The 70,772-nt window shown below is 45.4% G+C and overlaps 2 protein-coding genes across 8 annotated transcripts; both read left to right on the forward strand.

The window, feature by feature from the left end:
* The first annotated feature begins 569 nt into the window (after positions 1-569).
* On the forward strand, positions 570-9,501 carry A4gnt (alpha-1,4-N-acetylglucosaminyltransferase). The gene is made up of 3 exons (XM_034525009.2): positions 570-694; positions 1,581-2,068; positions 7,314-9,501. Exons 2-3 carry the CDS (start codon positions 1,658-1,660, stop codon positions 7,926-7,928), a joined length of 1,026 nt encoding a protein of 341 aa, XP_034380900.1. The 5' UTR covers positions 570-694; positions 1,581-1,657; the 3' UTR covers positions 7,929-9,501.
* Positions 9,502-18,018: 8,517 nt separating this feature from the next.
* On the forward strand, positions 18,019-55,114 carry Dzip1l (DAZ interacting zinc finger protein 1 like). 7 transcript variants are annotated; one of them, XM_034484656.2, is made up of 17 exons: positions 18,019-18,151; positions 21,280-21,393; positions 26,916-27,491; positions 29,175-29,259; positions 30,906-31,024; positions 31,193-31,354; positions 35,188-35,316; positions 38,287-38,349; positions 39,594-39,734; positions 43,458-43,488; positions 44,169-44,225; positions 46,159-46,301; positions 47,486-47,678; positions 49,866-50,082; positions 50,473-50,660; positions 52,623-52,762; positions 53,645-55,114. In XM_034484656.2, exons 3-17 carry the CDS (start codon positions 26,991-26,993, stop codon positions 53,807-53,809), a joined length of 2,334 nt encoding a protein of 777 aa, XP_034340547.1. In that variant the 5' UTR covers positions 18,019-18,151; positions 21,280-21,393; positions 26,916-26,990; the 3' UTR covers positions 53,810-55,114. The 7 variants fall into 7 exon arrangements, with proteins under 7 accessions (XP_034340547.1, XP_034340545.1, XP_034340546.1 ...); XM_034484654.2 differs by having other exon boundaries at positions 18,031-18,151; positions 50,470-50,660; XM_034484655.2 differs by lacking the exon at positions 18,019-18,151 and adding an exon at positions 18,353-18,442 and having other exon boundaries at positions 50,470-50,660.
* Positions 55,115-70,772: the final 15,658 nt, after the last annotated feature.

The following is a 70,772-nucleotide window of genomic DNA, read 5'->3' on the forward strand; positions in this document are numbered from 1 at the left end:
CCCACCATAGTTGTGGGTGATCAGGTGACTCTGTGAGAGTAATCGGAGGATCCTACTCCATAGTGGTCCATCAAGGGAAAAAGAAAGAGCTCTCCTGCAGTCACTGTAGCTGACACTGGGGAGTCTGTTCTCATTGAATATCTCTAGGCCTTCAGGCTACTGGAGGTTGTCCATCGCTTTGATGGACAAATGGTCTTCTTTCTTTTCTTTTCATCAAACCTTTTCATTATGATTGCAAAAGAGAAATCTTGGTCAAATTACAGATTTTCCCAGGAAGAACCTTTCACATCTCTGCCTATGAGTTTGATTTAAACTAAACTGAGCAGGTAAAGGATGTACTGGCACCAGCACCATGCCCTCAAACAGTTTCCCTCAACTAAGAGGATTCTCTTGGAGCCCCCATGATAGAGCCCCAAACAGGCTAGCCAAGTGGGTGCTTTATCTAAAAAAATCTTGTGAACTCCTAATGCCTCCATATATCAACTTTAGGGTGTGTGTGGGGAGGAGCTTAGGGAAGGGAGGGGCTTTCTAGGGAGTTCTTATGTTTAGTCTTAATCTTCTGCCAATAATTTGCTTTCCTCTGTGTGGTTGAATTGGAAGATTGGGCAGTGAGTTATAAGAATGCATACAGGAGAAACGTGTCCTTACTTCTAAGACCTCAAACCCTGGGAAGCTGCAAGTCCCTGGCTGAAAAGTAAGTTCTGGGGCTCCTGGATTTGAATTTTCTGAGTTATGTTAAAGTCAAAAAAAAAAAAAAAAAAAAAGAGGAGCCTTTTAGGAATTGAGATTCCTGCTGTCTCGGAGTCCGCTTGTGTTCAAGTTACCTTCTGCAGGAAAGAAACCACTGCAGCCCTATCTGGAGACTGGAACTTGGTGGCAGATGGCTCAGGTTGGAACCACAGCTTCCCTGCTTGCAAACTGTGTTCACAACGTAACCCTCTAACCTTCAGTTTAGACCCTTGGTTAATTTTCTTCTGAATTCTGTCGAGTTTGGAACATATACTATATTCAACTTTCTCCATCTGTGGTCATGGTTGAGAACCTGGTGGTACTTTGGCTTCCTCTAATATTTATAGCCATGATTTTTTTTCTTCTTCTTTCATTGACTTGGTTAGAATTGTTAGAGTAATATTGACTAGCTAAAGTGACAACTGGCTTTTATCCCAGCCTAGCTTTATAGGATCTGATCGCTCTATATTGCTACCTATGATATCTTCATATTATTGTCTATTTCTATCTGTATACTACCTATATATTATCATCTATGTGTTGTTCTGGCAGGTAACATTTGTCAGATTAAGAAAGCCTCTTGAAAAAAATTTTTTTAAAAGATGAATGTGTTTCAAAATTTCCCACATTCTTGACATCCACTGTGGCGACTGCTTTCTTTTTCTTCTGTTAAGACAACCATGCACTGCTAGCGTGTATATCAGCCATTAACTGTCTTCCTTTATAAATCTAAATCTAAGATGAATTTGTTTTTAATATCGTCAGGTTTGACTTGATCATCTTTCTCTTGGGGTTTTTCTTTTCTTTTCCATCTAAATCAGTAAGTGATACCCCTCCTCATTTTCTTGCAGGTTGTCTCCATCAGGATCGCAGGGCAAATTCTAATGAACTCTGTTGCTTGAAGGAGAGGCTGGAAGGGCTGGAGGACATGCTGAAGGAACTTCATCTCTCCCTGTCCCTGGTCCTGGTGTTTGCCTGTGGTCTGCTCTACCAGCTCACCTTCAGGTCTCAGTGCTTCTATGCTTGCCTGCCCCCTTTCACATCTCCACAGGGGCTGGAAGGCCTCCTGAGGAATGGACGAAGCATCGTGTTTATAGAGACCTCTGAGAGACTGGAGCCACCTCCACTGGTCTCCTGTGCTGTGGAGTCTGCTGCTAAAATCTATCCTGAGCAACCCATCATCTTCTTCATGAAGGGGCTCGGCAACGCCACACAACTGACTTCAAATACCAGCTACCCAGCCTTCTCCCTCCTCTCGGCCATTAACAATGTTTTCCTTGTGCCTCTGGACATGAAAAAACTGTTTGAAGACACACCCTTGTTTTCGTGGTACACCAAAGTAAGTATTCAAAGCACTGAGAAAGTCTGTGTTGGGAGGGAGAAACAGAACCTGTAGAAAATGGGTCCAATACACTCATTGTAGACAAGCAAACTGAGGGCAAGGACTCAGACAGAGTCGACTCTAGCACTCAGACTACTGGGTTCCAACTTGCCCTCTGTTCAGCCTGTGGCGGTCTGGTTCAGGTAAATGAGTGGCATCTCAGTCTCGATGGCGATTGGACTGGTCCCTTTGCATCCACGTTTGTTTCTTTGAGGCTCTTTGGTATGTGGGAGGCTTTTCTTAACTGAAGGGATTTTTAATTTTTTCTAGGTATATGGATGCCTTATTTTTCATTATAACTTAAAACACACCTATGTTAAACCTTTTCAACACCAGAGGCGGAAATGAAGCGATATTTAGAATGAAAGTGATATAGGTCTAAAAGTCAGGAAGGATTGGTGTCATGGTGCTCCACGGGATTGGGATGGAGAAGCCCCCAGAACTCCTAGGACTCTATCTGATGACCCTCCTCTTAGCAATATGCAGTTAACAAGGAAATAATATTTCAGTGTGATGTTGGTCTCACAGAGGATGCACAGTTGGGTGGTGCTTAAGGGAATAAGAGAGCAGTTCTCTTCTAGACAGGGCTTAACTGAGCTTTTCACTGGAGTATAAAGAAAGTATAAGACAAAGAAAAAGAAAGTATAAGACAACCTGGAATGAGAGACTCCCCTCCATTCAACTATCCAACCGATTGCAGCAAAACAAACAAACAAACAAACAACAACAAAAAAAAAAAACTGAGGAAGCCTTCGTGGGGGACATGGCAGTAAACCCTACTTGAGAGTCAGAAATACGGAGATCATGGATTTAAAGTCATCTTTCGCTTCATAGCAAGTTGTAGGCTAGCCTGGGCTACTTGAAATTTAACAAAAAATCAAAGAGCAACAAAAAACAATTATAGAAACCAAAGACAAATCAAGCCCCCACCTTCCTTCTGCAACAAACAAACAAACAAACAAACACACCTAAAGAGACTGCTTACAATAGACACTTGAATATGATTGAAATAGAAGCGACTTTTAAAAATGTTGATCTTGGGCTGGAGAGATAGCTCAGCGGTTAAAAGCACTGACTGCTCTTCCAGAGGTCCTGAGTTCAATTCCCAGCAACCACATGGTGGCTCACAACCACCTATAATGGGATCTGGTGTCCTCTTCTGGTGTGTCTAAAGAAAGCTACAGTGTACTCACATACATAAAATAAATAAAACCTTAAAAAAATGTTGATCTTATAAAGAAAATTATTCTTAAAAACAGAAATGATTTAAAAGTTGGTGTCATAACATCTTCTTGCCATATGAAGTTCTATCTAAATTCTAATTCACCCTGGACCAAGCATCTGCAAATATTTAAGCTCTGTAAGCCAAGTAGCAAAAGAGAGGTTATTGTATCTGTCGTTGTGTTAACTTACAAGGGCTCCTCTAACAGTTGATCTTAGGCTTGTATTTACCCTCTCAGCTCTGGAAGCCACAGTCACAGCAGGGGCCGTGTGGCAGGACTGTTCCTTGTTTCATATAAACCTCTGGTAGCCAAGCTGTTCTTGGCCTGGAGCCCATCGGTCCGCTAGCTGCCTCCTTCTTCAAACACCCTTTGCCTTTGTGTATGTAGAGTCTCCACCCACCTCACTCTTTAAATGACATCTGTGATATTTTCAAGGACCCATCAAGGTAACTCAGGAACATCACCCCATCTCAATGTCCTTAACTTAATCACACCTGCAAAGATCCTTACCCCAGATTTACAGGTTCCAGGAATCGGGGGCCTGATGTCTTTGGGTGGTCATTATTCAGCCTTCTAGAGCATAGTCATAATTGGAGAAAAAAAAAAAAAAACCCTCCCCTCCCCTGCCTGGTCTTGCTCCAATAACTGGGCTCTGGTGGGTTGGTATGTGACTGGCAGGCTTGAGGCTAGTTGCTGTCTTTTGGAAGCATTTGTCAGACTAAGCTGTAAGCCTGTTGGGATCCTTCTAGTAGATTAGGCTGGCAGGGGTTGGGGTGGAGGGCAGCTTCTGAGGAGCAGTTTCTGTTTAGGGTTCCGGTAACTTTTAGAAGCTAAGGTCCCATCTGTTATAAGAGCCTGGAAATGTCAAACTGGGACTGGCCAGGAGGAAGTGGAGCAACTCAAGTGTATTACATGTTCATCTGCTGCTAGTCTTGCTTGGGCAGTTGTCTGCAGCCAGCGTTTCTGGAAAGTTGGTGTGACTGTCCCAGGAACATCAGGGTATGTAACAGGCCAGGAAGGCAGGTGCCAGGAATAGAGGAGACAGATAGCTTGGTCCCTGTGGCTCTAAGCTGCTGGAGGATGCCCCAGAACTGCCCAGCTTACCCCTTAACTGAGCTAGACTGTTTTCATCTAAACTCTATTTTGCTCCTTGGGAAAAGTAATCTCAAAGCTTGTTATTTTGGGAGATGCTGCACACTACATTTTCTCACAGATGAATTACTTAAAGATATTGAACTAGCTGGTGGAGGCACATGCATTTAGTCCCAGCACTTGGGAGGCAGATACAGGAGGAGTTTGAGGCAAGTCTGGTCTACAGCTAGAGTTTCAGGACAGCCAGCTACATAGTAAGACCCTATTTAAAAAAAAAATTAGTAAAACCTCATTATGGGGGCTGGAGAGATAGCCCAGCAGTTAAGAACACTGACTGCTCTTCCAGAGGTCCTGAGTTCAATTTCTGGCGACCACATGGTGGCTCACAACCATCTGCAATGGGATCCGATGCCCTCTTCTGGTGTGTCTGAAGACAGCTGTAGTGTACTCATACACACAAAATAAATAAATTGAAAACAAACAAACAAACCTCATATAGTTCTGAACCAAGGAAACCTTAGCTCTATTTGGAACCCTCTTTCAGTGTGATACAGAAATAGTATCTTGGAACTAAAATCCTTTGGAGCAAACCTTGGGTTGTGCTAAGATGGATCTAGATTTTATGTCATGTTGGATTTTAGGAGCAGAGCGAGCCCGGAGGTGCAGATAGATCCCTTAAGCGCCTACTCCATCTGAGTCTGTAGGACTCTGTGCTGGAGTGTGTAACCATAGCATTCATACCATGATACTCTTGAGGGAACTGGGTCATGACATGTTCTGTCCCAGACGGACCAGGAGATAGACAGGGGCACGAGAAAGAGAGGATCCATTGTGCCATCATTTCCTAAGGGCTGCTGGGTTTGCTGCGTGAACCCTGCAGGCAGTTGGAACTCTTGAGGATGTCCAGAACCAGCATGGTCATTGTTCTCAGCTCTTCCTCCACTCATACTCTCTATCTCAGGTGGACGGCAGTCGAAAGCTCACATCCAAGGCAGGGTTCCTCCTCAGCCTCTCTGAGGCTTCTGGTGTTCTATGTCTCTTTGTTCAGCCACAACCCTTACGATCCCAAATTATACTGATTTTTTACCAAAATGTAGTCTCTTGTGAATGAGTGAATATCTGAAGATGTTCACCGCCCACCCCATCCCCATGCCTGGGGACAAACGACGAGAGCATTGGGTCCCTTGGTTTCTCATTCAAAACTTAGAATGAGCATTCGTCCCATCTGTGAGGATTTGTGTAGATTACAAAGTGCTCTCAGAACGATCACTGATGTATGCTGGCTATTGCTGTTTCTGAGGTTTCAGGAATTGTAAATGACCAGATGGTTTTCTGCAACTGTGAGGTTTTTCTACAAAGATTTTTGTTACTTTGCTTCTGTTCTTCATAGTAGAATCTTTTCTTTCTTTCATTCATTCATTAACTAATTAATTAATTCACCTTACATCCTGATTATAGTTCCCCTCCCTCCTCTCCTCCTAGTCCAACCCTCACAACCCTCTCCCTCTATTTCCCCCTCCCCTTGTCCTCAGAGAGGTGGAGGCCCCCCATGGGTGCCAGCCTGCCCTGGCACATCAAGTTGCAGCAGGACTAGGTACATCCTCTCCCACTGAGGCCAGACAAGACAGCCCAGCTAAGGGAAAGGGACCCAAAGGCAGGCAACAGAGTCAGAGACAGCCTTCACTCCAATTGGTAGGGGACCCACATGAAGACCAGTTACACACCTACTACATATGTGTAGGGGGTCTAGGTTTAGCCCCTGCATGCTCCTTGGTTGGTGGTGCAGTCTCTGTGAGCTCCCATGAGCCCAGGTTAGTTGACTCTGTAGGTCTCCTTGTGGTTTCCTTGACCCTTCTAGCTCCCTCAACACTCCCTTCCCCCCACCCTCCCTCCAAAACTCTTCAACAAGACTCCCAGAGCATCTCCTAATATTTGACTGTGGGTCTCTGCATCTCTTTCCGTCTGCTGCTGGATGAAGCTTCTCAGATGACAGTTGTGCCAGGCTCCAAACTGCAAGCATAGCAGGGTATCGTTAATAGTGTCAGGATTGGCCACCCTGCTTCTGCCTGTAGCCGATGTGCTTCTGACTTAGGGCCCTTGCACTCGCTCACTGCTCCACTTAGAACTTTCTTCCAGATGTGTCTGAAGGGCACACATCTACATGCAAGTTTCTGCTAAAACCTAATGTCACATTGTGTGCCCTCTCGCCCCCCAATCATCCCCTCAATCATCCCCTCACCTGGTCTTTTTGTTCCTTTTATAGTCCCTATCAACAACAATGCAGTATGTGTTATTTATTGTCAATCTCCTCCCAGTGGGGATGCTTGCCTGTTTGTTTGCTGCTGTGTTTTTTTAGCAGTACTCAGTGCACAGGAAGTAGGTGCTCAGTGAACTTTATTGAAGGACCTTCCAAGCAAACAAAGGCACACATACATGTTTCCTCAGATTTTCTTCCCTGATTTCTCAACTAGTGTTGACTTTTTTTTCTAAGTATCAAACTAAAAAAAAAAAAAAAAAAAAAAAAAAAAACCAAAAAAACCAACCCATCCTTCACAGTTTTGTATTTGTGGTTATTGTAACCCACGTGGAAGAATGACACACTCATTGCTCATGGTGAAATTCCAGATGAATTTCACATCTATTTTTCCACTGCTTTGATGAAAGAAAACCATTTTTTTTTTTGAAATCTTTAATGGCTGCTAAAAAAAAAAAAAATCGTTGTTGATTGCTATAAACTCTTCAAGGAAAATTTTTGGGGGTGGTGGTAAAGGTAAATTGAAAATTTTACAGTTTGGCTTGCAGTCAAGTAGGTTTGGTGGAATCAACTTGCTGCATTCCTTCCTAGCCAACCTTTGTGCTCCGGGGTTCATTTGTACCTGTTCCCATAGATCAACAGCAGAACAGAGAAACACTGGCTCCATGTCAGCTCCGATGCATCCCGCCTGGCCATCATCTGGAAGTACGGTGGCATCTACATGGACACCGACGTCATCTCCATCAGGCCCATCCCCGAGGAGAACTTCTTGGCAGCCCAGGGCTCCCGACACTCCAGTAATGGGGTATTTGGGTTCCTTCCCCACCACCCCTTTCTGTGGGCCTGCATGGAGAACTTCGTTGAGCACTATAACTCAGGCATTTGGGGCAACCAAGGTCCCCAATTGATGACAAGGATGTTAAGGGTGTGGTGTAGACTTAAAGACTTCCAAGGGTTGGGTGACCTGAAGTGTTTGAATATTTCCTTCCTTCATCCCCAGAGATTTTACCCCATTCCTTATCCTTCGTGGAGGCGCTACTACCAAGTGTGGGACACAAAGCCTACCTTCAATAACTCCTATGCACTGCATTTGTGGAACTATATGAATAAAGAGGGCAAGACTGTGGTTAGAGGAAGCAACACTCTGGTGGAAAATCTCTATCAAAAGTACTGTCCTAAGACTTACAGGGTTCTGATCCAAGGTGCAGAAGGGACAGTGACTAGGGAGCCAGGCAAAGGTACCAGATAGAGCAATGTTGCTGCCGTGGGAAACTAGATGCTTCCTGGGCTGTCCGACTCTCTCTTGGTCTATGTTGTCTCTAGGGATATGCGCTGATCCACATCTTCAGGTTTAACTTTGTCTGATTACAACAGCAAGCTTCCAAAGAAAAGTGGCTGTAAACGTGGAAGTTGATTTATCTATCATGAAACAGCAAGTCTGAGGGCAGATAATTTAAGACAGGTAAATTAATGGTGGCCATTGGAAGCCCATGCTAGAATCTTTCTGTTTGTTTTCCTGCTGTCTGTAGTCCATGCTCATGTGGCTGCTGGACCTACAGCCCATCATCCTGGCTATTCCAGACAGTAGGATGGCAGAAGAAGGAAAGAAATTGCAATTCATGCGACTTTATGCAAGCACTGAATAAATGCAAATACCATGTATTCTTCTATCTCCCTGGCTAGATTGTAGCTGCAAGAGAGGCTGGTAGGTAGCAAATAAGGCCCGTTTACTGTTCTAGTTTATTAAATATTGTTAAGATTATTATTTTATTTTATTTTTTGGTTTTTCGAGACAGGGTTTCTCTGTATAGCCCTGGAACTCACTCTGTAGACCAGGCTGGCCTCGAACTCAGAAATCTGCTTGCCTCTGCCTCCTAAGTGCTGGGATTAAAGGCATGCACCACCACTGCCCTGCTAAGATTAATTTTAACACCTGTCAGAATGAAGGGACCTGGTTGCTGTTGTTGTTTTGATTATTGAGACAAGGTCTCACTATGCAGATCAGGATAGCATCCAATTCACAGAGATCCTCCTGCCTCTGCCTCCCTCATGCTGGGATTAAAGGCATGTGGCATCATACCTGGCCCTTGATTTAGACATTTGTATTAATCCATTTTCGGTCACTATAACAAAATACCAAAAATGAGAAATTTATTAAGAAAAGAGATTTACTTATCTCACAGAACTGGAGGATGACATCTTGATTCAGATGACTCTGTTTGGCCTCTAGTGAAGCCATCATGGAGAATGGCATCACAGTGACAGGAAACATGCAGAGTATGATCACATGGTGAGTCGGAAAGCCAGAAGAGCTCAGGAGCCAGTCCCTCTCCCCATCCTTAGAGGGGGTTGGTGTCAGAGGGAAGGTCTTGCTGTGTCCCAGGTAGGCCTCAAACTCAATCCTTTTTCCTAAGCCTCAGAGGGCTGGGATTACAGATATGTGCGTGCCACCATGACCCAACTAGGCTTCCTCTTTTTATAGGAACTAACTGGAATTCCATCAAACGCACATTAAGTCCTTATGATAGAATCTTCTCACAACCCAATTACATTTCACTTCTTTAAATATCCTACTACTTCTCAACACTGTCACATGGAGACTGGGCTGGAAATACACAAAACCATGTATAAACGACAGCAATGTTCATTAACTCATTAACTCAGCAGGTACTAATTGATTTTCCTGGGTACCAAGCACTAATTTAGGGCCCAAAGACACAGGTGGACTAAGCAGTCTTGGTCCCAGCACATGTATCCTAGTTACCGGTCACTTGTCCCAGGACACTGTCCTCTCCCCAACAGCCTGCCTTCCCCGCACTGCCCCTCCCCCCCAGAGCCTGCCTCCCCCCCCCCCCACTGCCCCTTTCCACTGCACACATTTATCTTAGGATCCCAGTTGTTGATTAAGCGCAATTCTAGGCTCAAGCTATTTAAAGCTGCTTCGTCCATAGATTCAAATGAAACGAATTTCCTCCATGCATCATGTTGTACACCATAAACACATGCGATTTTTCCTTTTAAACTAAAATAAAAATAAACTCACTTCTGATTTTCAGGAGGCAAGAAAAAAAAATTTTTTTTTTCTGTGAGCAGTTATCAGCCAAGATTTTCTAGAACTTTCCCCCTTGGCTGTTTGCTTTATGGAAAAATTTACATTTTTTTTTTCCAAACACAAAATTGAGATGATGTCTTATGAAACTATATCCATCTGTTGCCTTTCATTCTTAAAGTTCCCTTTTCAAGAATCATGGCTCTGATAGTCCGATTAAAACAACTGATGATCAAGGCAAGGGTACACAGAGAAACCCTGTCTCGAAAAACAAACACGCCCCCCCCCCCCCGCCCTCAACAAAACAAAAAACCCTGGTGAGATGGCTCACTGGGCAAAGGCTTGCTGCCAAACCTGACCGCTGAGTATGACCCTTGGACCCATATGGTGGAAGGAGAGAACCAACTCCTGTAAGTTGACCTCTGACATCCACTTGTGTGCTGTGGTATATAATTACATGTGTGTGTGTGTGCATGCAGACACACACACACAGACACACACACTCCACACACTAAAGAAATGTAAAAGAAATCAAACAACCCCAAACACTCTCAAGTCCTGTGTCCTGGCTCAGGTTTATTGACTCCATTACATGCTGGACTGATATCTGACTCCTCAGTCAGGCTGCATGTCCCTCTCTCCACATTGATGTCCCTGAGACACTGAACTGTGGTGTTGGGCTCTTCACAGATAAGAGTTTCTCGGTTAGCCTTGTTGGGAAGAAGCAGGGTCGTACCTGTTAGCTCTTGCTGTATCTGAGGAACGTCCTCCAATGGATGTCCCTGAACACAGAAGTTTGAGGGACTCAAGGGAAAACACTTTAAACTTCTCAAAAATCTACACTGTTTCCAGGGAGATCAAATAGGTCGACAGCAATGTCATACATATTTCTTTATGCTGGGTTGTGCTTGTGTGCAGTTTTGAGGCAATAATGATAATTTATGTTTATAGAGAGTCCTTTGTTTTGCCATAAAATGGATTCTTGATTAATAAGTTTAGAATAAATGAAGAACTCATGTAAGAAGTACCATTTGTAAGTAGAAAGGAGTGAATTAAAAGGCCATAGTGGTGGTTCTGAGGAAAACTGAGCAATGCACATGTCCTTGTTCGTTTTGGAAAGGTTGATTGTTACCTGTGTTTAACCAGGTATATATTTTCTTATTCTTACTATGTGATAGCATGCAATAACAGGTTTTTTTTTAAATGTTGGGGTATTTTTCTACTTTTATTAATTTGTAACCACTCCACATGTTAAGCACAATAATACTTTAATTTTGTGTTGCATTTTTTAGTCTGTTAGTTTTTTATTTTACTATTTATTAAAAATTAAAAATTATTCTTTAGTAATTTCACTCATAAATACAATGCATTTAGATTATATCTACCCTCTGCTGTTGCCCTGCAATTCTCCTCCTCCCCTCCTCTTATTCCTCCTCCCCCCTCCCCCTCCCTCTCCCCTTCTTCTCCTTCTTCTCCTTCTTCTCCTTCTTCTCCTTCTTCTCCTTCTTCTCCTTCTTCTCCTTCTTCTCCTTCTTCTCCTTCTCCTTCTCCTTCTCCTTCTCCTTCTCCTTCTCCTTCTCCTTCTCCTTCTCCTTCTCCTTCTCCTTCTTCTTCTTCTTCTTCTTGTTTTTCTATCTACTGAATCCAATTACTGCTGTCTGTATGTCTGTATGTCTTTGGGCAGCATCCACTGAAACATGAACAACCTGTCACAGGCCATACAGCTGCAGAAAATGGACTCTCCCTATCCCAGAATCCACCAACTGACAATAGGTCCTCATGAATCCCTTCCTTCTCTTGCTGGAGTGCTGCCTGGGGTTGATCTTGGACCAGCAACTTCAGTTCCTGTAAACTCATGAATGCTTTGGCCCTGTCATATCTAGAAGACATTACTTCATAGTGATCTTCCCTGATCTCTGGCTCTTAAAATCTTTTAGTGTTCACAAGGCAGAGGTGCCTGACAGTGATGGAGACAGAATCAGGACAGACCCATCTCAGTGACTTCATGCCAACAACTTCTGTCTTTTAGGAGGAAATTCATCTTTTCAAGCTTGAGAATGGCTTTGAATTGCAAATACAGCATTTAATTCATTAAATGTACCTGATCTAGAATTCTAAGAGTGTAAATAATATTTCAATATATCTATGACTTTAACACAACCTGAAACAGGCCAGAATGTTTAATGACAGGACATAGGCTGGCCCAATGCTATCAATACTGTTCTGCCTTATGGTCTATATTCATAATTGTAATGAATTATAAACACTAAAAGTTAATAAAAAAAAAAAAAAAAAAACAAAAAAAAAACAACTTAAGCTCCCAAATCAAGACTCTCTGTGCCGGCATGATCAAAGAGACCACACCAAACCTGCTACTTACTCAGAAATTACACTTAAGACCCTGTCTATAAGCCAATCTTTGAGCATAGCCTGGCCAGGGTTCTCTGGAAGAGCTTAACAGTGCTCTTGGTTACCCACCAGAACTTGATGGTAAGACCTAATTGTTGAAACACCACAATCTGATCCTAGAGCATAGGCAAAATCAAGTAGTACTGGTCTGAAGTCTCCTGCCTGCTGGCTATCTTCATGGTGCCAGAAGGTGCTTTCCAGACTGCTGGGAAAGAAAAGCCATCAACAGTCTTACCCAGCTATGCCTACTGTAATCCTATGAGTTACAATAATGATCAGTCTGGCAAGATACACCCATTGGTGCAATAATGGCATGAATATATCATGTTGGAAGTAGTCGACAACTTTTCAGTTGAATTTAGGCTGCCTTGGGTACACTCCAGAGGAGGGTACTCATGCCTGGCACTGCAAACTTGGAGAAGTAACACCTGACTACGATTTCTTCCTGGTCCTTTAGGCTTCTTTGAACTCTGCATTTCTATTGTTCTTTCAGAAGACATTCTTTTCCCTGAGAAAAGAGGTCTCTTCTGGAAGAGAAAGATTTTCTTCAAAGTTGATGTTTTCAGGCAAAGAGCTAGAGAATAAGTTCTATATAAGGAAGAGGCCCCCCGCAGGTCCAGCCACTGCAGACAGCTGAGCATGCAGGCCTATTGTTGCCAGATTCTTGGATCTTTGTTTTTTGAAACAGAGTTTCTCTGTGTAACAGACCTGACTGTCCTGGAACTCACTCTGTAGACCAGACTTGCCTCAGACTCAGAGATCAGCCTGCCTCTGCTTTCCGAGTGCTGAGATTTAAAGGTGTGCACCACTACTGCCTGGCCAGATTCTCAAATTTTTCAAGAGAACTGATCAAACTACATTTTTGGTGACCTCTCCCTCTGATCATGGGCCTCTCTATCCCTGCATCAGCACAATGTAAACTCGATAAAGCACCTTTGACCTAAAGCAACCTCATAGATCATTACTGGTCATGCCAGAGGTTTGGATAGGTGCTGGCTTCTTTGTTATAATGGCAGCAATTTGGGGGGTTGCTCAGGCATTTCTTACTGTTTTCTGTGATCCCTGTGTGAGGTGTAGGGCAGAGTGTATCTGGGATAAGATCTAAGCTGGGCCGAGAGTGGGACTACGGCTCTAGGCTGAGAAGATAAAGGGCTGCAGAGCAAGGTAGGAACCACAGATATTACAACCCATCCCTCTTCTCTTCAGTCAACAGTCATGACCTCAGCAGTTCAGGGCAGCAGTGATCTCCAGCCAATCTGCTTTCCCTGGACCCAGACATGAACTAACCAAGGTCCTCGCTGAGGCTGCCATATTGAATGCTGCAGCAGCAGAAGGTGACAGTTATTTTATGTTTATGATTTCTCACCAAAAAATACAAGCAAGCAAGCAAGCAAACAAACAAACAAAACAAAAACCACAGACCTTGCACATGCTATGCAGTCAAGACTTTCCTGTATCAAATGTTGAACTGAGGCCCAGGGAAAGGGAAATAAACACCTGAGCATCTCACGTATGGGCGTCTTGGTCAGCTGAGGGTGGGGCTTCCGCTTTCCGCCAAGGTTAATCTGGGTGCATATCAAGTTTGCCTTAGCAAAGGAAAGTAACTGGTTTATACATGGAGAAACTGAGGCTGGTGGCAATCACACATATACACAAGTGTGCACACAGGTACCATCAGCTACCCTCTGTAAACTCCGAGGATTACAGTGAGAAGACAGCCAGGAAGCCAGCAGTCAATGTGAGCCCAGAAGGACTCACCATGCATTGCCCAGGCCTGAGCTGAACCTAGGAATATCTTAGCTAATTTGGTATTCACTAACAACTCTGCTAATTCGAGTTTATTTTTCCTACTTTATAGCTAAGGTAACTGTAGTTAAGGAAAACTGAAGGTCACAGAGGTCAAAGTGAAGTTCCTGGGGTTACACAGTTTGAGCATGAGGAATATGGACTTGTCTTTGATTTCAAAGCCTGGACACTTTGCCCTCAGCTAGTGAAGAGGGTATCCTGGTCAGAAGAGAGGAAAAGCAAGATGTCCCATCAGAGGACCTGACGTACAGACGGCCTTACTTGTTCCTTGTGTCTGATCCCATTTCCCCTCTCACATTTAAAACATTGTGGTAAAAAACCATAAGACTCACTGTTTTAACCATTCTAGTATAAAATTCAGGACATTCAGCACTTACATTGTCATGCAGCCATTTCTGCAGGCATCTCTGAAAGCTTCTCGCCATTTTTTCCCAACTGAAACTTCTCACTCATCAAGAACCTCCTGAGGCCCCCAACTCTATGGCTTCTAGGAACCACTCTTCAACATCTGTCTCTATGAACTTGACTCTTTTTGGTTGCCCTGTATTAGAATCACATGCCCTTTCCTTCTTATGACTAGCTTCTTTTACTTTTTATATTGGTTAGCTTTCTCTCTCTCTCTCTCTCTCTCTCTCTCTCTCTCTTTCTTTCTTTCTTCCTCTCTCTCTCTCTCTCTCTCTCTCTCTCTCTCTCTCTCTCTCTCTCTCGGTAGATTAATACGTTTTTTATTGGATATTTTCTTTATTTACATTTCAAATGTTATCCCCTTTCCCGTTTTTTCCACCCTGGAAATCCCCTATCCCATCCCCCCTCCCTCTGTTTCTATGAGGGTGTTCCCTCACCCACCCACCCACTCTTGCCTCCCTGCCCTCAAATTCCCCTACACTGGGGCATCAAGCTTTCACAGGACCAAGGGCTTCCCCCTCATTGATGCTCAACAAGGCCATCCTCTGCTACATATGCGGCTGGAGCCATGGGTTCCTCCATGTGTACTCCTTGGTTGGTGGTTTAGTCCCTGAGAGCTCTGGGGGTTCTGGTTGGTTGATATTGTTGTTCTTCCTATGGAGTTGCAAACCCCTTCAGCTCCTTCAGTCCTTCCTCTAACTCCTCTATTGGGGACCCCTCTGGGGACCACTTGCTCAGTTCAATGGTTGGCTGTGAGCATTCACCTCTATATTTGTCAAATTCTGGCAGAGCCTCTCAGGAGAGAGCTATAACAGGCTCCTGTCAGCATGCACTTCTTGGCATCCACAACAGTGTATGTGTTTGGTGACTTTGATGGCCTTTCCTTCAGTCTCTGTTCCACACTTTGTCTCTGTATTTGCTCCCATGAGTACTTTGTTCCCCTTTCTAAGAAGGGCTGAAGCACCCACACTTTAGTCTTTCTACTTCTTGAGCTTTATGTGGTTTGTGAGTTGTATCGTTGAGTATTCTGAGCTTTTGGGCTAATATCCAATTATCAGTGAGTGCATACCATGTGTGTTTTTTGTGACTGGGTTACCTCACTCAGGATGATTTTTTTCTAGTTCCACCCATTTGCCTAAGAATTTCATGAATTCATTGTTTTTAATAGCTGAGTAATACTCCATTGTGAAAATGTACCACATTTTTTTTTTTTTATCCATTCCTCTGTTGAAGGACATCTGGGTCCTTTCCAGCTTCAGGCTATTATAAATAAGGCTGCTATGAACATAGTAGAGCATATGTCCTTGTTATATGTTGGAGCATCTTCTGGGTATATGCCCAGGAGTGGTATAGCTGGGTCCTTAGGTAATGCTATGTCTAATTTTCTGAGAAACCACCAGACTGATTTCCAGAGTGGTTGCACTATCTTGCAGTCCCACCAACAATGGAGGAGTGTTCCTCTTTCTCCACATCCTCGCCAGCAACTGCTGTCACCTGAGTTTTTCATCTTAGCCATTCTGACTGGTATGAGGTGGAATCTCAGGGTTGTTTTGATTTGCATTTCCCTCATGACTAAGGATGTTGAACATTTCTTTAGGTGTTTCTCGGCCATTCGATGTTCCTCAGTTGAAAATTCTTTGTTTAGCTCTGCACTCCATTTTTAATAGGGTTATTTGATTCTCTGGAGTCTAACTTTTTGAGTTCTTTGTATATATTGGATATTAGCCCTCTATCGGATGTAGGACTGGTAATCGGTTAGCTTTCTATGAAAGAATCTTCTGTGCTGGGATTACAGAAGGTGCTGGGATCTCACTATCACCTTCAAGGTCTATACCTAATAGCCTGAGGTCTCCCTACTAGGTGTCATCTCTTAAAGGTCCCACCAAACTCTCATAGCACCATGCTGGGGACCAAGACTTTACCACGTGGACTTTTGGGGACTCTTAATGAAACAATAGCAGTGATGTTATTAAGAATGGGGACTCCTGGGCTGGAGAGATGGCTCAGCGGCTAAGAGCACTGACTGCACTTCCAGAGGTGCTGAGTTCAATTCCCAGCAATCACATGGGGGCCCATATTCATCTGTAATGGAAGTGCTGGCAGTCATGAGAGTAGAGCCCTCACAGCTGGGTTTAGTGCCCTTACAGAAGAGTCTTTTGAGAACTAGGAGATCCTTCTACCATGTTGATCAGAAAATAGGTGCTCAGCAAAGATGGAATCTGCTGATGCCTTGATCTTAGACTTCCTAGCTTCCAGAAGCAGGAGGAAGGGGTTTCTGTTTAGTCTGTAGTATTGTATTACAGTATTCTAAATGGACTAAGATAAACCTAGTTCACGTAATAACACATCAGTATTTCCTTCCTCATTAAGGGTGAATGATATTTCATTGCCTGTGTAAACCATATGTTCTTAGTCAATCAGCTGCCAATGGACACTTGGATTATTTCCACATTTTGGCTGTTGTAAAACATTTTATTTTACATTGTGTGTGTGTGTGTGTGTGTGTGTGTGTGTGTATGTATGTATGTGTGTGTGTGTGCCTCTATATGCCCAAATGTCAGAGGACAACTTTCAGAAGTTGTTTCTTTCCTTTCACCATGTGGGTTACAGGAATTCAACTCAGGATGTCAGACTTGGTGACAAAGCCATTTACCTGCTGAGCCATCTTGACAGCTCATTAAACACACGTGTCCAAGTGTCTGTTTGGGGTCTTGCTCTAAGCTTTGGATATAGGGCTAGACATGTGTCTTATTTATTTTTCGGTTGCTGTGAAGAGACACTACGACCAAGCAACTCTTACAAAAGAAAGTAGTTAACTGGGGGCTTGATTACAGTTTCAGAAACGTAGTCCACTTATAATTGCAAAGAGTAAGGCAACAGGCAGGCTGGTGCTGGAGAAGTAGCTGAGAGAGCCCCATCCTGATCCATAGGGTGGACTGGGAGATTGGGTCTGACCTGGGCTTTTGGAAACCTCAAAGCCCACCTCCAGTGACACACTTTCTCCAACAAGGCCACACCTCCTAATCCTTGTAATATTTTTAAATAGTTCTGAATCATGGCAAACCATTTTGTTTCCCACAGCGGTAATACAGTTTTGAATTCCCATCAACAGCTCACAGGAATTTGAGTTTCCCTCCACTCTTGGCAACAACGCCTATTCCCAGCACTTTTGATTTTGCTGTCCCGAGATGCAGAGCTTGGCCATATTGAGGCTGTGGTGACAGAAAGGCCCGAAGATACAACAAAACCTCCCTGAACTTAAAGTCATGAGATGAGACTCCCAAGGAGAAGGAAGCAGGGACTTATAATTAGGAGAAAATAATACCCCCAACTCTGCCTGGGCTTTGGATAAGGGATCTGGAAGATGATTGCCATCTGATCAAATCGGAGTACACCTATGGGTCTCTTAACGTGGGCTCAAGTCAAATTCCTTTAGTTTTGCGGGCTTGCAGACAATGACTGCATGCTGCCACCGGCGAGATGTAGAGTGAAGGGATGGCAACAGAGTCTGTCCTGCCACTCATCAAGGCCTGGGAACTTGGATGCTTTATTTCCTTAACGGATTCAAAGAAGCACTCCCTTCTTCCCGCCCCCATCCCTTGCAGCTCTAAAAATAGCTGTTCCCGGGCGCTGGGGAGAGGCTCCGCCTCTGCTGTGGGTGGATGGGTTGGGGTAGGGGTGGGGGTGGGAAGCACCGCAGACCCCAGGCCTGAGCTACTGGCGGGGAGAGAGGTTGGGTCCGCGTGGCTGGCAGCATCCCCGGGCTGCACTGCAGATGGAATGAGTCTGGACCTGCAGATGGGGTGAGTCGGGACGTGGCAGTCCCCAAGACCTCCAGTCACCAGCCCCTGCTCCAGCTGACCCCCAAGACTGACCCAGGCCTCCCCGGAAAACTATGCCTGGAATCCAGCCGGGAGCCGCGGGAGGGAGCGCGGGTCCAGGTCGAGCTACTTGGCCGCTGCACGCGCAGGTTAAACATTAGCGGCTGAGGTCGCCAAGCTAGGAGCCGAGCTGCGTGGCCGAGGGGAGGGTGTCTCACGACGTCCGGCTCCCTGTGCCTCCATCCCAGGGGCCTCCGATTGTTCAGGACTGAGGTACCCTGCGGGGGGAAAGAACTCGCATGCTTGGAGGCACGGAGGCGCGGAATGGGGGATGTCTGACATCCAACCCTTGGCTTTTTCAGTAGGGTGGTCTTGGGAATGCAGTTTTTGAAAACAAGAAAGCGACCTAAGTGACTAAGATCTGTTCTGTAGGGAAGTGGGGTTCGGTTACTAACAAGATGATTTTTAAATAAAGATTGGCGTTCCTAGGTTCCTCCGCTTCCGGTCCCGGGCTGAAGTTTAACAGGAGCACAGCACTAGGGGTGGATGTGATTAGAAGTCCATGGGACAAGAGTGTACGAGGCAGGAGCAGAGGACAGGGCCTGGTAGGACTGTCTTCACAAGGGTCCTGAAAGGCCCAGGGCTGGTGCTATCCTGGCCATGTGTCCAGGAATTGATTTCTACCAGTTAGGAGAGGCCTAGGGAGTGTGAGATGTTCTAAGCCTGCTCTTCCATCCGTCAGTAAGTGTTCATCAAGGTGGTTGCTTCCTTCTTCCTTCCCCAAGGTGTGGTCTGGCAGGTGAAAACCCTGCTTAGAGAAGGTCTGTCTGTCTGTCTGTCTGCACCAAGGGTCTGCTTCCTCCTGTGGAAATTGTTTTAGATCAGTAAAGTACAGAACTTTCCTTATGCTGCAGGCTTAAAGTGTGGTCTGGCAGGTAAAACCCTGCTTAGAGAAGGTTATCTGTCTGTCTGTCTACACCAAGGGTCTGCTCCCTCCTGTGGAAATGGTTTTAGATCAGTACAGAACCTTCCTTATGCTGCAGGCCATTAATACAGTTCATGTTGTGGTGACCCCCCCAACCATAAAATTATTTTATTGCTACTTCGTAACTGTAATTTTGTTTCTGTTATGTATTTTTAGTGTAAATATCAGATGTAAAAAAATACGGGGTCGCGACCCACAGGTTGAGAACTACTGTTTCAGATACGTGCCTTAAGTTGGGAGCAGAAACCTTGTGCAGTTGGGAGCTGAACTTTTCTCAGAAGGTCATTTGTGCCACTCAGAACACTAAGAGGAGAAGGGGAGTACTTGGTAGGCAGTTCTGAATATCCTGTGGTCACTTTGCAGAGAGGGGCAGTTGTGGCCAGCAGGGCTAGCCAACCACTTACCTCTTACCACAAGCTAATCACTTGCCTGGTGATTGTAGTGAGAGGTCTGGCCCGGAATAAAGATGGAGAAGCTCTGTTAGGAAGCAACAGCCCTTTAATAGACAAGAAACACTGTATAGCCTGTCAATTTTCTTTCCAATGTGAAGCAGGGTTTTTGTTTGTTTGTTTGTTTTTGTTTTGACACTTCTGTGCCTGGGGATAATAGGTCATGCTAGGCCTAAGATACTCCCAGGAGCCACCAGTCAAAGCCCACCTCCATTGTTGTTTTAAAGAAAAAAAATTGTGACACTAATTCATAATAAGCTTTTATACATTTTTGAAAATTCTTTGAGAATTCCTCATATGTATTCTGATCATACCTCCTCCTCCTCCTGCCCTCACCCCCACCCCCAACTTTGAGACTCCTTCCCCCAGTCCAGTTTTCTTGTCCCAGTTTTCTTTTTCTTTCTTTTTTGTTTTTGTTTGTTTTTTGATGGCTTGGAACTCACAGAGACCCACCTGCTTCTGCCTTGAGTGCTGGGATTAAAGACAATCACCACCACCGCCCAGCTGTCCTACCACTCTGTGTGTAAGGCCTGCCCTGGAATATGGTTGGCCTACCAGGGGTCACGTAAGTCCTTGGAGCTGGAGTTGTAGCTCAGTGGTAGAGCTCATACTTAGTGAGGCCCTGCATTAGGTCCCTACCAGCACGTCCACACCAACAAGCAAGTTAAGAGGAAACTGTTTTAAAGTCGCTAGGCAGAGTGGGCCGTGGAGTGTGAATCTCTCTCTTGCTATGTGGAAGTTCTGAGAGCGGACGCAGCCCTTAGACTAGACAGTTAAGAGTAGAAATGGATTCTCCTTTTTTTACTTTTTAAAAACATTTATTTAATAAAACAAGAAGCCCTAAGGGCGAGACCAGGGTCTGTAAAAGAAGTCTTCCGGAGAATTCCAGATCCTTCTTCTCCTTTCCATTAGGGGCTCCAGTGCTCCCTTGGCTCTGCTGTGTGTAGAGCCTGTTTGCAAACTGTGGGAAGGTTTCCTTGGCAGCCCTGACAATTAGCTCTAATGACAAGCCAGGAGTTCCCCAGGGCAGGCACTGTGAAGGTACCATGGAAGCCGCCGGGACAAGTTTGTAAATGATTGCCCATAGTCCCTCAGAAGCCTGGCACCTTCCAAACTTTCCTCTTAGTTTCATTTTTGAGGAAGAAAAAGAGACAGTAAGACGTGGAGATGCAATTTAAATGAGAGAGAGGAAAAAAACCAAACCAAAGCCCCAGATGTTTGGACAGTATTATCTTTGGCAGAATTCAGGTAAGCAGAAGATCCATGCAGCTTCCAGGATCTGTTTCCCCATGGAGCTGGTGACTTGGGAGGTAGTAAACACTGCCACTTTTTTTTTTTTTAAACACGGAGTGTGGAATTGCTGCAGGGGGAAATGAATGTTCTCAACAATGGAGGAAGCTTGAAACACTAGCACAAAGCTCTGTTTGAATTGCCAAGTCATCAGAGTAAGGAAGGATTAGGGAGTTTCCCTGGACCCCATCAAAACCTGTAGAGGCAGGTAACACAGTCCCAGCTTTCCCAATGCGGGTGAATCATCACTGCCTTGTGTTTCTAGTCCCAGATGTGGGAAATCAGTCTGCTGATAACTCAGTCTGGAGAAGCTCGAATTCCTGCCCCTGGGGTGCTTGGTTTCTTGGTAACCAGCAACACGCTCATGTGCTTTGTCTTCTGCCTAGGAAGCCAGCTTTGTAGCCGAGAGAGAACTTGAGGATTCATGGTCTCCAGCACTGACCCTGTCATGATTTGCCGTGAACCCTGGCAGTCCTTCCATTCTGCTAGAGAAATCTCAGGTATTGTATTTCCACAATGAAACAATCTTGTATCATTCCTATGCTGCCTCTGCCATTGTTGGGAGGACTCGGATTTGGGGAGTCAGACAGAAATAGCACCTCTGAAGTCTGGTGCTGCGCCTGGCATGTAGGTGCTTGATAAATGATAGCTGCTCTCATCAGATCACCATCTAGAGGAATTCCTACCCTCCTAGTCTGCCCTTTGAAGCCGGAAGCCCCAGACGTCTAGGAACCAGACCTCTAAAGAACCAGAGAAGATAGGACTGATACTTGTGGGGGTGCAGTAAGACCTCATGAGCTGAGAACTCTACTTCAGAGTAGAGCCTTACGCAAGTGGAGTGAGGTTTCCCCTCACAGTATTTATGAGGTTTGCTGAGGGTGTGAAAAAGGAAGGTTTGTGGACACTAGGAGAGCAAGCTGTGAGGCCTGATCTTGACAGGCACGCTGGGCACTGGAAGGCCTCTCTGACATGCCTGAGCCCACTCACGAGAGCCAGTGGGGTTAATCTGTGAGTGAATCATGTCAGACATGTCTCTGGGACTACATTTCCCTGTAGCGAGTCCAAATGAAAGTTGACTAACTCCTGTTGATTCTAGCTCTTGGCTGTCCTAGCCTCATTTCCCCAGAATTCCAAGAACATGGAATTTTGAGGCAGATGGTGTAAGATTTTGGCAGTTTTGTTGAGTTTAATAGTCACCAGGAAATAGGCTGGAGACTGAGACTTGATAGACGAGAATAAGGCGTTGTGCAGCCCCTGACAACCTCAGACATGGGGGAGCAGAGGGAAGGAAGGGCATGGCTATGTCTTGGTGTAGACCCCCCTCCCTGGATCCCACCCTGGCGCTTACCAGTCTGCAGCATAAGTTCTGCATATGCTCTGTCTTCTCAGAGAATGAACTCTAGAGCCAGACACTGTAATTCGGTGATTGTGAGAGAACCGTTCCCTTCCTGATTTACTCTCCCAGCTTCTTCCTGGGTGCACTGGGATGCTGCGGGGAGTGAATGGGATGCCGTGCGTAAAACCTTAGAACAGTAGATGGAGATCAGCCATGTTGTCTTTTTCCCTTTTATTTTTTTCTTCCTCCTTCCCTCCCTGCTTGCTATTCCTTCATAATGACAGGCACCATTGTGTGGCATTCCCATCCGTACTGAATGCTGGCCATGGTGCCTGACTCTTTGCTAAGGCTTGGGAATCATTTGCTGACATGCTCCGTGCTCTGGGATCCCAGAGAAGAGCCAGGAAATTGGGACTCTGGTGACAGTCAAGATGAACAGAGCTTTGAGGCCCGTGTCCATCTTGAGTAGGATCAGAAGGAAACACCAGGGGGCATCTATACTGAGGGGTCGCAGAAACAGTGGCTGACAGCCCAGGAGCCAGAAGTTGTGTTGCTTGGGTTTGAATCCAGCTTCTGAACCTTGGGCAAACATTTTTTTTTTTCCTCTGTGACTCAGAATGTGATGGCAGCTCTTTAGGAGCTGTTCTTTTAAAATACATGTTTATTGTATGTGTACGAGTGTTTGCCTGCATGTCTGTATAAGTACTACATTCTGCAGAGGATAGAAGAGGGTTTCAGAGTCCCGGGAGCTGGAGTTATAGACAGCTGTAAGCTGTCATGTGAATGTTGTACTCGAACCTGGGTCCTCTGTAAGAGCAGCCAGTTCTCTTAACTACTGAGCCATCCTTCTAGTCCCTGGGAATTGTTTTGAGAAACACTCCCCATTGCCATAATCCTTAGCACTCTACTGCAGAGGGTGTTTTCTTCTACTGCTCTCTGCCTTGGTGTTTGTTGGTGTGTGTGTGTGTGTGTGTGTGTGTAATATAGGGGAGGGGGTATGGCATGCATTTGAAGGTCAGAGGAGTTCTCTCCTCCCACCTTCATGGGGTCCCAGGGATATAGCACAGGTCATCAGAATTATGTGGTATATACTTTCTCTGATGAATGGTCTTGTGGGCTCTCCACCTTGATTATTTGAGATAGGGTCTCTTGCTGAACCCAGAGCTCACTAATTGGCTAGATTGGCCGGCCATTGCATTCCAGGGATCATCTTGTGTTCGTCCCCTAGCTAGTGCTACATGCTAGCTAGCTAGGGTTACATGCAGGTGCCATTGTGCTTGGCTTTTATGTGGGTTCTAGGGAATGGAAATGCAGGCCTTCATGCCTCTAGGGGCAGCCACTTTACCAACTGTACTGCCTTCCAGCCCTGGTTCTGGGTTCTAACTCATTCTTGGAGATGCTACTGCCACTGGCCAAGGAAGCAGAGGACTCAGAATTGCGGCTTTACTGAGGCCTAGACAGAAAGGCAAGAATCAGTCTGTCATCGGGCATGGGCTGAGGCTTCTGTCCTACCTGGCACTTCACGTGTTTAATGCTACTTTCTAGGCACTGTTGGAAGTTGAGTTTGAAATATAAGCAGTTTAGACTCAGAGTTGGGTCCAAAAGTCTTAAGAGGCGGAAAGGATCTGAGCAAAGAAATTTGGGGATAGCCAAGGCTCAGTCAAGAGCAGGCCCAGAGTAGCTGAAGCACTGGGTATATGATCTCATCCTCAGGAGATTACAGTGAGAAATGGTCCATTGGTGAACAGGGGATGAATGTCAGGGAGGACCTGAACCCCTGTCTTAAAGGAAAGGAGAAAGAATAGTCATTGCTGAACGGGAAGGCTGGGGGAGAGTGGAGGGAGCTGCTGATGGAGATTTGTGGCCTTATCATTAGAGAGAGAATGGCTGGCACACACTGGAGGCCAACGCTTAAATAGTTAAAGAGTGAGGTTCTCAGGCCCATGAGGGCAGGAAGTGGGTGTCCTATTACCCTTGTATGCAGCCTGCCTGGTTACCTGCTGTTGTCAGAGGCATGGCTTGTTGGGAGCAACTGTCTCTGAGGCTCCGGTGGTGAGGCTGCAACCTGGAGCAAGGCATGGTGAGTGCCGCGTCAGCTAACTTCTGTTCCGTCTGCTACCTGACACATTGATCGGGGTAGATCAATGTACTTGTCTTCTGGTGATCCCGCGGCATGCTTATGCTAGATGGTGTCGTTCTGGGAGGAGTGTCTTGAGAAAGGAAGGAGAGGGATGCAAACGGAAAAGCTAGGCTCAGGGCAGCCTGTGGCCATTCTGAGGAGCATCCAAAGAGGTCTGCAGACAGTACCGTGGCTCCGTGGCAGAAGGAGCCACGTTGAACTTCAAAGCGGGGATGTGGTTAATACATCACACAGTACCTACAACACTAACAGCTGGGCTAAGTCCAAACAGGGATACAGTAAAAAGGGAGATTTTTATGAGTGGATGAATTAGAGGCTTAAGGGAAAAGGGATGAGCCTCTGGTCAAAGCAAATCTTCTAAGAGGAGAACCTTATTACAGCTGAATAGTTCAGGTCTACAAACTTTGGAGGCTGGTGCATGCTTAGCTGTGGTTCAGCTCTGGTCTCCCTGGTGGGAGAAGACCATACTCCCCATCCAGATTCCAGTTTGGTTTGTGGAATTGGGATAACAGTACCCTCTCTATTTGTAAATCCATACTTAGAGATTGCATGCAGCATGCCAGTGTTACCTCTGAGCCCCTCCCCCGCCCCTGACTCCTTCTCATAGTCCCTGGGAAGCAGGTAGAGCTGGCCTGGTTGGCCATTGCCACTGTCTTTCCTTTCTTTTCCTCCTCCTCGGCCCACCTAGACCCACTGCTTCTTCAAGGCTTTTTTTTTTTTTTTTTTTTTTTTTTTTTTTTTTGTGAGTTTTGTGACCTTTGTATGTTGTTAATTTTCTTGCTGTTGTAATAAATAGCTGACAAGAGCAATTTAAGAAAGCGAGGGTCTCTTTTGGCTGACAACTGAAAGAAATATGCTGGTGAGGGACATGGTGGTTGCTGTGTGAGGTAGCTAACCACCATTTCCAGAGTCAGGATGCCCTACTCAGTCTGGGACTCCAGGGTATGGGATGGACCCACATCCAAGTGGGCTTCCCTCCTGGGATAATTCTTCCCCTCTCTGGAAACACCCTCATAGATGAGCTGAGAGGTGCGTCTCCTAGGTGACTCCAATCCCAGTCAAATTGACAAGGAAGATAAACAAAGACACTTTTCTTCTCTGCCTTTGGATTGAGTTTAAGTGACGGGATGACACAGGCTGGGTCGAACTTGATAAATGGGGAGGTGTGGACCTTTTCTCATCTTAGACTCATTCTGCAGGGCAAAAACTATTCTTGGAGGAACTCCGCTTACTGGCTTGCGCCTATGGCTTGCCCAGTTTGTTTTCTTATACACTCCAGGACCGTGTGTCCAGAAGTCGCACCGCCCAAAGTAGGCGACTTCTACATCAATCACTAATTAGGAAAATGCCCCACAGGCTTGCCTCCAGACGATCTTGTGGAGACATTTTCTTAATTGTGTTTCCTTACTCTCAGATGATTCTAGCTTGTGGCAGTTTGACCCAAAGCTACCAAACACATCTACCAAGAGTACAGGAAATAGAATATGGGTCTTTTGGCAACAACAACAACAACAACAACAACAACAAAACAAAGCTCTTTTCTCTAGCCCAGTGGTTCCCAACCTTCTTAATGCTGTAACCCCTTAATATAGTTCCTCATGTTGTGGTGACCTCCCAAACATAAAATTATAAAATTATTTTATTGCTACTTCATAACTATAATTTTGCTACAGTTATGAATTGTAATGTGAATATCTGATGTTCAGGATGTCTGATATGTGACCCTTAAAGGGATCACGACCAACAGGTTGAAAAGCACTGCTCTAACCTATTAATGGGCTTGGAATGAAGCTCCCAATTAGAGGATTTGCCTATCATGAATAAGGCTCTGTGTGTAATCCACAATACAGGGGAAAAAACAATAACAAACACAGGTCCAGCATAGGCTGAGCACAATTTATGTAGAGACATAGCAGCTTTCTTAAGTCCCTCTTGGCTGGGCTGGACAGTGTTTCAGTTACAATCCACAAAACCTAATTTAGTCACATGATCACACTTGGCTGCAGGGGGATGCTGGGAAATGTAGTCCACACATGTTCTACTAGCCTGGGGTATACCAGAAGGTACTGCTGTGGTCATTAGTGGCTCTGCCATTCCTGGAGAGTCGTTGGGCTTTATCCCAAGTAACTATAGGGTTGCAGAAAAATCCTCTCACACATTTGACAGAATTCTTTGTCAGGTGCTACCACAGTTGCTCTGTAGGGGGTTCCCGAGGACCCATCACATGTAGGCACTAGACTGTGCGTGTCATGAGCTCCCTTCCTCACCACAGTTCTTCCAAGTGAACTCCTGCTTGCTCCTCCACAGACTGAGGAGTTTTAAGAGGAAGAGATTTGTCCAAGGCAGAGGATTTAGATATGTTTCTGTACAAGGGAAGGCTCACCTTTCCTTCCCACACTGTAGCCATGTTGACATAGTCAGTGCATCTTACTAAAACGCTGTTCTACAGACACCTCACTGTGGCCTCCTTTAAGGTTTTGCTGAGCGGGTATATGGAAGGTACAACCATTTGAACTTTATGTAACTTGGACTCTTCCATTTTCCAGGTCCTCTTTCAGCTTCTTGGCCAGTGGCCTTGGTGGCATTCCACCCCGGTGGTCAGCCCAGAGCCTCTCCTGCCCATGCAGTACCCAGCAGCCACTGCTGATGGCCTTAGTGGCCCGCTATCCGGGGCCTACACACTTCCCACCTTCAAGTTCCAGCCTCGCCGTGAAAGCATAGACTGGAGACGCATCAGTGCTGTGGACGTGGACCGTGTGGCCCGGGAGCTGGACGTGGCCACTCTGCAGGAGAACATTGCCGGCGTCACCTTCTGTAACTTGGACGGAGAGGTGTGCAACCACTGTAGGCAGCCTGTGGACCCAGTGCTGCTCAAGGTGCTGCGCCTGGCACAGCTCATCATTGAGTACCTGCTGCATTGCCAGGACTGCCTGAGTACCAGTGTGGCGCAGCTGGAAGCACGGCTGCAGGCCAGCCTGGGCCAGCAGCAGCGTGGCCAGCAGGAGCTGGGGCGCCAGGCTGATGAGCTCAAGGGCGTTCGGGAGGAGAGCCGGCGTAGGCGAAAGATGATCAGTACCCTGCAGCAGCTGCTTCTGCAGACAGGTGCCCACAGCTACCACACGGTGAGGACTCTTTGCGGAGGGGAGCCTGGGCTGTACACCTCAGGCACCAGGCCAGCTGAGTGGTACTGCCTTGGACCAGGAAACGACTGGAGGCCGTTCTCATCAGTTAGGAGCAGATTTTAAAGATGGTATTCTGAGAGTCTGAGGATTCTTATTGGGTTCTATGCAACGTAAGTGTAGACTGGGTGTGTCAGAGGAGTGTATAGGAAGTGTGTACAAGCACTCCTGTGCATGGAGAGGATGTGTGTGTAGTATGTGAAGGTGTGACTTATATGACGTTTGTATCTGTGCATGTGGGGGTGTTGAATGTGTATACACAAAGGCTTGAAGGGTCTACAATATCTGGGTCTGTAGAATACGTCTTATATAATGTGTGCTTGTACTGACTTACCGCAATGGACCCAGCTAAGGAGTGTAATAGATATATTTATGGTGTGTGTCTTTGAGGGCACGAAGGATGTGCACGTTTGTCTGTACATATAAAGACAGTATGTAGTGATGTATGTGTGAATGGGTACAGGATATGTAGTATATGTGCCTAAGGATGTGAGTATGTATGGAAGGCATGTGTGTTACGTGTATAAGGATGGAGAGTCTGTAGGCGTGCAGGGTGCACTGTGTAAAGGCATGTGTGCGTGTAGGCATTGTGGATGGTGACTAAGTGTGTGGTGAGGTATATGGAGGCAGGCTCACTTTAGAAAACCTACCTCGTAGTTCAGACATAGTTCATGACTCCACTGCACCAGAAGAGGAGGCTGAGGCATCTACCCTGGCCAGGCTCTAGAACATGGTTACAGTCCATGCAAATTTAGGTTTTTAGGGGATTCCTAGTTTGGCGGCAAGGCTATTAGTGTGAGGCAGGACAGTAAAATGACTTGCACAATGTCCCCTGCTCCACCCAACTTATATTCTTCTCCTAACTAAGGGTTTATTTCTGTTGCATTAAGTCTCCAGTGGGCAGAGTCAGTGCAGGCACCATCTATTGCAACTGTACTGCAAACGATGGCAGAGTTCATATAGAAGCTGGCTGTAAGCAACCCAGGACTGGTATGGAATGCCAGCTACCAGTGACCCAGTTCTTTATCTCTTGCCTTGCCAGTCTTGTTACGTGTCTCATGGCCTGATTCCATTCTTCAAGCCCACTAACACTGAGCTACATCCCTTGCCAGCTTTTTTTTTTTTTTTTTTTTTTTTTTTTTAAAGACTGGATCTCGGGATGTAGCCCTGGCTAGCCTGGAACTTGTTATGTATATCAACCTGGCCTTAAACTCACAGAGATCTGCCTGTCTCTGCCTTCTAACTATTCCAATTAAAGGTATGTGCTCTACTAGGACTTTTAAAAAATGTCACCTTCTAGAAATGCTTATATATAGTGACTAGAACTTAGTGACATGGTTATATTCGGTTGTAATAGGGGCTGGGGCACATGGTGGTTATTTTCATTGGCCTCATATTCTACTAAAAATCAGGATTCCTGTTTTCTTTCCCTTCCCACTCCCACCGTTCTTTCTTTATGTGGTGCCTAGAATTGAACCTAGTGTCTCACATGCTCCCAACCCTTTAAATTCTTTTTATTTCTGAGGCAGCCCATTGATCCTGTGGAGGCAGAGTTTCACTACAGGAAACTTCCATGCTGTCTAGGGGATCTAATCCGGCATTTCCAATTGCTTCTCTCCTGTGTAGTGCCATTTGTGTGACAAGACGTTCATGAATGCCACCTTTCTCCGGGGCCACATCCAACGCAGGCATGCAGGTGTGGCAGAAGTCGGTGAGTCCAGGGCTCATCTGGGAACTGCTGGGCTAGGATTTGGTGAGTGGGGACCATGCACATGAACCTGCTCTTAGAGCCTCTTAGAGCTCCCACCTGGAGCCCTGTGCAGTTTTGTCTGTGTAGGGGACAAGAGGCATCAGACAGGTAGGTTTAGTTGTAGCATTGTTCCTTTCCATGACAGTGGTCAGCACTTTGCCTCTGACTTGTTGTTCCTTCGCTGTGTGTGGAGCAGGCAGTGACTCAGAAGGGCCTTCAGCCTCCCTGCCTGGTCTGCAGCAGTCTCAGGCTGGCTGTATAAATGGGGCAAAGGAGCAGTCGGACCAGTTTTTGGGCTGTTCTGTGTACTGGAGCTTATCATGACTTAACCACTGTATTTGATTTTACCATTTCAGATTCCAGAAAGAGTAATAAGGCTTTGTGTTGCCCTTATAGTTATATGTACTTTTGAGTTCAACAGAAGTATAATAGTAGTTACAATGAAGTAACCACATACTATAAATATAAAATTTTCATTAAGGGAAACATTGTTATTTCCCATCTTGTAATCCTCTTATTTATTTATTTATTCATTTATTTATTTATTTATTTTTACAGTATAAAATGTAGCTTGGTAATATAGGACTTGCTTGTATGCAATGTAGCTCTAAGTTCAGTCCTTAGACAGACAGACAGACACACACACACACACACACACACAACTTAAAGCAGTATCATTTAACTGTGTACTTATTATTTATCTCTTCATAGTTCTGTATTGGGGATTATTAAGGAAAACAGTCTATGTCTTAAATATTGGTTTCTTATTTTCTTGTAAAAATATGTCCTTGATACGGAAACAACTATGTAGTGATATATAGAAAAAGGAAAGATTAAAAACAATGGACATTATTGCAGCAGTTATTATTTTGATGTTTTTCTGCATATATTTATAAGCATATAAAACATTTTTGAGTATATCATAATTTCTATTTATTTATTTTTTTTTGAGTTAGTCTTGAACTTGCTTAGTATAGCTGAAGCTAGTCTTGAACTCTTGGCTCTCTGCCTCCAGTTCTTGGGTACTGGGATTATATGTGTGTGCTACTATGCCTGGCTTATGAAGTAATGGGGTTCAAAAGCAGGGCTTCCTGCATACCAGGCACTGCCAACCCTAGACCATCTTTGAAAACATGATTTTTAATGACTGAACAGAATTTCATGATGTAACCATCAGTTTCTTTCACACTGTGGTACAGAATGTCTGGTAACTCAAAAATTTCGTTACTAAGTAGCACAGGATGGATTAACATCCTCTTATGTAAATCTTTGTGTGTGTCTTTTAGTGTTTTAATAGGAGGAGAGGGTAATGTGTTCTTTTTCTATTTTATGATTTGTTTTTATCTATGTGTAAGTTTCTTTGTATATATGCCCTGTGTGTGTGCGCGCAGAGGTCACAAGAGGGTCACAAGAGTCATATCCCTTTTGGCTGAATTGAGCCACATAGCATGGATGTTGGGAACCAAACTTAGTCTTTCTGGAAGAGCAGCAAGTGGTCTTAATCACTGAGCCATCTCCCCGGCACTGTGGAAATGTGTTCTTAGGCAATTTTTGTTGCGTTAGTGCTAATGACTTCCCCCTTTCACTCATCCTTGTGCATACTCCAGGAAAGCAGAAGCAGGAGCAGCCACTGGGGGAGGTGCTGGAGGACCTTCGGGCCAAGCTCAAGTGGACCCAAGCGGAGCTGGAAGCCCAGAGGGAGGCTGAGCGGCAGCGACAGGTCCAGGTAAGTGTGCAGGGAAATGGCTGGAGAGGCTAGGATGGCAGCGGCTGGGGTGGCATGTTCTTTGGATTGCTATAGTGTTATGCATATGTAGGAGGCCTTAGCTGGTGCTCAGTAAGTGTTTGCTATACCGTGGAAGTGAGGATGATTCTGCGTTTTATTTTTTGGTAGGAATTAGAGATGGCTCGTCAGAGGGAAATGGAAGCTAAAAGAAAGTTCGATGAGTGGAAAGAAAAAGAACGCAGCAAGCTTTATGGGGAGATAGACAAGCTGAAGCAGCTGTTTCGGGATGAATTCAAAACTGTCGCCAACCAGAACTCTACATTAGAAGAGGTACCCGCCACAAAAAGCTTTTCAAAATTAGTTTGTTGCAAACCTATTTGTTCTTTAAAGTTAATTTTGTATATGCAAATGCATGCATGTGTGTGTGTATGTGTGCATGTGTAGATGGGTTTGCCCATGCACATGTATGAAGAGACCAGAGATGGACATGTCTTCCACCATCTTTCTGTACCTTAGTTCTATATTAGACTTATTTTCAAGAGAGAGAAAGAGAATGTGTGTGTGTGTGTATGTGTGTGTGTATTCACACATATGTGTGGGTGCCTGTGGAAGAGGCCATCAGATTCTCTAGAACTGGAGTTACTGCTATGGTGAGCTGTCTCGTGCGGGTGCTGGGAACTGAACTTGGGTCCTCTATAATAGCAGAAGGTGCTCCTACCAGCTGAGCCATCTTTCCAGACCTCCCACCTAAGGTTGGTTATTATTTATTTATTTATTTATATATTTATTTGTTGTTTTTAGAGATAGGATCTCTCTATATAACCCTGGCTGTCCCAGAACTCAGTATGTAGACCAGGCTTGCCATCAAGAGATCCACCTGCCTCTGCCTTCCAAATACTAGGGTTACACACATGTACCACCACACTCAAATGCCCCACCTTAGTTTTTGAGACATGGACTCTTACTGAGTAGTGAGTACCACATTTTGACTCAAGTGGCTGGCCACTTAGCCCTGGGGATCAGCTTGTCTCCAGCTCTAATTCTTGGCTTTACAAATATGCACTTCCATGCCTAGCTTTTAAATAGGTGTTAATGATTTGATCCCAGTGGTTTTTTTGTTTGTTTGTTTTTGTTTGTTTGTTTGTTTGTTTGTTTTTTGACAGTATTTCACTATGTAGCTTTCACTATCTTGGAAGTCACTATAAACCCAGCTTGCATCTGCCTGCCAGGTGATAGATTATAATTTATATCACTGTGCCTGGCTGACTCAGAGTCTTCATCTGTACAACAAGCACTTTGCCCACAGAGGCCTCCTCCCACTCTCAGAATGCATTACTTAGTCCTCACTGGTCTTATTTGTGTTGTTGGGGCTGACACAGTAAATGGTTGGACAACAGAGGCCCGTGCCCAGGGAAGCCCACACTGCTCTGGCACACACTTGCTGTGTGATCTAGTTGCTGAGTTACTTTACGTCCCTGTGCCTTAGTTTCTTTTGTGTACGATAGATTAGTAACAACTTTAAATTAGCACATATGTAGTACGTAACACTATCCGCCATTTAATTAGAACTCTTTAGAAGACTAGCCTTAGTTTTACAAAGTGCTCTCATCATTGGCAAGAAATGTGGTAGAACATACATGAATATGTTTTTCTCTCAACTTATATCTGGTGAATTCTGGCTATACGTCAGATACTCTGGCGGGGTCGCTGGGAGTTTCGTAGAATAGGTAACATTTACTGGATGCACCCACTGTTCCCTGCCTCTGTGCAGAACATTTTTTTTTTTTTTTTTCAGACAGGGTCTCTGTAACCTGGCTTGCCTAGGACTTGTTATGTAAACCAGGCTGGCCTCAAACTGACACGCAGCAATCTTCTTGCCTTTGTGTTTGTGCATGCTGGAATTACAGCATGCACCGTTATGCCCAGCCACAAAAACTTATTACATCAAACTTTCTATGCCGCCCGCTTTGCCTGGCTAAGTTCCATTTAGTTGTGTATGTGCGTGTGTGTGCATGTGTACACATATGACACTGTGTTTTAAGAAGGTATATTACATTCCTTTTCACAGGTGAAATCAAGACCATGTAATTTGTACAAGTTCACTCAGCTAATAAGGGATGGAGGTGACGTTTGAACATAGCTTTTAAAATTCCAAGGTCCTGTTTTCTGCTGGCTGCACTTTTCAGTGCTAATACAGGGAGACCTTGTTATGGTTACCCCTGAGTCGTTTCTTTTCCTATATGCACAGGTGGAAAAACCATTTTAAAATGTATTTATCTCCGATTGGTCCTCCTCACATCAAGAGAATCTCTTGAAATTTTGAAAGTGAATTGTCAACAGTTTTTCTTGCCACCATCCCATGTTTTGCCTAAAGATAGATACACACAGGCAAGTGTTCCTAGGGGAATTGTCATAGGGCTAGCCTGGGACCCGGGATGGAAGTGAAGAGGGAATGTAGTGGGATGGAAAGGAGAGCTTGTTCTCTCTCTGTGTATGTCTGTCTGCCTGTCTGTCTGTGTCTCTGTCTCTCTATGTCTCTTTCTGTGTCTCTGTGTCTCTCTCTATATGTCTCTGTCTCTGTATGTTTCTGTCTCTCTCTGTTTATGTCTGTCTGTCTCTCTCTCTATTTTTTTTTCTATAATTATTCAAGTTTTCCCATCATAGTGCTCCCTGCTGGGTTAGGGATGCTCTGTGGAAGGCAAGCTGACACTCCATGGTGTGGCCTTCTGCGCTCACCTGCAGCTTATAGACATTGTTCCTGATTTTAAATGTCCCTGCCTCTACACTTGGAAACATGTTGCTTGTTAAGTAGGCATCTGTGAGTATTGTTGGTTTGAAGCAGACGTCATTGCTCAGAAACCACCTCATCAAGGGCCACTGGATTACTTTGGGTTAGAAAATCTTGAGTTTCAGAAAATGAGGGCATGTTCCTTTACCAGCTCCCGTTCCGACTCAGATCCCATTCTTCTCGTACTGGACTAGCCTAGGACTGTATTTATTTATTGTTTGTCTGCCTGTAAGATTATTCATGTTGTGTTTCTATGTCTCCTGAATCCCTTCAACCGTTTTTATTATTTTATGTTACTAAAGTATAGGGAGCAGGTTGGATACAAGATTCTCTGTATCATTCAATAATTATTTTGTCAACTCAGTCTCTTTTGAATTCTCAGAAGGAAAAGTAAGATTCTATTTAAAATGACTGGAAAGTACGGTGAGATAGATAGTCTTCAAAACCAGAGGCAACACCATGACTTGAGGAGAGCCACTGAGCCCTCAGTACATTGTGAGAGTATCTCTCCTCACAGCTTGCCTGGTACAGAGGTCTGAGCACTTACTTCATGGCCATGACTGACTGCAGAGAGAATGTCAGGATACATGGAGTAGATGCAGCTGCTAGAGGATTGAAAAACAGGCTATGGGGGTCTGTAGTGCAAAGAGCCAGATGTGTGATGTGCTATAGCACTGAGAGAGGAGACATCAGAAACCCCCAGTTATCCAAGCCCCACTAAAGCATTTGCCAGCAAAATGCTCTTGCTGGGACACGATTAACATCCGGTCCTGGCATTGCTTAAGCAGTGGCTACGAAAAGTTATCAAGAAGGTAGGTAGGAAGGGATTCTGTCTTTGATCCAGCCTTCTCCTCTGGTCACAGTGCTTACTCAAGGACCAGTAGCTATAAGTGACATGGCTCTGAACACTGCACAAAATAGCTGTTTCTGGTGTGTATGTGTGTGTGTGTGTGTGTGTGTGTGTGTATAAGAGGTAGGAATCCTCAGGGCATGGCTTGGGGAGTCAGAGGTTCTCACATGGGCCCTAAGTGTGGATCTTTTCAGCTTATTCCAGGCCTGGGAAGAAACTGGCCAGCACTTGGATAAGTTCAGGGTTTGGGGACATCAGAATTTCACTGAAATTGAACTAACACTTGAGTTTGTGTTTTCCACGGGTGCTTACTTTTACTGTACAGGGGCTGAGCCCCGGGACCCCTCTCAGGAGGGGACTGCTGATTTGTGTGGATGTTTGTAGGCACATCGTAGTAGCGAGGACAAACCAGGGAGGCTCTTGGTTGCTGTGAGTTTTACTCTTCTGGTTTTGAATTGGGGTAAGGTATAAAGCCAACGCCATGTCTAGGACTTCATTTAATAAAACAGTTCTTGGCTTTTTCAGAAGCTGAAGGCGCTGCAGTTCTACAGTATGACCGAGTCCCACCTTGGGTCTCTGCGGGATGAAGAGTCAGAGGAGAGACTCAAGCATGCCCAGGAGCTCCAGGCCCTTCGAGAAAAGATGGAAGTTCAGGTGAGCTAATGGTTGCTCCATGCCCTTCTTCTAGAGCAAGCCAGAGATCTTGCTGTCCCCACCAAGGCTTCCGTTTTGCTTTGTGGATTTGGTGAAATTGAGAGACATCAAAGCTCTGCATTTTCAGGCCTTGTTCAGTATAAAAGCAGAGAGTAAGTTTCTCAGGCAAGGCTGGGAATGCTTTTAATTCGATATTTACCCAATATATACAAACATATGTAAACATAGGTGGGTTTTTTGTTGTTGTTGTTGTTGTTGTTGACATTTTTGTCTCCAACTTTCATCCTAACACAGTTGAAAAAGAATTCAGAAAGAGCAACAGTGTCCCGAGATATTTATGACAGATCTGTGGTGTGGTAGTACATGCTTAGCTGTCAGCTCGGAGCTAAGAGTTTCTGTGGTGTGCAGGCTCCTTTCAGGCCATCACTATGAAGTCACTGATCTGAGCTGGGGAGATTTGTACCCTGTCTACTCTGGCCACCACTGGGAGAAGCTTGCTTAAGTCCAGGTAGAGGACGTGGATGTCACTTATAAGGTCACAACAGGGACAGTCAGCACTGCAACCCAAGGGAGAGCGAGCATCCATGTCTGCTCTTCAAGGGTGGATGAGAAAAAAGCTGGAAGCCTGTCTGCAGAAAGGTGCTGAGGCTGGCTTCCTGGTGTTCCACTGGCTTTTTATTGCCATGTTAAAACACCAAGACCAAGAGCATCTTAGGGAGGAAAGTGGTTGTTTGGCTTACACTTCTGTGTCACAGTACATCATCAACAGAAGCAAAGGCTGGAACCTGGAGGCAGGAACAGAAGTAGAGGCCGTGGAGGAAAACTGCTCAATGGCTTCCTTTCCTCAAGGCTTGCTCTAGGACCAGCTCAGGGATGACACTGCCCACAGTGGGTTGGGTCCTTACATGTCATTTATCTAGTAGGAAAATACCCCACAGGCTTGTCTACAGGCCAGTCTCATGGGGGCATTTTCTTATTGAAGGTCCCTCTTCTCAGATGACTCTAGTTTGTGTTAAGTATACAGACAGACAAACAAACAAACAACTTGCAAAACTAATCTACAAGATGGATTTTACGTCATTTAAGTCATTGTCCTGGGGAGAGGACTTGGTCAATAAAGTGCTTGCAATACAAACATGAGGACCTTAGTTTAGATCCCCACAGTCCACATTAAACCAGGAACGAAGAATTCTAGAACCTTAGAGCTGGGGTGAGGGTGGGAGGGGTGGACAGAGACAGGTTTCCAGGCTCATGGCCCACCGCTCAGTCAATCTAGCTAATTGGTTAGTGAGAGACCTTGTCTCCAAAATAAGATGGAGAGTGACACCTGGCCTACACACACACATGCAAGCATGTACAAATGCACATACACACATATGTGTGCACATGTGTGCACTTGCGTGTGTGCGCAAACACACACACACACACACACACACAAAACACCTTTCTTTTCCTATAAACTTGAACTCTGTTCATATTCTTTCTTTTTTCTTTCTTTTTTTTGCTCTCCACCCCCCCCTTTTTTTTCTTTTAACTTTTTGAGATGGTTCTCATGTAGCCTAGGCTGGCCCCTGTTTGCTGTGTGTCTGAGAAAGACCCTAACCTTGAACTCCAGACCTTCCTGCTTCAGGCTTTCAAATGCTCGAGTTACAGTCACGAGCCACTGCATTGGGTTTTTTCTTTTTTCTTTTTTTTTTTTTTTCTTTGCTTCATTGTCTATTGTCTATTATTTCTGTCTCCCTTACCCAGTTTTGAGTTTTGTATAACATGTGGGACTTTTATTTTAGACTTTTTAAAAACAGATTTTATTTATTTATTTTATGTATATGAGTATACTGTAGCTATCTTCAGATATACCAGACACATTAGAAGACCAGAAGAGAGCATCAGATCCTATTACAAATGGTTGTGAGCCACCAGGTGGTTGCTGGGAATTGAACTCAGGACCTCTGGAAAAGCAGTCAGTGCTCTTAACCACTGAGCCATCTCTCCAGCCCAACAGGCAGAAATTAAGCCTTTTGTTATTATAGTTGTTTGTGGCTGATTTTTCTCCATTCTTCTATTGGCTTTTCAACTTCACTTTATTGTCATCTAGCTGTAAAAAAGTAGTTTCTGTGGTAAAAGTTATTAAGCAGTCAGCCTTTTAAAAAGAGTCATCTTCATTTTTATTCCTGTGTATGTATGTGTCTCTGTGTATATGCATGCATGTGTGAGGGTGTCTGCAGAAACTAGAAGAGGGTGTTGGGTCTTCTGGAGCTGGAGTTACAGGCAAGTTGCAAGCCACCTGATATGGGTGCTAGGAACTGAACTCAAGGCCTCGGCGTGAGCAGCAGGCTCTCTTAACTGCTGGGTATCTCTCCGTCTCTTCTTGATTGTTGTACCCACTCTGAAATTTAAAAGGAAAATATTCCTGTGTTTTCTTTGAGTAATTCTGTGGCCTTAATTATTATTATTATTATTATTATTATTATTTTGGGGGGGTGTTCGAGACAGGGTTTCTCTGTATAGTGCCGGCTATCCTGTAACTCACTCTGTAGACTAGGCTGGCCTCGAACTCAGAAATCCACCTGCCTCTTCCTCCCAAGTGCTGGGATTAAAGGCATGTGCCACCACTGCCCAGCAATTATTATTATTTTTACTGTCTTGATTTTTATGTGTAATTATCTGACCTGTCTATAGTTGGTTTTCATTTAAAACAGGCCTTTGCAGTTTTTCTTTGTTTGTTTGTTTGTTTTTCCTTTCTGGTCAGTTAGCTATTTGTTTAAACACCAGTAGTCTTATCGTCCATGCCCCTATTCTCTCTCAGGCTGTTTCCGTTTTTTTCCCCACATGGTTCAGGTCCTCTATTCTGTTCCATTAGTCTTCCCAGCTGACCAGGACCAGTCATACTTTTTACTTTTTCATAGTTTTATAGTTTATATTTTTTACTACCTAGAGGGCTCCATTTGACAAGCTTCTACTCTTTTTCAGAAAACAGAGTGGAAGAGAAAAATGAAGGCCATGCATGAAGAGCGGGCAGCTGAGAGGAGACAGGTAACTCTTGTTTGGCAGCAAGAGTTTGGTTTCCCATGACCTCTCCCTATTCAGCATTACCCCTCACCCCCACCCCCATTCCCAACCCCATCCCATTCTCTACCTAGAATTGGCTATCAGGTGTTTCTTTGCTAATACTGTTCATGGCTGTCAGATCGCTTTAATATACAATGGGGTCATCTGCCCATCCTACAGATGCCTTAGCCTGTTGCAGTGTAACCCCCCCCCCCCACTATGTTCTGAATTCCATGCATCCTGCTAAGTGGTACCTGCTTCAGGCCCTTGCGTGCTATAAGCTTCAGATGAGTTATCAGCTCTATTACGTGTGGATTCTTTGTAAGCCTCCATAGCCAGGGAGAACTAGGTAGATCAGACCTCCTCCGTGATATTTCACAGGGAGTCTAGTGAAGGGCTCACACACTGATACCTGAGCACAGAGCAGCAGATCTCAGGACAAAGAGCATGATTCTGTGTAGATGCCCATGGGAAGGAGGCAAGTTAGGGAGGTTGCTGGTTAACTTTCTCAGGTTCTGCTGGCCCATGGCTCAGAAGATGCCATGACGCATGGCAGACAGAGCTTGATCCATGGGACACTTGCTCCCGTTGGATTATAGGGCCACCCAGTCCCCACATATGATGTCTTTATATCATTTATATTCCATGGAGTATCTTTATGCAAGTATTACTAAATGTCTGCTCTTACATCAGGGGTGGCAACACATTTTCTTCACTTGTTTTTATCTGAAGATGAATTTGATGATTTTTGAGTGGTTGTTCTTACCTGAATGTTCTCAGTGGATGACTACATCTGACCTTTGTCCATGATCCTGGGAGCCTGCATTCCATTTTCTCTTGTCATTTCTTCTCTAGCATAGCTCAAAAAATGTACTCAAAGTAGAAGGAAGCTAGAATTGTTAGAAAGTTACCTTTGGGGCTGGAGAGATGGCTCAGAGGTTAAGAGTGCTGGCTATTCCTCCAGAGGTCCTGAGTTCAATTCTCAGCAACCACATGGTGGCTAATAACCATGTATACTGAGATCTGATGCCCTCTTTTGGCATGCAGGCAGAATACTGCATACATAATAAATAAATTAAAAGAAAAAAGCCACCTACACAGTTTAAAGATCCAGTCTTGCCTCAGGAGAGGTCCACCAGGAGCATTTGGCTATAGAGACTGCCCTTCTCCCTTGGGGCCCTTGGGGCCCTATCAGACATCTTATTGACCAACCTTCTTTTGCCCACCAGCTGCAGGAAGAGAATGAGAGGCTCCATGTCACCCTGTCTCAGGATCAGAAGAAAGCAGCTGCCCAGTCTCAACGCCATATCAATGCCCTCCGTGCCCAGCTTCAAGAACAAGCCAGGCTTATCGAGTCCCAGGAGGAGACGGTATGTCCATCCTTTCCCTAATCAGGGGTGGCAACTGCCAGGCTTCTTCTCTGTAAGGATGGCTCATGCAGTTGATGTCATTAGACTCCCAAAGAGGAGTTAAGAGAAGCACGCAATTAAAGGCCGTAGCCACCTCCCTCTAGGCTGGAGTCATGTGGGCCATAGCAAATAGCTCATTCTACCACCAGAGACCACACAAGACTCCTGGCCCCAGGTTGGCAGTTTTTGTGTGACCTTATTTAAAACTCAAACTGCCCTTCAAGATAGGCACTGCTTTCTCTTCACTTTTGTTTAGTGCAGTGGTTCCCATCTTTCCTATTGCTGTGACCCTTTGATACAGTCCCTCATGTTGTGGTGACTCCCAACCATAAAATTTACCTTGTTGCTATTTAATAACTGCTATTTGCTACTGTTATGAGTTGTAATATAAACATCTGATATGCAGAATACGGAATATGTGACCCTCCGCATGGGGGTCGTGACCCGCAGGTGGAGAGCCATTGATTTAATGGCTGATGAAACAGGCTTGATTAAGTCTGCACAGGGTTTTCTGCAACCCTGTACTCTTGTGAGGTTGGTGGAACCCAGAGCTGTGCTCCTTACAATGCGTTCACAGATGTAACTTATTAGCCAGCCTCCTTTCCATAAAGGAATGGCTTCCAAGGAGGTTTTCTAATAAGCCAGTGAGCCAGAAGTTGCTGGCTGTTTGAGCACCTCCTAAAGCTGGGTGCCATGGCTCTTCACCAGTTCTTGGTAATTTTCCCAACCAGCCATACTCAGCTCCCCTTTGAAAGGCCAGGGTTGTGGGAAAGCTGTCCCTACGCCCTCTGAGCTCCACCTGCGGCCTCAGCTTCCTGTTCTCCACATAACCCTGGAGTTACTGCCACTGTCTGGCTCCTTCTTCCTGTCCTCGTTCCCCTTGTTAGTTATGCTTTTCTGCTGTCTAGCCATATTCTTTCAGTGACTGTATCCACCTGTCATGTAACAAACTTTTTCTAGGAGACACAGCATGCAGATCTACTCACCCCAGTTAGGGAACCATGACAGTCTAAAGTATAGATACCACCAAAGTCCAACTTGGTGAGCCAGTGAGTTTTACTGGGGTTACTTATGAGGGTACACATGTGATAGCTGCATTACCAAAACCTGCCCCAGCATGGATGACTGCTCACAAAAGCTGGAAACCTGGACCACACTGCACAGCCTGCAGGCAGCTCAGCAAGCTGGAGAGTATTCTTTCCAAGAGACTCAGTTGGTCTAGGCTTCTTCCAGGCAGCTCACCTGGATTCTGCTTTTTGTAGGCAGCTCGGTTGGTCTCAGAACCTTTTTGAAGCACAGCTTGTCTGTCTGAGAGTCTTTGTAGCTTAGCTTCCTGAGAGTGGGACTCTCAGCTTTTATTCCTTATGCTGGCAGGGCGGGGCTTAGTGTATCTGGTCAGTTTCAGGGACTTCCTGAAGCTCTTTTGAGTAGGTTACCTTCCTGCTTAAGGAGTTTACTGCAAGATGGAATGTTTCAGTCTGGGAGGAAACTGTTATATAACAGTACCTTTGTCCCCTGCTCCCTGCAAACACTGGCCTCTTTGCTGCTGTAAGCCACCTCTAGTTCACTCTGGAGGTGTGCCTTCAGAACTATTACTTGCTGGCTCATGATGACAGAATAAATAGGTAGTAGCGGTTTATGTTGATCATAGACCCAAAGAGGCAACACTTGCTGGCTGTGGTTCGCACCACATTGGTGCCACTGAGAAACTCTGATTTCACCTTCACATTCAGCTGTCGTAGTTACAGGATAGCATCACAGCCCCAACTATTACAATCATATTAGATGGAAGAAGTTGATGAAAAGGCCTCTTCCCCAAACATTTCAAAACTAATTATTTATTTCAGGTGTGTGAGCTCGAGCACATTACAGCACACATGGAGAGCTCATAGGGCAAGTCTGGGGAGTTCATTTCTCCTTCTACCTTTATGTGGATTCAGGATCTAACCAGGTTGGGGCAGCAAGTGCCTCTATCCACTGTGCTCTCTCGCCAGCCCAAGACTTTGGTGATATGTGATTGGTCAAAGCTGTGTTGGTGAGCAAATATAACTTTAAAGACACTGGCTGGTTTTGTGTGTCAACTTGACATAAGCTAGCGTCGTTAGAGAGGAAGGAGCCTCAGTTGAGGAAATGCCTCCATAAGATCCAGCTGTAAGGCATTTTCTCAGTTAGTGATCAAGGAGGGAGGGCCCAACCCATTATGGGTGGTATCATCACTGGGCTGGTGGTCCTGGGTTCTGTAAGAAAGCAGGCTGAGCAAGCCATGGGGAGCAAGTCAGTAAGCAGCACCCCTCCATGGCCTCTGCATCTGCTCCTACCTCCAGGTTCCTGCCCTGTGTGAGTTCCTGTCCTAACTTCTTCTAATGATGGACTTTGATATGGAAGTATAAGCCAAATAAACTCTTTCCTCCACAACTTGCTTTTTGGCCATGGTGTTTTGTCACAGCCCTAGCTAAGACACTGGGGAAGAGCATCATTTTTAAAAAGGGTTCTTCATTTTTTTGTGTGAATGGGTATTCTCCCTGGAAAATGTGTGTGTGCCTGGTGTCCTTGGAGGTTGGAAGAGGCTGTGGGGTCCCCTGGAACTGGAATTACACAAGGTTGTGATGAGAGGCTGCTGGGAACTGAATCTGGGTCCTCCGCAAGAATAGTGAGTGCTCTCAGTTGCTGCTTTATCTCTCCAACCCCACATAGTTGGTTTTTACAGTGGCTGAAGGAGAGATAGGTAAGGGGAAACAGTTGGGGATTGACATTCGATGAGAACTTCAACACCAGCACATGGTGATAAAAACCCAAGCCAATGCAGAAGAGAGGATACACCGTATAGGTGAATGGTGCTTCATAGCCCAAGGCTGGGGAACAGCAGAGTTAGGGAATGAAAGGGAACCAGGACTTGAGGATGGACAAAGTTTCCTGTTTTGCATCTCTCTTCTGTAAGTGGCTTCTTTTATTCAGAAGCCAGCTTGTTTCTTATTGGTTCTGCGTGGCAAAACAAACAGACAAACCAAGAACACCAGAAGCAGTTGGCTGCTAACAACATTTGACCCTTTGCTGGTTCAGAGCTCTCCGTCCAAACATGGCTGGACAGCTATAAACCGGATGGACAGTATAACCAAGGTCTAAGGTCAAGTTGCACATTCGACTGCCCAGTCTGCAACCTGTGAGAGAGGAACAAGAATGCCTTTGTTGGGAAAGGTGTGTTGAGCAGATTAGGGAGTGACTGGGTCAGGCCTCCAGGCAGGGATGCTGTCTGGCCTCTGTGCTCCCATGTGCTTCAGCTCAGGTGTCTGCATCCCTGGCTAGAATGTCTACCTTCTCCTGACCTGTCTTACATCAATTTAACTTCCATACCAACTGTACCCCTGTTTCATTCTGCTTCCATGGGCTCCTGCCCTGAAGGAATAGTTCTCTGAAGACAGTCCTGGTCTCACATCCCTCAGAGAGCTGAGCAGGCTGCCATCCAGGACTGTGGAGTACCATTCTTCCTTGGGGTGGTGTCTTTCCACATATGCACACAGTGGGAGATGCTGTGTTCATGGGGCTAAGTAGTGAGCCCTTGGTGGGTGGCGTGGCAACAATGGCTGCCCTTTTTTCCCTATTCTGGGCAGAGCTACTGCTCAGAGCAGAACGGAGTCCCTCTAATGTCCTCTGATGCTGTAACCTGCTCTATCCTGCCTTTTGCAGATCCAGACTTTGTCCCTCAGGAAGGTGGAGGGTAAGTCTTCCATGGGAGCTTAGTATCAGTCTCTGGGGCTGTCCTGGGCTCTTTCTCTCCCATTGCCCAGGTGACTTATGGGTAGAGGAGTGGTGATAGCAGTCCAGGGGACACGCAGTGTGTTGTCAGGCTGGAACTGAGCAAGGGGCAGGGCTTATGAGAAAGAGGGTGTTTTTGTGAAGGCCTCCCATCAGCTCTCACAGATTCATGTCTGGTTTGATAGTCTCCAGTGGGAGGGAGAAGGTGAGGGTCTTGGGCATGGTGTTGTTGAAGCTGGGCTCTTAAGTGGCCTTTTTTGATTCAACATGTCTGTAGCATGCCATTAGTAACAGCAGCGCCGGGCAGAATTCTTCAGGTGCATTTTCATATTACGCTGTGACTAACATGGGGTGGGTGTTATTATGCTGTCTTCCACATGAGAGAACAGACGCTGAGTGAGGTTCAGGGACCTGTCAGCTCCTGCACAGCCATTGGGGGCAGAGCTGAGATGTGAACCTGATCTTTCTGCCTCCAATGTCTGTGTTTGTGACCTTTTCCCATTCTACCCCTCTGGTAAAGCCGAGCCTGTGGAGGGCTGGCCCTTCCAGGCTAGCGCTCACTTGGGGTACTTACTAAACCTTTCTTTGTGTCATTGGTGGGCTGAAGGGCTCTGGTGCCACTAATTGTTCCTGTCTTCTCAGAAGTCCAAGAGCTGCCAAAGACTGTGGCCACAGAGGAGGAGGACTCTTCTGAAGAAGGTGGGTCTTTCTCTCTCTTTCTCTTTCTCTCTGTCAGTGAAGAAAGCAGATAGGCTGCTCTGCTCATTCTTGGCTGAGGTAGTTGAGGTGATTTTCCTAGGAAAATCAATAGAGCAACTATTTGTGGTTCATTTTACATTATGATCCATAATAGTAGTAAATTTACAGTTTCGAAGTAGCAATGAAATAATTTGATGGTTGTTGGGGGGGGGTGTGGTCACCACAACATGAGGAACTGTGTTAAAGGATTGTAACACTAGGAAGGTCGAGAACCACTACCCTACAGGCCCAGAAGAACAACTCCTGGGACCCCCCTGCCACCAGTATCGCCATGTCCTGGCCCTCTGTAGCAGTTAGCACGTTTTATTGTATCTACCTACTCGTTTTTCTACCCATGGACAAGTATTTCTTAAAGTATGGTATATGACTCACCTCCATCAGAATCATCTGTGCACAGGAAAATATAGATTCTAGGACCCTTCCTAGATATACGTCTTGTGGTCCAGGAGTCGCCTTAAAAAACACACGAACACTGATCTCAGTCAGACAGGGATAGTTTATTGAGCATACACCCCAGGACTAGTCGACCAGGGCCATGGTCCAGACTTGAGGACTGAACCATGACCCTGAGTTAAGATTCTACAAGGTTTTTAAGCCCCAAATCCACAAACACCTGTGCCAAGTTATTTTACCAAATCAGGATTTAGGAATAAGGGATTTCCTTAGGAACATGTCTTTGTTTTACATTTATTCTGTCTTTGTTGGTTGGGGTATTCAACTGGGCAGGGGACTTGCCTTGTCTAATATTCATGTCTTAACTTGTCTACGAAGATAGGACTTTGAAAAAATAAAAAAATAGATAGAAAAAAAAAGAAGATAGGACTTGTCTAACATCCGTATCTTAAGTTTCCAACCAGAATGTCTCTGTATATGTCTCTCTCTCTCTCTCTCTCTCTCTATATATATATATATATATATATATATATATATGTATACATACATGTATATGTATATATAAAAAACATACATGTATATATATGTATGTTATATATATATGTGTGTATACACACACACACACATATATATGTTTTTTTTTTTTTCTGCCAAGTAGGATGTCAGTTCCCAGGGAGGTCCTAGGAACTTAAACTTTATTTGACCACTACTCAAGGCATAGACCATAGCAGAATATATAATCAATCTTGGCATTAGAAAATTTCCTAGTAACAGCAGAACCATTTGAGGGAATTTCCTTATAATGGTAGGCTAGCCAGATAACTGTTATCTAGGCCATAACATTTTATCTAGTCCTTAATATTTTATGTAGGTCCCAACAATACAGCTGGGGTTGACTTGGGAGGGACCATGTATGTGCATTTTTAGGTCAAGTAATTCCAATACATACTACACTGTAGGAGGAAAGACCGTGACCTAGAGAGGGGACTTGAGGGGAAGATCTTGTCTGGGGTTTAATCGGGTTCAGAACAGAATCAGATTTAGTGGTAGCAGAGAAGTCAGTGGCTGGAGATGGTATCAGGTGGAGGCTGGGCTGAGGCTGGAGCTGGTCTGGCATCTGAGACCAGAGAGGAGTCCAGGGAAGAAGTTGTTTTCAAGGCTTAATTCCAAACCAAAAGCTCTAAGTTGACCTGTCTCAAGACTGACTGAGCCCATATCTTTGAGATCCAGAATGGCAGGAGATGGAAGCGTAGAAGGTGGGTGGGAAGTCTGAGACAGTGACACCCAGAGGGAAAAATGTCTCATCTTCTGGCCCATGGGTGGACACGTGGGAGCGGTCTGCTCTCAACTCACTCCGGAGACAGGAAGTGACTGGAGACAAGAGTTATCAGAGACAGGAGTTACTGGCAGGTACAGCAGGGCTCTGGGGATGCTGGTTTCAGGAGAGAGTTCTGACCTTGCTTACTGTCTCCTCTTGCAGAGCTGGAAGCCTCCCGTGAGGAGCAGCAGGAGCAGTGGAAGGTGTTAGCAGCTCTCAGGAAAAACCCTACTTGGCTGAAGCAGTTCCGGCCCATCCTGGAGGACACCTTGGAAGAGAAGCTGGAAGGCATGGGGATAAAGAGAGTCAGTTCCTAGGCCACTGTTGAGTTAGTCTTTTGATTATGTGTTTAAAGACTGGCTTGCTGTACAGCTCAGGCTGGCCTTGAACTCACACCAGCCTCCAGGGAGTTGGAATTAATGTAGTGTGACCCTACCATGAGGGACTGTTTTAAGGGCTGAGACTTAGAACAAAGACCCAAAGTGGTGTCACCTAGAGAGGTGATTTACTGTTCTTTACGTTGCAGGGTCAGTTGTTTCTTCCTGTGCTCATTTCTGCCTGGGAAGCTTCTGTCAGCTCTCAGCAGCCGAGAGGTCTCTCTACTCTTTTCTCCCCTAAGTCCTGGTCCCTCTCCATGGTCTCCACTCATTGGGTACTTTTTCCCTTGCATCTCCTAATCAGATGGCAGAGGGCAGTCAACTGGCTGAGTCTGGTCTGTGCACCAGTCCCATTTGCATGAATGTCTATCGAGTCCACTGTCTCTGTGTGGAGCATGTGGCTGTTCCTGGATGTGTGTGGTGGACATGGGCATCAGGGACATCTCTTAGTAAGTAAAGGTGCATTATGTTAGAGCGGCCAAGCATCATAACGTTGAACTTACCATTCACATTTCAGTGAGTAAGATTAGAAACACAAGGAAAACAACCACAGACAGCTAGGCTTAGTTTTGCAAAGCTGCTCATTGAGATTGCTCTGTCTTCATCTGCTGCTTAATCCAGGCCCGGGTGTATTTAAAAATGTCTAATTTTGATAAATTTTCACCTGGGATCGGATGCCTCCCAGGCCCTCTCCTAGGCTCTGGGTGGGTGGCTGAAGCCCGGGAAACTTCTAGAAGTGCACACTGCTGTTTGTAGTCCAGTTTTTGAAACATCGTTAAGCAGGGAAGAACATAGTAGTCCCAGGAGAGGTGTGAAGTGAAGCAGGCCACGCTCTCACGCTGGATTCGGTTGTACGCTGGGAAAGCCCCATCAGGTCCCTCGCTGTGTGAACCATGATGTAGCCCTTTGCTGAAGCCCATGTAGTGTGTGGGGATAGAGCTCCCAAACCCCGAGTCTTCAAGGTTCCTGCAATGTGTGAAGCTCACCCTCTGTTCCCATGTAACCCTCCGACATAACAGGCCAGACACCAGTCACAGTGGCTCTGTGTCAGCAGCTATAGGCAAAGGAGGAGGGAGCCTGTGCAGACGAGGGTAAACTTTTGTCTCCTCTAGGACACAAAGGGAATTTCAGCTCAGACTCTCCGACGCCTGGAACCTGTGCTGAGAACCCAACGGGAGCAGATGGCCCGAAGCTTCCGAGAGTTTCTGAGTCTGAGGGAAAAACTCAACAAGGAGGTGAGCAGCAGGGTGAAGAAGAGATGGGAGAGCACCACCGTGGTGTCCCAGCCAGATGGCCAGCCTCCAGGTAAGCCGAGGGCAGGCCTGGCTTTGAGACCACCGCCCGAGGATAGGATTCTGCTCTGCCTGAGGTGGAGGATGCTGCTCCTTCTGTCAGGATGCTTCTCTGAGGAACTGAGCTTGTGGCAACCTCAAGGGTGGGGTTGGGTTGAGACCCTGGTGCTTTGGGTGGAGAATTAAAGAATGCCCAGATTCTTTCATTTTCTTCATTGTGGGTGTGCACGGCCACCGGAAGGATGCCATTTGTGCAATTAAAGTTTGCCGAGCGCAGCTTGCCTATCTCTGGGGACATTCGAGATGATTTTAGTTGCTACACAGACCAATTATTTTACAATTTATTCTTATTCGATACATGAATTGGGAAAAAAAAATTCCTGGCACAGCAATCATGTTGGGTAATAGAATTATTCCTCGTACACATACAAAGCCAGTATTTTACGTGCTATTACTTAATGCAACATGTTAAAGAGATAACAGGGCATGTAGTATAAGAATATGGTAAAAAATTATGTGATTATCTGAGAAACTCCATCCCAAGTCATCCTCACTTTAACATCTCTAAAGGAAGGGCAGTTCTAGGCCTTGCAGATGTCTCTGACAGACAGGTGGCTCTCCTGCTTGGATCTGAACTTGTATTCCTTCTCTCATTCACCCAAACGTTCCTACACTTAGTACAGTTTATGCTTGCCTTGCTTCGTACCAGGACCTGCCCAGTCACATGAGAAAGCAGCAGGGACTGACGGGAGTCAGCCAGACCCAGGAGTGCTGGATACTCAGGAGAGGCAGGACAGGAAGCATGGCAATGTCCTTGGAGTCCTGTCTCTCAGGGGAAAAGGAAGGATGTCTGTTGCTTCTAGGTGTCAGCTTTCCCTCCGTTGCTCTTGTTCTAAAGCCAGGAGAAAGCTTCTTTCCTCTTTGCCCTTTCCCTAGCTTTGGGGTTCAAATCCTTAACTGTGAGAAGAGATTAGCTTTTCATGATACTTTATGGACCTTTCCTTCCTGCTCTGAGTCCACTTCCTCTCACATTCCCCACGAGCCCTGTGACAGGTGCTCACCTACACCTGCTTAGAGTCTAAGGGGTTCTCAACGTGTGGGTCGTGAGCCCTTTGGGGGTCGAATGACACTTTTCCCCATGGGTTTGTATATCAGATATCCGGCATATCAGATATTTACATTACAATTCATAACAGTAGCAAAAATACAGTTATGAAGTAGCAATGAGATAATTGTATGGTTGGGGCTCGGCACCACATGAGGAACTGTATTAAAGGGCCCCGAGGTTATTAGGAAGGTTGAGAACCACTGGCTTAGATCACGAGTCTTGCTTGGGCGCTTGCTGCGTGCCGGATGTAGCGGCAGTTGGACGGCCGGGTTTGCACCTGCGCCTTTGTTCTGTGGAGCTGAGAGCAAGTTCCTTCATAGCTCAAAGTCCCTGTAAAGCAGGAGAATCACTGCCTGAAGATATGCCGGGTGTCATACAGACCTATGCAAAGAGCTCTGCTTAGTGACTAGCACACGGTAGCTGCAAGCTGTTATCTCCTCTCTGCAGACTTGTTTGCCTTTCACCTTTCTTCAGCATACCCCTTCCCACTTCTGAATAAACAGATTCTCTGAGAGCAGTGTATCACAGACATTTTTGACCTTGAGCTACAGCAGTAAGAAACACTTCTCAATGAACTCAGTGCATACATGGAAGTTTTGTGGAAAGCACTTTAGCTCCCTGTGAGACACTTCCTCTCCGGTTTGATTTCCATGAATAAACATCTCTGGGTGCACTGTCTCCCAGTGGGTCCCAATGCAATGTGGAAAATGGAGGGGTGGTCTCTGATTGTCTGCCTTGGGCACAGCAACTTTGGCTACGAATTGAAAGGGCCTGTTAGCTCTTGGTAGTCATGTAGTCCTGTAGTGACCTCTGGTGGCAGCAGTGTTTTCCTGCAGGCCTCTTGTGAGGTTGTGAGCAAAGTCAGACTGGTTGACTTCTCTGGTCTGTAATGATGGCGTGACCCTGAGATACTAGCATCTAGCATCCTAGCATCTGACGAAACTGGATCTTTGTCCTAGCAGAGGGACTCATGACTTAAGGCGATGGTCAGTGCATCATGGCTTAATCATCTCTGGTGTAGACTTTCTTCTACATTATTTCAGGACTACAGGCCCCACATTGGCACATTCTGTGTTCTTTCTGTATTTCTAGTCAAAAGCCAGCGGGTCACACTGGCCCCAAGGGAGGTCCGGCCAAAGACCAGGACGCTGACTGTGGCACTGCCGTCCAAGCCAGCAGAGCCTTCTACGCCAACTCTTCAAGGCCACAGCAGCCATGGCCCCAGCCTCACCCAGGTGTCCACCCCCATTCCACGCCCCAGAGTGCATGGACCCTCCAGTATCCCTGTTTCCCCTGGGCCTGGGCTGAGGTGAGCTTTAGACTTTGGCCTCTTGTAGGGTCGGAGGTGGTGGTGCTTGGCCTCAGGAAGCCTATCCTAGACGTTTACAGAGCTGTGCATCACAGGGGAGGGAAGGGGACAAACAGGCATATAGGAGGTGCCTCAGGTCATATTCCTCATGAGCTTCTGAGAAGAGACTGGGAATCCTTTACTCCCAGTCCAGGCAGGCCTCCCCTCTCCTTCCCATGTCTCCCTTCAGCCCATGGCTGAAGTGGAAGGGTAGGGAGGGCCTTAAGCACTGTGAGCTCTCTGTTTTGCCTGAAAGAGGAGCGGGGCTGGCTCTGGGCAAACCAGAAAGCAAAGTCTGGCTTTTAAGTATTTCTTTCTGGCCCGTGTTCCCTTCATTTGGTCTTGCAGCAGCACCCTACCTTTTAGTTCTGAAGAAGAGCCAGAGGGAGATGTGGTGCAACGCGTATCTCTTCAGCCTCCTAAAGCTCCCTCTAGGTCAGCACCCCAGCCTGAGGACAACTGGGGCTGGTCTGATTCTGAGACCTCAGAGGAGAGTGCCCAATCCCCTGGGAAGGGCTCAGGCGGGCTGGCTTCCTCAGGTGAGTCCTTCTCTAGTTCCTGTTTCTCTGTGCCCTGGAATGGTGTTTCTGAGCTGGCGTTTCTTCTTTGTCTCAGAAATGCCAGGAGACTTGGGTGGGACTTATTTTACCCCATATTTGTGTCACTGGGTGTCTAAATGTTGGAGGTTTGGGGAGCCCCCTCACCTCCTTTGTGTTTCATGGTCTTACTGATACAGTTTTGGCTGTGTTACTATCTTGTACAAGGATTTTGGTTTCTTTGTTGTAAAATGACATATTTTAATGAGACAACTAATAAGGGGGTCAAGCAACTCAGTGCTTGGCACAGAGGGATTTGATAAACTTTTCTGTATTTTAAAGACTCATTTTAAATTATGTACAAGCCGGGCGGTGGTGGCTCACGCCTTTAATCCCAGCACTTGGGAGGCAGAGGCAGGAGGATTTCTGAGTTCGAGGCTAGCCTGGTCTACAGAGTGAGTTCCAGGACAGCCAGGGCTACACAGAGAAACCCTGCCTCGAAAAACCAAAAAAAAAAAAAAAAATTATGTACAAGTCTATGTTCGGGTATGTGCAAGTGATACAGATGCCGGTGAAGGCCAAAGGAGGACGTTGGAATCCTTGAAGCTGGAGTTTTAGGTGGTTATGAGCTGACTAATGGTAACCAAGCTCAGGCCAAATGAGGTAGACACTTTTTTTTCCCCATGAAACTCAGGGAGAGAGTCACATGGGAGATAGAGACAGCGGGATTCGAACTCGCAAAGGAGGGCACAAGGTAGACACTCATAAGCGCTGAACCATTCAGCCCCAGTGGCCACAATGATCAATCATCTAAGGGCTGTTACAGCTCCAAAAGTTTGCAGAGAGTCTTAGCATTTGAATCCAGGGAGCTGGGTGAAGTTTGTGCTATGCGTCTTGATCATCTTGGTTTACCATGAATCTGGAGCCCACTGATAATCTGAGTTACTCGTTAACACCTGTTTCCTGCATGGAATTCACAGGAAGTTGTTCTTGTAATACTAATATTATTTCTGTGTTTGTCCGTGGGTGGAGGTGTTGAAGGAAAACACGGGAGTTACTTTTACATTACTGTGACTAAAGTACCCAAGAACAACATAAAGAGAGGAATTGTTTCTTTTGGTGCTTGGTTCCCAGATGCCAGCCCATCTGTCACTGTAGGGGGTCTCTGGAGCAGATCATATCCCAGCAATAGGAAATCCAGAGAAAGGGTTTAGGGAAAGGCTAGGACATGCCCACAGTACACTACTTCTTCCAACTGGGTCTCATCTTCTACCTTTCACCACACTTCTAAAATGTCACCCCAGGATGAATCAATCAGGGGATTGATCCACTAATCCACTGATCAGATTAGAGCCCTCAGGACCTAAGTGCCTTTGATAATGTCTCACAGGCCGGGACCGAGGTGTGCTGTACTAATTCCCTAGGCCATTCCCAATCCAGTCAATTTGACAAGATGAACCATCACACACTGCCTGACAACATCTTTGTAGTTCATGAATTACAGGATTACATGAATTAAAGGAAAGGCTGCTTCTGCCTTGGATTTATTAGAGGGACTATCTTTCCAAACCTCCAACAGCGGCCACGCCTAACTCAGCACAGTTATGTTATCAAAGCATTCAGTTTGTTTGTTTGTTTGTTTGTTTGTTTTGTTCTATCTATCTATCATCTATCTTTATATTATTCAGGCTGCTTTTTTTTTTTTTTTTTTTTTTTTTTTTTTTTTTTTTTTTTTTTTTTTAAATTATCTAGTCATTCTAAGCCTCTTGAAACCAGGCTAATATTAGCCTGGACCTTCTGTCTTCTTTTCCCTCTTTGGGGGAGGGGAGGTGCTAAGCCTGTCTTTTTCCTCTTAACTCTCTTTCTATCCATCTGTCCACACTGGAGCCTAGATGTGCTCCAAAGGGACGAAGCGTTTATGCTCCAGGCTTGTTCCAGTGACACGGCTACTTGTCCCTCTTCCAGGAACACTGGTGCAGTCGATGGTCAAAAACCTCGAGAAACAGCTTGAAACTCCAGCAAAGAAACCTTCTGGAGGGGTCAATATGTTCTTAAGGCCCAACGCTGCCCTTCAGAGGTCTTCCACACCAGCAAGAAAGTCTCAGGTAGGACGCATGAAGATGAGTTTGTCCCACAGAGAGCCAGCTCCAAATTTGAGGGAGAGAAACTAACAAGCATCGGTTTGATGTATCCTGAGGAGGCCATTGCGTGTCACATTGGCTCCTTTGCTGCTATAGACATAGAAAGATGACCACTTTGGATTTTTTTCCCTTGTGGCCAGGTTAATGTTTAAAAGCCTTTTGGTTTATTATATAAGTACTTTCTGAGGAGGTTTATCTCCTAATCTCCTGCCCCCGAGAGCCTCCTGTTGTGGCTGCTGTCTTCCTGTGTTGTCTCTTCCATAGTCCAGCCCTCACTTCACAGAACACCCCAACACAGGGCTGGATGTAAAGCAACGTCCACCAAGGGCAGGCATCGGAGTGGTGTCACACTCCGCCAGACGGAGAAATGAACACCTTTGTCGCAAGTATTCTAGGTGGTAGGTGCCTCTTACCACTCCACCTTTTTATTACATATTGTATTGCTTTCATCTTGGAGTCCGTGGAAAGATCTCTAAGTTCTTCCTCTTCCTCTATTGTGAGTGAACATTAATAGTCTAACACACATAGATGATACTGTGAGCATTCGTGCTGCTCAGGTTTAAATGCAAACATGAACAGTCAGACCACCATATGAACCTCTCCAAGGTACTTGCCTTGGCCCTGTTAGTAGGATACTGGAGGATCGCATCACTGTGGCCCTGAGTCTCTGGAGCAGGTTTTCAGAGGCAGGGAGCTTGAAAGGCAGGGCGAGGAGTCTCCTCTCCCAGTTGCTCTCGTTTCTATCATCACTCCCCTCCCGCCCCCCCCCCCCCCCCATTTCTGAACTCTCTGCCACCATCTTGCATTTATTAAAGTCTATTTTCTCCTCCTCTTCTACCTCTGCAGCTTTCAGAAGATGAGAGTGACTTGGAGATCTCATCTTTGGAAGATGTCTCCCACGACCTGGGCCAGAGAGGGAAGCCAAAGCCTTTGTCCCACTCGAAGCTCCCAGAAAAGTGTGATGCTAGCCCTTGGAGCTCTGGGTCACGACCCAGGATTCCTGGCTGGTGATTCTGCCTGTTTGCCAGAGGGCTTAGCCTTGTTTCTTGGCTTGTCTCACCCAAATGGAAGAGGCTGTCAGACCTCCTGCTCTCACGAGCAGCCAAGAAGTCTTTCCCTTGAAGAGAAGCAGAACAGGAGACAGATGGGACCTCTATCCATTCCCTGACCGCTACCCCAAAAGGCTGGGTCCTGGTGCTGTGTCTTGTGTAAACGTGAGAAGGATTGTAACAGGACTTCCAAGTGCTTCTTCCATGATCTCCATGTCTAGCCCAGACTGAAAATAGTTATTGTTTCTACGTTTTTGTCATCTGCACGTCACTGTAGAGTTGGGTCCTGGGTCAGTTACCAGTTAGGTAGTCTGTGGTGGACTCTAGCTTTTCACTACTGAGTTGGGGTGCAGACAGAGGTACGAGGTGCAAAAGTGCCTGCTGCCAGGGCCAGTCATAGTAATCGAGTGCTAGGCATTAGAGTGTTGTGGTGGCATGGGAGAGGCTAGCTGTCCTACTGTCATTTCTGTGGCTGTGATAAGCACTCCAACCAAAAGCACCCTAGAGGAAGAAAGGCTTTGTTCTTGCAGGAGGTGAAGGAATGTGTAGATAGGCCTACTTGCTGTTCCACACAGCACTACCTCTGACCAAGGAATTTATTTCACAGCCAAAGAAACATACTAGGAGGATAGATACCGCTTGCGAACTGCAGCTGTACGTACTCGGCTAGCTTTTTTTTTTTATACAGTTCAGGACCATCTGTGTAGGGATGGTACTGCCCACAGTAGACTGAGTTCTCCTATATCCATGAACAATCTAGATAATCCCTCACAGACATTGCCCTCAAAGTACTTCCTCTGCGGAGGCTCTCAGTTGTGACAAATGGATATTTAAAACTAACCAGGACACCATTGCACCCAGCCCAGGATGACCTTGGGGGAAAGTCTCAGAGTTGTGTCACCTGGTAGAGCTTGGTCATGGGTAATAAAAAGGAGTAATTTGGATGAAGCCTCTTGTCCCCTTAGAACCGCAAATTTAATTTTTGAGATCATTTCTGAATGAGTTTTTAATATATTGACTATATTTTTGGGCAGAGAGGGGTTGGGTGTTTTTGAGACAGGGTTTCTCTGTGTAGCCCTGGCTGTCCTGGAACTCTCTTTACAGACCAGGCTGCCCTTGAACTCAGAGATCTGCCTGCCTCTGCCTCATGAGTGCTGAGATTAAAGGTGTGCGTGGTAGCATGTGGCTTAGATTCTATTTTTTTTAGTGTGAAAGCATTTATTTATTATAGTGAACATTTAAATATAATGATGTATACACCTCTTTATTATGTCGCTCTTTGTTATTTTTTCCAAGCTTTGTGGAGACTGAGGGTGGTGCAATTTGGGATGCAATGATCAAGGTGCAGGAAGACAGCCAGTTTTACTGAGGCACTTTACCTGGGCAAGGTGAAGGTGGCCGAAATGGGATCTGGCAGAAGAAGATTGCAGAGTGGAAAATGCATTTCCTAGTCAATGCTCTATGTCTGTGAACAGACACCAAGGATCAAGGCAGCTCTTATAAAGGAACACATTTCGTTGAAGCTGGCTTATAGTTTCAGAGGTTTAGTCCATTGTCATCATGGCAGGGAGCATGGGCATGCAGGCAGACGTGGTGCAGACAGCAGGGAGAGAGAAAGAGAGACTTTGGGCTTGGCTTGGGCTTCTGAAACATCAAAGCCCACCTCCAGTGATAAACTTCCTCTAACAAGACCACACCTCTGCCAACAAGGCCACACACCCTAATCCTTTCAACTAGTACCACTTCCTGGTGATGAAGCATTCAAATCTATGAGCCTGTGGGGGGTCATGCTCATTCAAACTATCACAAGGTAGAAATGGAGAACCCAGACAACAATGCAGGGGCTCTCACAGGAGAGCTTCAAAGCCAGGGCTGCCTACTGTGGAGTCATCATGTGGCTGAGCTTGCCAAACCTTTGTAGCTGCACTGTGCTTTGTCATTGGCTGGAGGGGGTCCTGGGGTCACATGAGGCCTCAGCTAAGTGTGGTTGAACTCTGCCAGCCAATTACATTCCTTGCATTTGAGTAGCAATTTTAATATCCTACGAGAAAAACAGTCATCCTAAACACGTGTTTGTCACAAGAAGATATTATTTCTAAATCCTATGGAAAATTTCAGACACATACAAGGGAAGGGAACCATACGATGGGTCCATGTCCTCATCGCTGGGCTCTGTTAGCAACTCAGTCGCCAGCATTGCTTCACCTATTGCCAGCCATCACTCCATTCAGGCTTCTCCTGACCTCTCAGTGGTCCTGAAACTTGGGCTAGGTGCTGCTGTTCTTATACGAGGTGCACGGAAGGAATGATGGAAGACGCGCACTGCACCGTAGAGAGCGAAGGGATGTGGTGGCTGGGCCGGGGGAGGGCTCGGGCCATATTGATGTCAAGGAAACAGTTTGGTGAGAGCAGGGGACTCTTCACAGACACCGGACAGGGTTGAGGGGTAATTGTCAGGGACCCCACAGGCTCCAAGGCCTCCAGGGGAACAATTCACAGGAGGTAAAGAAGGAAACTCGGCACCGAGTTTTCAAAACGTCTAGAGTCTGACCTCATGGTTCATTCTTACACATTTAAGCGCAGTAAAACTTTGGGAAAAGGTTTTCACGTGACAGTTATCACAACAAAGCTTCAGGCATAGCTACATAGGAACTCCCTGGCAAAGTAGCAAGGGACCTGAGGCCTTTACAGCAAGGATGGGTTCTATTGGTTGATAAGCAGAGCTCAGGGCTAAAGGCCTAGAGAGGAAGGTTTTGCAATAAGCACAAGGTTGGGTTTTATTGATGGAGGATTGCAAAGAACATGGTTCCTCTTTCATAAGGATGAGTTCTAGCCACTGAGAGACAAAGCTCAGGCAATTCTCAGGATTTGGGGGAAATTCAGGTGGAGGCTGCTGGCTCCTAATAGGATAGCAATCACTGGCGCTTGCCTATGTAGTGTTTGACTACGTCTGCTCCAGCATTCCAGGTGACCAGGCATCATTCATTTTCTTCCTTTGACAAGCCTGGTTCCTTCAATGTTTCCTTTAAGCCAGAGCCTCCTACAGGTAATTCCCCTTGACTATCTCTTACCGTTAAGAGTTGACACGTCTGACGGCTATCCCAGTAGCTGTGTGATGAGGAAGGAAGATCAGGGTGTGTGGAGTGGTGGAAGCTCCCTTAGATTCTGCCGGCCTTTACTCAGCTTGAGAAAAATGGTGCTTCTGATATATCATCTCTGTCTCTCCACCATCACAGAACTCCGAGCAGCACGTTCTATTGCAAGCCTCTCCGGCACATGTGCAAGGCTTGCAAAAACATGAGTTTTGCCACCAGTAGGTGGTGCAACTGGACTCTGACCTGGGCAGCCTTGTCCTGCAAGTCTTCCCACTCCCCATCTTTTTCTTATAGAGGGCCAAATGTTCTCTAGAAACTTGAGGTGATTTAGAGGTTCAGTGCTCAAGAGCATTCTCTATGCTTCCTCTTGCTCCCATGGCCGGCATTTATCACACAGGGCTTTAGTGTTGTGATTCATGGAAACTGCAGGTTTTTTCCTAAGGTTAGATTCTCTTTTTTTTTTTTTTATTTTGAAAGAATGAAAGCGGGTTGTAAATTTTCATCCACTGCCTAATGATATTCGGAAGCCTCTTGACAAAAGCTAGTGTAGTTAACTTCTTGTTCCTGCTTTCCTCTTTATTATGAAAAAACGTCAAGCATTTACAAGAATAATAGAGCAGACGGGATAATGAACTTGATGCCCCCATTACTCAGCGTTAACAGTTATCAGCACATGAAGGAAGACACTTGCCTACTGTACCTCTCACCGCCCTTCCAAGTAATCCAGCCAGCATATCTACAAATATTTCTCATTCTGAAAGTCACCACCTTTCCCCAAAAACCAATCTACCAGCACCACAACCCAGCAAAAATTGGTAAGATTTCCTAAATACTGTAGAACATTTAATATCCCCAATTTCTCTTTCTTTCAAAAATGCAAGTCTTAATCTACAGATGTCTTTTTTATTTCTCTTTCTTGGGACTAGCATGACACAAGTTCCCCCCACCCCCCATCTAATTTTTATTGTCACAAAAACATACAGTGTGACATAAAAATTATAACTTTAACAATTTTTTAAATGTCCAGTTGTATCCATTATTTTTTCAGTACCGAGGTGACCGAAATACCTGACAGAAACCATTTTTAAGAGGAAAGACTCTTGGCTCCCAGTTTCAGGGGCATTGCAGTTCACCACATGGGAAGGTGTGGTGGAGTGGTTGAGTCTGAGGCTGGAATGTGTAGTAGAGATTCTGAACAAGAAACAGAGCTCAGGCTGGAAGCAGGGATAGGTAAAACCTTGGAAAGCTGACCCTTAGTGACCTACTTCTGTCAGCCAGGCCACACCTCCTAAAGGCCATCAAAACTGGGGATCAAGGACTTAGAATATGAGCAGTGGGGGACATCACAGATTGAAGAGATAGGAATGGTTCTCGGACACTAAATACATTCAGACTGTTCTGCAGCTCTCACCACCACCACCGCTGCCGCCACCACCACCACCACCACCACACCATTCACACCAAAGAAGGCTGTCATTATCCTAAACGGAAAGTGTGTGCTCATGAGTGGTAAAAACACCACCCCATTCCCTACTGTCTTCAACCCTTGGCAGCCACTTAGTTTCTGTCTCCATGGATTTGATTTCTCTAGGGTATTTGGCCTTTGGACCTAGCATTTTCCACTTAGCATAGTGTCTTCAATGTCTGTCCACATTGGGGCCCATAAAAGAATGTCCCCCTTTGTAGGCTAAATAATACTCTATTTTATGGGTGCTTGAGAGATGGCTCAGCAGGTAAGAGCACTTCCAGAGAATCCCAGTTTAATTCTCAGGGGATCTGACACACTCCCTTCTGGCCTCCTCAGGTACCAGTCATACAAATAGCATGCAAGTGGCATACAAACATACATGTAGGCAAAACACTAATACACATAAAATCAAAAAGATTAAAGATTCCGTGTTGTGCACATGCTGCGCTCCATTCATTCATTGGTGAGGTAACACAAAGAAGTGATAAATGTTTGTAACGTTGGAAATGCTAATTCTTATTGCTACCTTGAGAACAGGTCACCAATGGACCTAAGGGTCTCTGACTAGAACCCACCTCTTAAGGGTCCTCCACCTCAACATTACCACACTGAGGACCAAGCGTCTAACACATGGACCTTTGGGAGTGAAGGAACAACTTCAAATAATAAAATCACCATCAACATCACCTCCATAAACCACACTGCTGCATCATAACCCAAGGTCTCTGGAGACCGCTGTCCACTCATGAAATCAACTCCCACTGTAAAATGAGTGTAAAGGACCCTAGGATGGGAGATTGGTTCAGACTGGAATCCTGACAGGCCTCAAACTTATGACCTTTGGGAAATTCTGCAGCTTTTGTTTGGCATGTCTCTGAGGTGAAGAGGCTGCTGTTCCCTAGGCTGACAGCCCCCCACCATTCCAGGAAAGCCTCTGGCTTCATAAGCTCTCTCTCTCTTTTTTCCTTGCCTTTATAAAAGTCAGTCAATTTACTAATTGTAACCTGAAAGTCCTTTTGATATTAAACAATTCTCTTCCTTTTTCCTTGTTCTTTGAAAAATTAGCGCCGCATCAGTTCATGAAGCCTAAAGCCTATATTTATAATCAGCATTTATTTCATGGGTCTGAGCCATTTTTCACAATTTTCTTTCTTTCTTTCTTTCTTTCTTTCTTTCTTTCTTTCTTTTTTCTTAGAATTAGCTCTCCAGTGGTTAACGGCATACAGCAGAAACAAAATTATTTTTTGAAAACAGTCCTTCGGGAATTATGGGATTAGGGTCATTATGGCTCTTGAACAGAACTGGGTCTCAGAAGGGGAAGGCAGCCCTGTCCCCAGCAGCCCCGTCCTGAGGAGTCAGAGAAGAGGAACCAAGGATAAAGATGTATTGCAGATTGGCTTCAGTCTAGTTGTTGGTTTAATGATTCCAAGGAAGAAGCCAGAAAATGGCAGTCAGAACTCCAAAGGAGATAGTTTAGATGTGTTCAGGAATGCCAATGTGGGCGGCAAGCATATAGCACAGGGTCATAGACAGGCAATGGACCTTATCATTTAGGACCAATTGGGTGGATCTGGGTTAGTGTGGTTCTCACAGGTCCTGTTGGTTACATCCTTAGGGGATTGAATCCTTTGTCTTGCTCCCCCAACTCCGGGAATACTGGCTTCCAATTACTTAAAACTATGGATGGGCACAAATACTAATTTTATCCAGCGTGTGCAGGAAAATGTGAAGGGCAATCTTCAGGTCTTGTGAATGAATGTTCCTGAAAAAAAAAAAAAAAAGCTGTGTATGGCTGTGAATCAAAAACCCCTTGGAAGGAATGTGTGTCTGCAGAGTCTGAACTTCAGTACTGCGGAGAGGTAGGAATTGTGTAGGTTCAGAGGCTAATTACTTTATCGTGGGCTTGTTCTCGCCTTTTGGAACAGCCATTGCTTGCTCTACTCTGTATCGCAGCTAACATCTCTTAATAATAAATAAAAACCTCTTAACTTAGCAGAACACTAGCTTCTGCTAGTCTAAGAGTTAATAATGTCATCAGATAGTGTCTCAGGCCTACAGAATACGCCCCCCCAACTTGTTGTACCTGCCTCTCTGGTGTAGCCACCAATGTATTTTAAACTTGCCTTGAGTTATGACTTTCTTTGTTCTGTGTCTTAGCCAGGGTTTCTATTCCTGCACAAATCATGACCAAGAAGCAAGTTGGGGGCGGAGGATTTATTCAGTTTACACTTCCACGTTGCTGTCCATCACCAAAGGAAGTCAGGACAGAAACTCACACAGGGCAGGAACTTGGAGGCAGGAGCTGATGCAGAGGCCATGGAGGGGTGCTGCTTACCGGCTTGCTTCTCTTGACTACTTACTCAGCTTGCTTTCTTATAAAACCCAGGACTACCAGCCCAGGGATGGCACCACCCACAATGGGCCCTCTCCCCTTGATCACTAATTAAGAAAATGCCTTACAGCTGGATCTCATGGAGGCATATCCTCAAGGGAGGCTCCTTTCTCTGTGATAACTCCAGCTTGGGTCAAGTGGATACACAAAGCTAGCCAGTACTTTCTGTAAAACTACAAAAACCTTGTGAAACTGCTTCCACATTGGGACATGCAGTTTGGGTAACCTAAATCTGTGTTCCTGGGCCATGGTCACTCAAATGGCTCTAGAATAAACTATCTCTTATTCCCTATATGATGAGAGCTGTGGTTTTTATGTCGACACTACATTTATACCTTATAACTAAGGAATACAAATGTAGACTGCATCATCTACTGACTGTCTGAGCCTTTTGTGCTGTGACTGTTGCGTTCCCCAAACTGACCTCTTCCGATGTTGAGACACCCTTGCCTTCCTCACACAACCTCGTGCACAATGTTGAAATGAGAAGTGCCACCTGTGCCCATTGATCAGAGACTGTCCTGACACTCTCCACCAGGTCTTGCAACAATTGCAAGGGTGCAGCATCACCATCTCTGGAGGAAAGAGATGGCATTAGTTGTGAAGTATCACTTTGCATCCTTCACTGAGTCTCAAAGGCTTTCAGAGAAAGTAGAGGTGAGACCACAGTCAGAAGGCTGAAGAATACATTCATGAAGCCTGTGAGGGATTGGGAGTCTGTTCTAGGATGCCCAGAGTGAACAGTGCCCTCTTCCATTGGATGTTGCAGAACTGGTGAATTCTGTGAACAGTGCATGGGATGGATGCTTGGGCTCCCACGTGACGGTGGGCAGATCCCTGACTTTACTATGTAAAAAAGCAGAGTGAGTCACTTACAGCAAATGGGCATCTTGTAGCGTTTTAGGTGTCCACATCCTGTGCTCTCAGTCTGGTAAATCTGCCCCTTTATGTTCCTTAAGCCTATCGAGAAGTGGGGTAGGGGTGGGCTGGGGGTGGGGCTATGATGCCATCTGGGCTTTTCCTGTTCATCAGAAAAAGGAGCTCCATCTTCACAGTCTTCACCAACTTTCACTACCTAACCTGGGGTATCAATTTTGATTATCTGGATACAATGTAAACATTCTAATTTACAAGTGCCTGTAATCTTAAAAAAAAAGTCCCATTTAAGATACGTTTACAGGGTCGAATGCAACCTGCAGGCATTCATACTTAGGGCTGTTCACTCAGTCTGGGCCTGCAAGGTCTCCAGATGACACAGCTGACGTTCCCTGTGATTTAAAACATGTTTGCTATTATTGTCGTGAAGCTATAATTCCTACAACATAATCTCATCACTTTAAAGGGTAGAATTCAGTTATCTGCACAATGTTATATTATTTTTTTCTTTTTTACTACTCTCCTATTTAAAGGTTTTTTGTTTTTTAAAATTAAAAAATCCAGTAAGTGCTGCCTGGCTCTGCCATGATGCCCCGGAGCAAGATTTACCAACTATGAAGGAGGCAGGTTAAACTTTTATTTAAAGGGCCCCTCACGTAGCTCTGAATGATAGTAGCCATGACATGGGGCTCTGTGTCTTCAGTGCCCATCAAATCCTGTTCCTTAGTCATCCCCCACCCCACACTTTGGAAGGTGCTCTTGAGAATTTGAAACTTCATTATGCTGTGTGGATTATTACTAGAAGAAGCAAGGATAGAGCCATTCAGCCGTAGAAACCTCAGAACCACTAAGGACTACACAGCTTAGAAACTGAGAGTAGAAGGGGGCTGGCTTTAGTTTTAATCAGGTCTCTGTGTGGAGGCATGTGCCCTGTCAGTTCCTTCGTTCAGGTACACATTTATTGTGGCTGTAACGAATAAAGTCAGCATTCCCCCAGAGACCAGCAAAAGCTGGATCCAATGTGAGCTTGTGTCTTTCTGTTGGGATCTGCCGTGGGATTCTAGACAGCACAGCCTTTCACCTAGCGTGGCTACCAGGGCCAGTCCAGGGCCATATCCAACCTATGCTCTTTCTTGCTCTTCATACAAATTCACAAGCAGGCTTGAACAACGGGGAGTCCTCTCTTCATTCCTGGTCAGCAGCACTGCAAAATGAAGATCTCGAAGGAGGAAAGCAAGCCTTTGAACTTGCGTCTACTGTGAGATTTTCTTTTATTAAAGACTCTTTGGGGGGCAGGGAGGGGGGGCTGGAGAGATGGCTTAGCAGTTAAAAGCACTGGCTGCTCTTCCAGAGGTCCTGAGTTCAAGTCCCAGCAACCACATGGAGGCTCACTCCATCTGTAATGGGATCTGCTGCCCTCTTCTGGTGTGTCTGAAGACAGCTACAGTGTACTCATATAAATAAAACAAATCTTAAAAGAAAGAAAGAAAGGAAGGAAGGAAGGAAGACTCTCCCAAGAACTTGAGGACAAGCTTCTCAAAGCCGTGTGGCAAAAATCTTGTTGGTTTAGATTCTAGATCTTCTAACCCACATTCATGACAAGTTCCAAGAATTCCATGTGTAAGGGAATGGTGTCTATTTCTTTGAGAAATGATTGTTTGTATTGCTCTGAATAACGGTTGCCATTCTGCAAAACCAAGGACCACACGGGAGGAGGGTTACAAGACTGCCACAATCTTAGGGGGTTGTTAGTAGCCTCTGGTACCTGGGTTCGTCGGGCTCAGAGGTGAGTAACTGGATCACATTCTTACAGCTTTCTAGGAAGCCTCTGGCCCTCAGTTTCCAAGCTCCCTTCCCCGCCCCTTCTTGTGAATCAACGACATGCTGAATTAACGTCACAGTGAATGGAAAACCACGGACCTTGAATTAGACACGATTCAAATCATACTTCCGTTAATCAGTAGAGGAGAAACCAGGTGAGCCAGCTCCTGCGCCTCGGTTTTCTCTGCTGTAATTGTGATAATGATGCTTTGAGAGTCTATTGTGGGAGTGGAATGGGCTGAACACTTCCAAGTTCCAGCACGGCACAGGTACATTGTGTAGCACACCAGAATTTCAATAAACGATACTTCCCCCTTTCTTCCATATTCATTTTTGTACCTGCTGTAGCACCTGTCATGAAGGAGATACTCAAGAAGTATTTGTGGGAACATTCAAACGATTCTCTGTGGCCTTGTTCCATAAGGACGGCGCGAGGTTGGACGCTCTCCAGAAGTTCCCGGGGAGAACAAAAGAGCCTCGAAGCACATCAAAGCTTCTCGAGGTTACAATCTTTAGGATGAGGCGGAGACAAGAAGAATGCTAAAAATAACAACAGCACTAAAATCCTGAAGTCAGATCTACTAGGCAGAGCGTTGTTCTCTGAGAAGCGGCAGCCCTTGAGGCCTATCAAGGATCCTGAAGCACAGGGACAATAATGTGTGTGCTCCTGGGCTTGGTAGATTGTTTGACAATGACCGCACTGGTTAGAGCAGAGAGGGTGCACTTTTGTAAGTGTAGCCTTGCTTGAGAAGAGAGAAAAAAAGAAACGAGTCTTCAATGTGCACTGGGTGGTAGGGGGAGAGCATCCTCGTTGCAATGGAGGGGTGGTGGTGGAGGTCCAGCTGCAGATAGATTTGGGAGTGAGTTTGTGTGTTTTTGGTCCCCAGCCATGCCCCTGACAGACACCGATAACTGGTCAGGACAATTTTTCATGCATCATCACTTGAAGACTATCTGGTCCAACTACTTGTTGTCCCTGGCTCCAAAACGAAGGCTATTCGTGCCTGTTTAATGCCCAGCATTTCAGTCTTTTTGCTTCCCCACAAAGCTTCAGCTGGGTTTCCAGCAAGGCTGGGGCTTAACCCTGAGCACTTTGAGATACCATGAGAATTTTAGTGAAGCAACCATTGATATTTTTAGTTCTTTCCTCAATTCACCTGTCCTAGAACGCAGACATCTGTCTGTGCACCACAGAGGATAATTATAATGGCAACCATTCCATCACATCTAGACTGGGCCCTCCTCATCCTTGATGCAAACAACTTCCTCTTCCTCCTCCTCCTCCTCTTCCTCCTCCTCCCCCTCTTCTTCTCCTTCTCCTTTTCCTCCTTCTTCCTCTTCCTCTTCTTCTTCCTTTTGGTCATTTTTCTTCTCTGAGATGAGGCTTTCTAAGATACTCATTCCTTATGCTCTAGAGGCTACCAAATCCACTCATTGCATTATGGGCCTGCCCCTCTAAGATGATGGTCACCTAAAGGTAATCAGATTCCATAGCCTGAACAAAAACTATCAAGCTATGCCCCTTTACAGTTTTTTTTTTTTCCTCAGGGACAAGAGTCTTGAGAAGCCATACAGCCTGTGACTTCAAAACCTTGAATTTATGATCATATCCGGCTCTTCCACACAGACTGAACTATGTGGTGTGGAATTTCCTGCCAGGTCCTGAAAGGTGATACACACACACACACACACACACACACACACACACACACACACACTTTGTCCAGGGCATTTCTCTGAAGCCTCTCCTCTGCCATCCCCCCCGCCCCCATCATCCTGTCCATGATATCTTTCTCTCCTTCACTCTAAGGTCCTCCCTGGGCTTTAAAGGGAAACTTCTCTTTTACTTGAAGGCCTCAATCATGTTGTCTTGATATGATATCCTGTCCCTTTTAGATGTGTTCCCGCCCCAAGGCCCAATCGTTGCCCTTGATGCTCATGGCAGTTCTGAGAGGTTCGGTGTTCTCAGACTGCCCCGTATGCACAAATGCACACAGCTGGTTCTCTGTGTTCATGGGCTCCAAGTCTGCTTATCAAAAATTTCAAGAAAAAAATTGCATATGTACTTACTGCCCACGAAGAAATGTTTGGATAGTTGTCCTAGGAGCATGTGCAGAGTTTATGTTTCACAGGTGCAGGAGTCGGAGTCTTCTCAGAACTTTGTAAGCTGTACTAGGAGCTAAGCAATTCCAGCCCAGGTTTACTATCGAGTTCCAGATTGGCTGCATGGTTTATAGTCCCACCAACAAGTGGGCAAGGCTTTCTATTGCCCGCACCATGCAATGGTGTTATTACTCCGAGGGTTTTTTCTTGGATTTTTTTTTTAAAACGTGTTTATTTGCATGTGTTTGTGTGTGACTACATGCATGTGAGTGCAGATGCCCAGGGAGACCAGAGGCCTCAGATCTTTTGGAGATACAGGCACGAGTGCTGGGCTCACATCCTGAACTCAGTCCTCCATAACAGCAGTATGTGTTCTTCATACAATTTTTTTTTAAAGGTTTCCTCATTCTCCTCTTCCTTCTACTTTTAAATATGTATGCAGTTTTTGTTTTGATCTGTTTGCTTGTTTTTGCTTTTGAGACAGGATTTCTCTGTCTAGACCAGGCTAGCCCCAAATTCACATATTCACCTGCTTCCTTGGGGAGAGTGCTATGGTTAATGGTGAGTGCCACCACACCTAGCTAATGTCTGTGCATTTTACCATACCACAGTTTAATCCCTTCTCTGCAGCTGGAACTAACTCTCTCTCTCTCTCTCTCTCTCTCTCTCTCTCTCTCTCTCTCTCTCCCTCTCTCTCTCCTCTGCCCCTCTCCCCACTTGTTTTACACAATGAAAATCAACCCTGCATTGAAGTTCACTGCCATAGTCCTTTGTGGAATGAGGGCAATTTCCTTTGCACAGATTCCTACAAAATCCTCAAGGGCATGGGGTCAAAGAGAAGGAGCAGGTGCATGTTGCTGTGTGGGACCAGGGAGGCTGTTGGAGTCATTTATTGTCAGTGAACTCTAGGTAACTCGTTGTGGGGTTCTTTCCACTATTGGCTATGCCTTTCTGTGGATAAATGAATGGGGTTGGTGGGTCTGAACTGGTGTGGACTGGCGGTGGGGAAGGATGGGTGTTCCTACAGTCCTCATAAAATACAAGGTCTCAAGTACTCACCGAGTGCCTCCACTCATTCTGACACAGCCCTGTCTTTTGACATGTTTGCTTACAGTCAGACAGTTTTTGCTTCTTTTCCTATTCTCTGTTAATGATACCTTGGCTCCTAAGACTTGAGCAAACATTCCTAGTATCACGGAGATTTTTCAGGCTGGTTCAGCAGCCTGTGCTCCATTATGGTATTTTAATTACCCTTCAGCCAAGCTCTATGCTCTTCACAGGGGCATTGCCATGGCAACCTCCCTTCTTTGGCAGTAAATATGGGTGGCAAGTCCTACATGCTTAATATGTTTGATATTTTACTTTCAAGATATTCTTTAGGGAAAGTTCACATTGGCCCGATGACCAAAATAAATAAGATTTTGTCGTCAACAAGGGCTTAAGGCGGCAGCTTTGATAACAGGCAAGGCCAGGACTGGTCAAAAACTTGAAACCAGGGTGAGCCAGTCACTTCTAGTTGCACTTGAGACAGGAAAGGAATGGGCAAGCACTCAGGCAAAAGGGACACTGACTCAGAACACCCCCCCCTCCCCATACGATTAGAGGAACTTCAAAGTCAAGGGGCTTGCAGGGATGAGGTGGGTCCATTCCAAAGCCAGCCTTGGGATGTCTGAGCTTTCAGCTGCCTCCCCTGGAGGACACAGGTGTTTCTTTCACACACAGGGCATTTTTGGGATGTGGGGTAGTCCTGGGGGCTTTCCCTGCCTTCATGGGCAGCATCAAACCATAGTTGTCTTTAGACCAGCAGCCCTTAGGTGTTCACACACACCACAGAGCGTGCTAAGAACTTTTCAGAGGCTGAGTGTGCTGACTCTGGAGGGACAAGCTGGCCACATGCCCTTCACTGCATTGGGCAACGGTGTGCCTTTATGATACATTTGCCCTTTCTTAATGGTTTTTGAAATCAGAGAATTAAAATTAAAAAAAAAATTGTAGCAAGTTGATTTAAGTATTGCATTTCTTGGCTTCATATCCTCCCTCCCTCCCTTGTTTATTTCCCTCTCCCTTCTTTGCTCCCTTCCGTTGCTTTTATGTGCCCACGTGTATTTTTCCCATTCCATGGATCTCTCTTGTGTAGTTGGGGAGAGAGTGCAGTGTGGCAGAACACAAGCTTTCCTATTTATTGGCTGGGCAGTCTTGGCATTGCTGTCTAGTTTTCTCATTGCTGAGACATTTTCCAGAACACAGAACTTCGGTGCTAAGCCCAGCACAGCCCTGGGCATGATGGGACAGTTACTCAGTCAAGATAATTGACCTTTTAAAACTCTGGTTTCTTTAACTGTGAAACAAAGATGACAACACCTCATAGGGTAAGGTAAGGGTTAGGGTTAGAGTTAGGGATATTATGACAGTTGGGGTTAGGGCTAGGGCCTGGATTAGTCCTAGACTTAGGGCTAAGGTTAGGACTAGTGTTAGCATTAGGGCCAAGGGTTAAGGTTAGGGCTAGGCTACGGTCAGGCTTAGGTCTAGTGTAGAATTAGGGTTAAGGTTAAAGTCTGTTAGGAGTAGGGGTAGGATTAAGGCTTACTTATTGTTAGGGTTAGGTTTAGGGTTAGAGCTAGGTTTAGCTATAGGTTTGCAGTTGGTTTTCAGTTACTATTTGAAAATGCTCAAAACTATTTTGGGGGGAATGATAGATTCTCAATAGATGTTAGTGACCACAATATTAATATTGACTCTTTTTCTACAGTTTTGAAAGTTCAAAGTGACATTTTGCTATCATTTATACTTTTAAATTTCCTGCCTGTCTACTGTGTTGGAGTCTGTTTTCTCTCTCTCTCTCTCTCTCTCTCTCTCTCTCTCTCTCTCTCTCTCTTTCCTTTCTTTCTTTCTCTTAAAATTTTTTTATAGGATATTTCATTTACATTTCAGATTTTATCCCCTTATCCCATTCCCTCCCACCCAGGAACCCCCATCCCATCCCCCCTCCTGCTTCTATGAGGATGTACCCCCATTAACCCCCCCACTCCCACCTCCCCACCCTCGAATTCCCCCACACTCAGCGTCCAGCCTTCATAGGATCAAGGATCTCCTATCCCACCTATGCCCAACAAGGCCATCCTTCCCTACATATACAGTCTAGATATATTTTAAAAATCATTTGTTTTGAGACAGGCTCTTACTATGTAGTCCTACCTAGAACTAAGTCCTAGAACTAAGTATAGCAGACTGGTCTCCAACTCACAGAGATGTGCCTGCCTCTGCCTTCAGAGGGTTGGGATTGAAGGCATTCACCACCACACCTGGTTAGAAACTTTATTCTTACTAAATAAAGAGGAAAATTGTACCTCTAACTAGAAGCAACCAATTAATATTTTGGAATATATTTTCAGTTTCAATGCATTGCTTAACAATTTATATTAGGAAAATTTAAAAATATATTTAAAAATATTTTTTTGTTTGTATGTGTGGCATGTGTGTGTATATGTATGTGTGTTTGCCTATGTGTGGGTACATGTGGTCAGGTGCATGTGTGCATATGTTCATGTGTGTGTGTGTGTGTGTGTGTGTGTGAGAGAGAGAGAGAGAGAGAGAGAGAGAGAGAGAGAGAGTATATGTGTGTGTATGAATATATGTGTGTTCATGTGTGTGCATGTATGTGTGCTCATGTGTGTGTGTGTGCGCATGCGTGCACACGAGCACTCCTGAGAGGAGGCTGAAAACTGATTTTAGATGTCTTCTCTGATTGCTTCCAATTAGTTTATTGGCTCAGGGTCTCTTGCAGAACCTGGAGCTTACTGGTTCCAGCTTGTCTAGGTAATCGATCAGCTTGTCTGGGAGATAACCTACCTTTGTCTTGTGGGTATTGATATTACAGGTTGGCACACACACACACACACACACACACACACACACACACACACACGCTGGGTTTTTTCCCTTAGGCGATTTCTGTTTTGTTTTGTTTTATTTTGAATTGGGTCTTGTTGTCTTCTGATGATGTCCAGGCTAGTGTCCAACTCGCAACCTTTTTTCCCATTTCTGTCTCCTGTGGGTTAGGATTATAGGCATGTACCACGCGCCTGGCTGAAGTGTTGTATCCCATTCTTGACTCATTTCGCGTTTGCTTAGGACATTATGAATAGAACACCCTGTTTCTTTTTAGACTCTGTGGATTGTGAGGTGTTGAAAATCAGCTTGACTGAAGCTAGGAGGAATATACTAGTTCAAAACCATTCCTGAGGCACGTATGCATGCAAATGCTTAAGGATAGAAAAATCAAAGACATAATGATCGTTGAGGAAGACCCTGAAATCTTGCTGTGTCCATGTCCGAGTGTGTGAGCGTCTGTGGGTGATTTCTGATGACTGTCTAGAGGCTTTGGGCCTCTCAGGCTGGCCACAGCCTGGAGATTATCCAAGAAGTCAATAAAGTAAGGAAATAAAAAAACATAAATCTTTATTATTGATCCTGAAAACACTAAATGACATATCCAAGTCTCCCTCTCCCTTCTGTTCCTTTCCTCCTGCTTCCTTCCTTTAATGCACCTCTCCCCTGTCCCCTTTCTGGTTTTTTTTTTTTTTTTTTTTTTTTTTTTTTTTTTTTTTTTTTTTTTTTTTTTTTTGGTGTGTGTGTGGTTTTTTTTCTTTTTTCTTTTTTCTTTTTTTTGGGTGCTGGGCTCTGAACCAAGGGCCTCACGAATTCGCAGTATGCTCTCCATGCCGTGTGCGTTACACTCTTACTTAGCCTTGAGGGTCATCTTTAACTACTTTTGTAATTTCACATACTTAAAACTTAGTGTAAACTTTAAAGACTTTTAATTGTTTTATTTTTTAATCTTTGTCAGTTTTTTTTTTTTTTGAGCACGGACAGAATCTCTTAGGTCCTCTTTTCTGTACCATATACTGTTTGGTAATTAGAGAGACTGACACTTGACCTCTGAAATTTTTCTTGCAATTCACATCCAACCTAAGGAGCAAGAAACGAAGCAACTGCATTCACTCCCAGGCTGGTGGCCCTGGTAAAAACTAGCGAGTCAAAAAGCAAAAAGAACATAAAAGACGTGACTGTGGGAGAGGGAATTGGTGGGAGGTGGGTTAGGGAGGAGGGAGAAGAATAAGAGAGGGAGGGCGGGGGTAAGAGAGGGAGGTCGGAGGATGACTGTGACCAG

This window comes from Arvicanthis niloticus, chromosome 21 (assembly GCF_011762505.2).
Source record: "Arvicanthis niloticus isolate mArvNil1 chromosome 21, mArvNil1.pat.X, whole genome shotgun sequence".
Taxonomy (NCBI): Eukaryota; Metazoa; Chordata; class Mammalia; order Rodentia; family Muridae; genus Arvicanthis; species Arvicanthis niloticus.

What these genes read in the sequence shown, in the direction of transcription:
- A4gnt (XM_034525009.2), top strand. Translation starts at nt 1,658, where the DNA reads ATGCTGAAGGAACTTCATCTCTCCCTGTCCCTGGTCCTGGTGTTTGCC. An exon ending in TGTTTTCGTGGTACACCAAA is followed by an intron (nt 2,069 to 7,313) that starts GTAAGTATTCAA and finishes CTGTTCCCATAG; the next exon opens with ATCAACAGCAGAACAGAGAA.
- Dzip1l (XM_076918001.1), top strand. An exon ending in GAGAAAAGATGGAAGTTCAG is followed by an intron (nt 35,317 to 38,286) that starts GTGAGCTAATGG and finishes ACTCTTTTTCAG; the next exon opens with AAAACAGAGTGGAAGAGAAA. An exon ending in TCCCCTGGGCCTGGGCTGAG is followed by an intron (nt 50,083 to 50,469) that starts GTGAGCTTTAGA and finishes TTGGTCTTGCAG; the next exon opens with CAGCACCCTACCTTTTAGTT.